This window comes from Quercus lobata, chromosome 8 (genome assembly GCF_001633185.2).
Source record: "Quercus lobata isolate SW786 chromosome 8, ValleyOak3.0 Primary Assembly, whole genome shotgun sequence".
In the NCBI taxonomy this organism is placed as follows: domain Eukaryota; kingdom Viridiplantae; phylum Streptophyta; class Magnoliopsida; order Fagales; family Fagaceae; genus Quercus; species Quercus lobata.
This window is the reverse complement of record NC_044911.1, coordinates 49,697,509-49,769,597: the sequence shown is the minus strand read 5'-3', so window position 1 is coordinate 49,769,597 and position 72,089 is coordinate 49,697,509. Positions and strand designations below refer to the sequence as shown.

At 39.0% G+C, this 72,089-nt stretch overlaps 2 protein-coding genes across 3 annotated transcripts; both read left to right on the top strand.

Moving 5' to 3' along the window:
* Window positions 1-33,127: 33,127 nt before the first annotated feature.
* LOC115958625 ((+)-neomenthol dehydrogenase-like) lies at window positions 33,128-36,666 on the top strand. 2 transcript variants are annotated; one of them, XM_031077051.1, is made up of 5 exons: window positions 33,128-33,233; window positions 33,362-33,608; window positions 34,651-34,698; window positions 35,318-35,491; window positions 36,119-36,666. In XM_031077051.1, the coding sequence occupies exons 1-5, from the start codon at window positions 33,214-33,216 to the stop codon at window positions 36,494-36,496; spliced, it is 867 nt and encodes a 288-aa protein (XP_030932911.1). In that variant the 5' UTR covers window positions 33,128-33,213; the 3' UTR covers window positions 36,497-36,666. The 2 variants fall into 2 exon arrangements, with proteins under 2 accessions (XP_030932911.1, XP_030932912.1); XM_031077052.1 differs by lacking the exon at window positions 34,651-34,698.
* An 8,989-nt stretch (window positions 36,667-45,655) lies between these two features.
* Window positions 45,656-50,825, top strand: LOC115957011 ((+)-neomenthol dehydrogenase-like). Its single transcript, XM_031075258.1, has 5 exons — window positions 45,656-45,838; window positions 46,558-46,932; window positions 48,231-48,311; window positions 48,988-49,176; window positions 50,329-50,825. The coding sequence occupies exons 1-5, from the start codon at window positions 45,656-45,658 to the stop codon at window positions 50,707-50,709; spliced, it is 1,209 nt and encodes a 402-aa protein (XP_030931118.1). The 3' UTR covers window positions 50,710-50,825.
* Window positions 50,826-72,089: the final 21,264 nt, after the last annotated feature.

Genomic DNA, 72,089 nt, shown 5'->3' with positions numbered 1-72,089 from the left:
TATAAAAAAAAAAAAAAAAAATTGGACCTAGGGGAAGCTCGGGCCCCCTTGGGCCTCCGCTTGGGTCTGTCCCTAATATATATATATATGAACATTTTACTATATTATATATATATATATATATATATATATATATATATCTAATAATTTCAACTTGCCTCATGATATATTCTTATTAGGTAGTGTAATTTAAACCTAACCCATATATTTCTTTTTGATTAAAAAAAAGTAATTACAAACAAGATAGTCTTTCCACAAAAATGACAAACCCACAAAGGTCTATCATGCAACTTGTCCTTAGGAAGGGTAGGATTCTTAGGCTTAGACTTTATAAGATCAAGCCTAGTCTTCCTAGGAGGTGTAACTTTTACTGGTTTGACAATCTCACTCACAAGGGGCTCAAAAGAAGAAACAAAGTTTGTGGAATGAGTCTTAGGCACAGAGATGCTATCTTCAAAACCTAGACCAGTTTTGTCTAAGGGAAACTTCTAAATACTCAACATGTGTTCAAGTTCAGAACTAGCAGACCTATTTGTCTTCAAGTGTTGGTAAGACCTTTTTACCCCTTATTTTTCATTTTATTCACAATTTTCATGCATATTAGGTGAAATTTTTGGACCTATAGATTTTTGGGGTTTTGAGTTGGTTTCTTTCAAATTTGTTCACTGGGTTTTTGTTCTTAGATGTTGTAAACATGTTTCCCTTGCATTAATTTGATTAATTTGGTGATTTGAGAACAATTTAAAATTCTAAGGCTTGAAACTACATGAAATTGGGGATTTTGTTCAATTGGGCTGTAACTGGTAAAATTGACTTGTGTAATTGATTGATTAATTCATTATATGATGTTTCCTAACTATTATGATGGTTAATTGCTCAATTTGGGTTACTTTTTGATTTTGGGTTTTTCAAAATTTGGGGTTTTTGTTCTAAAATTCTATGTTCAAGTCAATTGTTGATTTCTAAAGTATAATTGAATAGTTTTCACTGCATTAGAGCATGCATCATTTGTTCATTCAGTTCTTGCATCATATAGATTGTCATTTTTTGAGATTTTTGTGCTCTAACCCTCTCCAATGCAGTCTGCCCATGTGTGGTTTTTTTTTTTTTTTTTTTTTTTTTTTTTTTTTTTTTTTTTTTTTTTTTCCAACCCTTAGCATCATGGTTAGGAAGTCTAGAGCCCATAAGAAAACCTCCACCTCCTCTACCCCTGTTTTCCAACGTGATAGGTTTCTTAGCCCGAAAAATCAAGAAACCTTTGAGAAGCTAAATGCCTATAAGGAGGTGTGGGCAGAGCGGAAAGTGATTTTAGATGAGGTTGATCTTGAGATTCATAGGAGTTTTGATCGTAGGGGTTGGTTGCCTCTTTTAGATGTAGATCATCATCTTCCGGCTGTTTTGATCAGAGAGTTCTATTCAAACCTCTCTGTTCACTCCACTTCATCAAACATTCAGTTTGTGAAGAGTTGGATAAAGGGAGAAGAATATGTCATTACTTCTCAGGTAGTGGCCTCTGCACTTGGTGTACCTTTGGTACAACAGCCTGTTTATCTTTATGATGAGACCCCTCCTCTTGACGACATCATATCGCTCATCACTGGTACTTCCATTCAGTGGGGTACTGATCCTCGTATCACCTCCCATGAGCTTACTAAGCTCAATTATCTGTTTTTCTGGATTTCATGTCATTCCATTTGGTCTATTTCTCATTTTCACACTATTCCCATTGAGAGATGTGCTTTTTTGTATGCTTTTGTCACTAATGCTTCTATTTGTTTTCCCTTTCTGTTTATTAGCACTTTAGTTAAGGTTTATACTCAAAAGGGCATGGTATTTTCTTTCCGGTTTTCATTCATAGGATTTTGTTAGATTTGGGTTTAGAGATTTTCCTGCATTCGAGCTTGTTCATATCATTGCCCCCATAGGTGCCACCTTTCTTAGGCAAAGAGCAGCTGAGATGAAAGCTAGCTCTAAACGCCCTCATGTAGAGTCTTCCTCAGGTGTTGCATCCCATCCTCCTTCTTCAGGTGACCCTATAACTGAGGAGTTTGTCGATCCCACTGTCACAATTGATCCTCCACCTTCTACTTCTGATGCTTCCATTCGGAGTATGTTGGAGATTGTCATGACCATTCAGGTGGTGCATGACAAATTTTGGTGGATGTGCTTGCTAAGCTTTAGGCTTTACATTCAGATTTGGCGAGTGTTCAGCATTCTACTCCGCCTCCACCTTTTGATGATGATGATTCTTGATTACCCTTTGGCAATTTGTCACAAAAAGGGGGAGTATTTATGCATGTTGATAGGGGGAGATTTTGTGTTTTTGTTGATAAAGGGAGATTTAGATTGTATTTAGGAGATTCATGATGTATTCATTTTTTTTTGGCTCATGATGTATTTATTTTTATGGGATGTATATGTTAGGGGGAGATACTTTGTTTTATGTTTTTTATTTATTTATTTATTTATTATTATCTCTTTTATTGTTTCTTGTTTAACATATGCTACATTGATTATTGATTTATATTATGAGGTTATTCATGATATATGTCTTTTATTTTCTATTTTGTGAAATCAAAAATTCATTTTCTTTTTACTTGTATTTTCCACACATGCGTTTTTGTGTTTGTTGAGTATTTCAGGAGTATACAAGTTGATTTAATTGTGTTGCTGTCTACACTGACAACTGATAGATAGTAGTTAGGTTGAATTGTTTTTGGGCATTTTGTTGTAATGGGCTGTTTTGTAATTTTGAGCATTTTTGTTTTGTTATGTATTTTGTCACGGATTGCCAAAGGGGGAGTTTGTTAGGTTCTAAGGATTTAGGATCTAAATGTATTAGAAATTTAACGTGTAATGTTGGCAAACCATGATCAAAACTTTTAGTCTAAATTTAGGCTGCTCAAAGTGTGGTTATGTGTAAAGTTTGAATCGAGTAATTGCAGGAAATTACTATTCAATTTCTACAAGGCTCGATCGATCGAAAATTAGACTCAATCAATTGAAGCTCGTGTAGAACGTTTTTTCTGCATAATTTTCTAACTCAGCTCAAGCCCATATGACGTGTATGGTTTTATGTTTTGCCTTAAGTATAAAAGGAAAAACCCTAGCCACTTTTTAGAAGTTGTTGATATGCTGTGTGTATGAATCTCTTGTGAGATCTAAAGGTGTTTACCTTCATACATATTAAGGGTTATCAAGATTAAGATTCATGTCAAGAACTTGGTGATCACTTTAGTTGCTACATAAAGAACTTAAAGAAAAACATATGTGGGAGTACTTGTGGTTGCTGTGGATCAAGGAAAGAAGTAGTCTATGAACTCGAAGCTGTCACATGGTCGTGGTAGTAAGTTTTCTACTCGAGGTAGCAATAGGATATTAGTGGTCTAAGTCGCTATTGTAAAACTTTAATTCTTTCATAGTGGATCTGTTTTACCTTGAGGATAACTAGGTTAAATCCTCTCCAGGTTTTTTACCGGTTTGGTTTTTTTGGGTTATCATATCGTTGTTTTCTTTATTTTCTGCATTGTTTACATGATATGATTTACTTGTGTTAACCTAGTTTTGAATAATTTACCTAAGTAATCACTTGGTTAAATAATTAGGTTAAACAACTTGTGTTTTAAGGGTCTAAAAACGTACAAATTGGAATACCGGCAAGGTACCTATTGAGGAAGGTGCTACACATCTCGTGAGGTTAGCACTGTTGCCCAAAGGCGGTCCTTCTGGCCTTTTCTTTGTTCAGCAAGAAGTGTCACCATCCTTATCCTAGATAGTCCATTTATGTAGATGAATAAGAAAACACACAAGTTGTGATCTATGGTTTTAACTGCACTTTCCCTTAGTTTATGTGTAAGATTACGAATTTCTTGTTGAAGTTAAAAGCACCAATTTGGGCGTTTTTTATATCATAATATGTGATGTAATAAGCTTGCAAATATTTCCGTGGTGTGAAAAATTATTGTTTGCATGATACAGTATTAATAATGCTGAAATTTCTTTGTAACACTACTAGTCATGCAAGAATGTTTAGAAGAAAAACTAAAAAATGTTAGTGTTAGTGAGATGAGATTCCGTGAGCGTAGAAATTACATGCATAAGAGCACTAGCAATATTGAAGCTAAATAGTTATATTGCTATTTTAGCTTCACCAAAATACAAAAAGTGCTCTACAATAGTGAAGGTATAGCTAAATATTTTAGCTTTAGAGCTACAGTAGATTGAAGCTAATTTTTTATTTATTTATTTTTATTTATTCCCACTAGCATTAAAATAATATCTTTCTTTATTTAATTCTTTTTCTATTTCTTTTCTTCCTTCCGTTTATCACAAAAAGACAAAGCTCTCAACTCTTTTCTATTTCTTTTCTTTCTTCTCTTCTCAAGCTCTCAGAGCATAATCAGATTATTAGAATACAAACTCAAAAACACAATTTTAAAATTAATCAAATCATAACAAAGAGAAGAAGACAGAAGTCAGAAGCCATCTGACCCATCTGGACCGCGTTAGGGACAAAGATGTGCAACGGTACAATGACCCATCTCTCTTGTTGTTTCTCTCTATACCTCTTTTCTTTCTTTTCTTATCGCAGAGAGAGCAAGTGAATGTTCTGGAATCAAGTAAAAAAAAAAAAAAATGAAAAAGAGAGAGCTGGAGAAAGAAAGAGAGAATGAGAGCTAGATTGCTGGAATGTTCTTGAACAAGGGAGAAAAAGAAAATAAATGAGGGGGGGGGGGATAGAGATAGGACACTGGACATGCATGTGGAGGAGAAAAATAAGAAAAAAAGAAAAGAAATGTATGGATGAAAATGAAAGAAAGGAAAAATAATATAAAGAAAATGAAATGAAAGAAAGGAAAATATTATAAAGAAAATGAAATGAAAGAATGGAAAAATAATATAAAGAATAAAAAATCCTAATTGAGAAATGCTACCACAATATTTTCACAATAATTTGGTTTAAAAAAAAAAATATTGTTATACTAGACGATAATAGGCTATCATGACGATTGAGAATTTTTTTTAGTCAAAATATAAATTTGTATATATATAATTTGGGGTTAAAACAAAATATTATTGTTACACTAGATGATTATCATGATAATTGAGAAATTGTTTTAGTAAAAAATAATGTATAAATATAATTTGGGGTTAAAAAAATCACTTGTTAACACTAGACAATTATTTGCTATCATGTGGCGGCGGCGGTGGAAGAGTCGGTGGCGGCAGCAATGGCGATGGCGGCAGTAGTGGCAGCGGTAACGGTTGCGGTGGTTGTGATTGTTGTTTATTGTAGTGAATATATTATTTTATTGTAATAGATATATTATTTTATTATGTTGAAAGATAAAATAGATCAACTGCTGCTGGATGTTTTGTAAAGTGAGTAGGTAAAATAAATAAAGTAACTTTTTGTGGTGCCAAATAACTAAAAAAATAGTACCACTATTGTGGATGCTCTAAAGAGCTACACTTTTTTGAAAGGTTGTGACCACATGGGCTGATATGGCCAAAATACAAAGTCTTTAGAAGAGTCATGTATGTAACTCCAAGGAGTTGGCTCATAATTAGTAATACCTCATTATATTCATGGGGTCCTGGTTTCAAACTTTCTAGCTAGCATCTAGGAGTTTCTCTCAAGGGATTTTTCCCTATAGTAATCTAGTGTATGTGACTACTGGACTACACACACTTGAAGGAATAGTCAAGAACTCGAATATGTTTGAATACCCTTATTTTCAAGAGAGAGAAAAAAAGTGTCAAATATGTTCACAAGAGAAACTAAATGCAAGAGAAGTTACTATCATGTTTCTAAGAGAAAATGTAGGGTTTATTTATTTTTTGGAAAATAAATAATGCTTTAAAGAAAGTACGGAATCGTGTACATTGTTTGGAAAATATGTACATTGAATTTACATAATTATGCACATTCTTTGTAAATTTGTGTATGTTAAATGTACATAATTGTGTACAATTTTGAAAAATCTATACGTTAAATATATAGAAATATGAACATTCAATGAACACAAATTTGAAAATAAAAAATCAATATTCTTTATATTCTTTGAAGAATGTGTTAGTTGAATATACATAAATGAATATATTCAATGTACACATTTTCTGGAAAAATGTACATAATTCTATATATTCATTGAAAAAAATATGTACGTTAAAAAGAAGATTTGGTACCTTCTTTGAAAAAGGTGTATGTTGAATGTATAGAAATGTGTATATTCAACGTACACACTTTTAAAATTTTACATTATTCTATATATTATTTAAAAAATTATGATCGTTGAATGTACACAATTTGGTACATTCTTTGAAAAAAAATACTCATTGAATGTACAAAAACGTATACATTTAATGTGAACCATGTTGTGAAATGTATACAATTGTGTACATGCTATTAACATATAATTGGGAACATTTTTTGTGAAAAAAATGTGTACACTAAATGTATAGACTTGTGTACATTGTTTGAAAAATGTGTAATTGATTTTACTGAATTGTGTAAATTCATTGAAAAAATATGTATGTTGAATGTAAAAAATTGGGTACATTGAAAAATATGTATATTGATTGTACAAATTGTGTACATTTTTTGACAAATTATGTACGCTAAATGTGCAAAATTGGGTACATTTTTTGAAAATTTTATATGTTGAATGTATAAAAATATGTATATTCAACATATTCCATTTCGTAAAATGTATACAACTCTATATATTCTTGGAAAAATGTGAACATTGTATTTACATAATTAGGAATATTTTTGTGGAAAATTGTATTGGTTGAATGTACTAAATTGTGTACATGGTTTGAAAAATGTATGTGTTGAATCATGAATGTACAGAATTGTACATATCCTTTAAAAAATGTGTATTTTGAATGTATAGAATTGTGTGCATTGTTTGAAAATGTGTACTTCAATTTACAAAATCATGTACATTTTTTGAGAAAATGTATACATTGAATATATATAATTGCGACATTGTTTGAAAAATGTGTATATTGAATTTACAAAATTGTATATATTCTTTTAAAAAATCTTGAATGCACAAAAATGGATGCAATCTTTGAAAAATGTGTAGATTGAATTATAAAATTGTATAGGTTGAATGTACAGACTTGTGACATTGTTTGAAAAATGTATACACTAAATGTTCAAAATTGGTTACATTCTTGAAAATTTGTGTACTTTGAATATAAAGAAATTTGTAAATTCAAACTATACAATTTTGAAAAATATACACAATTCTATACATTCTTTGAATAATGTGTACATGCAATGTACATAATTTGATATATTCTTTGAAAAATTATGTACGTTGAATATACAAAATTATGTACATTTTTAAAAAATGTGTACATTGAATTTATAGAATTGTACACATTCTTTAAAAAATTGTGTATGTGAAATGTACAAAATTGGGTACATTATTTAAAAATTATGTATGTTTAATGCACAAAATTGTGTACATTTTTAAAAAAAATGTGTATATTGAATTTACAGAACTGTTTACATTCTTTAAAAATTGTGTATATTAAATGTATAAAATTGTGTACATTTTTTGAAAAATGTGTTTGTTGAATGTAAAAAATAGTGTACAATGTACACAATTTTGAAAAATGAACACAATTCTGTATATTCTTTAAAAAATGTGTACGTTGTGTGTATAGAATTATAAACCTTCTGTGAAAAATTGTGTGTTTAATGTACATATTTCTATATATTTAATGTACACAATAATAAAAAATTTACAGAATTCTGCACATTCTTTTTAAAAAATTGTGCACATTGAATGTATAAAAATAAAATATACATTGAATGTTGGATATTGCCAATTTATTCCTCCCTTTTGAGCTAGTTATCATCAAACAACTTTCATCAAGTTAGTGCATCTAGAGAGGCCTCTTGATTTGGCCAGTCTCTACCAATGGCCAATACTCAGTGTGCTGGAGGTACCGATATCTATAGGAGGGCTAAGCAACACTGACTCTAGGACGTCAAAAAGATGAACACTATGTGGAAAGGACTAAGGAGTATGGTTTCTGAGAATCCCAAACAAGGTCCAAGAACTTTTAATTTACAGCGTGTATCTATGTATGCAAAAATGCCATCCCTACCTGAGCCAACTTTGTGAAGAGAAAGGTGCCAGTTGAACCAAGGTGTGAGAGCTGCAAAGATGCTATATACGGATGACTCATTGCATGGACTGTGGTAAATGGTGTGAAGAGTACTACTAGAAAATTGAAACCTAGTGTTGTTCGCGACTATAATTTGAGCATTATGGCAAACAAGGAACCAAGCATGTTTGCACCAAATAATGAGTCCATTAGAGCAAGTGGCTCTGATAGCATGAGAGAACCTTCACATAAGTTTCATTCTCATCGGATGCACCGCCCTGTTTCGTCTCTCAGTACTATTCGTGCTTGTTAGAAACCACCAGATAAAGGGTATTTCAAAATCAATTTCGATGGAGCTCTATTCAAGGAAGAAGGAAGAGCAGGCTTGGGTGTTGTAATAGGAATTGGCAAGGGTTTGGTAAATGCTACCATGGATAAAAAATTACACTCCCACACTTTGGAGAGGAAGTTGAAGCGCTGGTGTGGCTGGACGCGCACTTTAATTTGCAATAGAGATTGGTGTGGATAAAGGTTGTGTTGGAAGGAGACTCAAAGTAGATTATCAAGGCTCTTCAGGTGAAGAACAATCATTTTCCTATTATGGTCTGGTCATATTATTTAGGATGCAAAGTCTCTTGCATGCTCACTCAAGTGGTTACTAACTTACTATAAGTATTTCCATCCCATGTTAGTTGTTGTAGCTCATATCTTTGCAAGACTAGGGAAATTCTCTTCTAGCTTAACAATCTAGATGGAAGAATTAATTTTCACCAGACATTGAGAGTGTAATTCATGCTGCTTTGGCAGCTTAATCATTGATAATATTTGAATATTTCTTCTAAATTGAATGATTTTCATTCTATAACATATAAGCAATTTTAAGGACTTAAGGAAATTTAATTCTAAATAAAAAAGGACCTTAGAAAATTTAATTACCGAGTAATTGATAATTATTTTTATAGGAATTGACAAATTTTTAAAATGATACTAATTAATATACTACTGTAGTTGCACGATTTTCCTGGTCCAAATTCGATTGATCAGGTCCTGGCCCAAAGCGCAACCCACAATAAATATTTGTAGAGGATAGGTCAAAAAACTTGGCCTCAGCGTGTCTATTCAATCTGATGCATGGGCAATATGGTTGCAGAAAATAAAGACATGAAAATGGACCTCTCCCGTATAAGTTTATTTCTTTAGTTCCTTATACAGAAATTTTCGTCCCCTTCTCTAAGGGACTCCACTACATTATATAGTTCCCCTCTCTCATCTCAACCCTACACTTGTTGACTATCTAAGCACCTACTTGAGTGGCTGTCCCATCAGACGCCTTCATCTCTCCCCATGTGAGTTGCAGAGGCCAAGGCGATACTGTTCAGGGGTCATTTCCTCATTAATGCGGCCAAGAGGGTGGTTGGGGCGCAATTAATGTGGTGGTAGCTCTCCATGGGATATTTTGGATTTTATTCATTTTATATGTTGGGAGGATGAACTGAAGTGGCTGGGGAGAGCTCCTCGTATGGGCTTCGTGAGGTCCGAGGAAGAGTTACTCCTCGGACAGGTTTCCTTGGCGTTTATTGGGATTGAGTAATGCTTCATACGTGGTTTCTCTTCGGACAGGATGCTCCTCGGACGGGCCTGAATTTGGAATGGCCCATCATATTGGGCCAGGCCCCACATTAGCCCCTCAAAACTCCGGTTTCTATCTCCCTCCGAGGAGGAAAAGACGGGGTTTTGATATTTGGGAGAGGGTGGAAATAAGGAGAGCGCGTGGCGCGCGTGCGGACCGTTACTTCTGACGCGCTGCAATTTACGAGGCGCGGACATTAACTTCTGGAGGCGTTATGTTCCCTCATCCAACGGTGTGGCGTGGATCGAACGGCTATCGTTTTTTCCGTATCTTTAGGCAGGAGCGATCTTTTCTCTCTCTTCTTGGCTATATAAGACGTCATAAGGGTTCAGTTTCTTCTTTATCTGCATTTCACAAACCTTAGAGGCTTCCAGAGAACTCCATCGAAACCCCAGAGATACACGAACACTTGCGACCGTTACGCCATCGTAGCCGTTTTTGTGAAGCGTTTCGTCCACGAGGGATTCCCAGGCGCCTCATTTGAACGTTTTGTGAAGGTACCAGTACATTTCGTTCATCTTGCTGTTTCAATTTCCTCCTCGGACTTTACTTTTTTTTTCTGAGTTTTTACTTTTGTTCCCCGGTTCAGTCCAGATGGGTAGATTTGAGAAATTAGTTAACACCCCCGCCGCTATGGAGGCTTTTAGGGCTAAATATCACATTCCCCCGGGGGTTGGGTTGCGGTACTGTCCTCTTGAAGGAATATTGACAGATAGGCGTGCGGGAGAAGTCGTTATCCCCATGATTGCCTTTATAGAGGGAGGGATGACACTTCCCATGCGTAGGATTACAAGGGAGTACTTGTTCAACCATAGGTTGACACCGTACCAGTGTGCCCCGAATATGTTCAAGATACTAGGCTGTGTAGACGTCTTAAACGAGCGGATGAATCTAGGCCTTACTTGGCACGATGTGGCTTATCTGTACGAATGTCATCGCCTCGGGGATGAGGGGTATTATCTTAAATCCCGGAATGAGGACGTTAGGTTGATCTCTTGTCTCCCAATATCCAATAAGACAGTGAAGAATGACTTCCTTATTGCTTCTGGGGAGTGGTTCGACGATATTCATTGTCCAACTCGGGCAGGAAACCCAGGTGCGGCGTCTCTAGGATTGGTCCCTTTTGGGATAGGATTTAGCATTGAGGGGTTACACTTTTTGCTTTCTTTATAATTGGAAGATTTCGTGGACTAATCCTCTTTTCCTTGATTGTTTGCAGATAAAATTCACGTCGCCCCTCGGCTAAACTTTGTGAACGTGTCAGCGCTGAACTACCTTCTTAGGTCGGAGATCTACGTTTCCGAGGACGGGCAGTTGCGTGCTGCCCATCTGGTTCTGGGCTATCAACCCCTGAGCAGCTCTTTCCAGGCTATCGGTCACGCTATAAGGGCTGGTAGTCCGAGGTTGGCTAGGATTGACGTGTCCAGGGATGGGTTCCTAGCTGAACACGATCTGCCACCAGTTGTGTTGTCCGGTGTTAGAGATCCCTACTTGGCAGAGCAGCTACCTCCGCCAAACGAGCCTGGTGCTGCCGCTCAGGTTGAAGAGGAAGCTGAATCATCTCGTCTTTCCCTTGAGGCAGAGATAGACGAGTTTCATTTTGAGGAGGAAGTTCAACAGACCCCCCTGGTGGAATTTTCTGATCCCGAAGGAGAGCGGGACCGACATTCTGCAGTTGGTGTTCCTTCCATCGTTATCTGCTCGGACGATACTTCGGACGAGGAGATAGAGCCCATGGCAGAAAAAGGAAAAACTTTAAAGGAGCTGATGGCCTCCCGAGGGAAAGGCCGGTTGTCGAAAGGACAGTCCTCGAAGGCGCCAACTCCACCACAGGGCAAGACCCTCCCTCCTGCGGCCCCTACGGATACCTCAGACCTTGGCCTTAAGGTTAATCCGGACTTAAAGAAGAAAAGGACGGCCGACACTCCTGAGGAGGGCGAGGTGGTTGCCTAGCCGACCAAGCAGCAAAAAACCACTCGCGCGCCAAGGAGCAGAAGGGGCAACTCCTTGGAGAGTCGAGACGAGGAGACTCTTGCGGAGGTACGTGCTACCCCGCGTGTATGGGGCCCCAGATTGGAGCTGGATGGGGTGGCCATCCCCTACAATACTTCGATCCGAGAGTACAATCGGGGCCGGGCAGGCTACGTGGCCGAGGCCTTAGAGCAGCCCCTACTTCTTCCTTGGGATATGGAGGCTTATAGACGGTTCTCTCAGCCCGAGATCTTCCTATCCCTTAAAAGGGATCTCGCGATGGTAAGTAATCCTTTTACTGTTTCATTAACTTATTTGACCTTAGATTACACCAATCTTGTTTCGTTTGTAGATCACCCAGCAGGTATTCGTGGCTGAGGAATTTTGCCGTGGTAACAGCAGTCGGGCTGAGGTCGAGAACCAGGCGCGAGCGGAGGTGGAGAAAACCTTGGGGTCCCTCCAGCACGATTACACTGAACTTATGGACAAGCTCAAGGAGTCGGAGAACCGGCGCAAGTCTACAGAGGCTGGTTTGAAAAGTGCTGAGGCCCAGGCGGAGGACCAGCACAAGGAACTGTTCTCGACCCAAATTAACCTTGCCACCGAGAAACAGGCAGTGCAGGATCTCAAAACCGCTCTGCAAAGGGTCGAGGATGAGCTGCGACGGGCCAAAGAGGAGGCCCAACTGATCCGAGAGGCCACAGAGGCTGAGAAGAGTGCCGCACGCCAGCTCGGGGCCGAAGAGACGGAGGCCAGGCTATCCGAGGAAATCCCCGAGGTATGCCGGGAGTATTGCGATATTTCATGGTCTCGTGCCCTCGATGCCGCAGGAGTTCCTGCTGACTCGGCGCTGAGACTGCCTGAGAGCATCTTCTATCCTAAGGAGATCCGAGCGCATCCTGATGGTGTCCAAGCTGCCTCTGAGCAGGATCTGGCGACGCCTGATGCTGTCCTTGTGCCTGATATGGTGAATGATCCTGTCGTAGACTCTACCATCGAGGTTCCGCCTCCTCAGCCCGAGCAGAAAGGAGATCCTCCTGCTGAGGCTTAGCCCTCTAGGCTTTTGATCTTTGTACTTTTTCCTTTTTTGACCGAGAGTCGTCTAATTTTCCCGCTCTTTTGTAAGGACCTCTCCTTCTAATATACTCGGAATATCAATATAACATGTTCGTTTTACTTACTATGGATGCACGTCAGTAGCGCTCTTCTTTGAACATTTGCAACTATGTAGATACAGATAAACGGTCAAGATAAAAATGGGTTTTTGGGTTGCGCATCTGAGGGTTGCGATGGTGCCAGACTGCGCGCTCGTTATTAAAATGGTTTCCTTTAAGCAGTGATCTCCCAATCTACCATAAGCAATAATTTCCCCCAAGTCTGTGGCCCGAGGAGCCATGCAGGACTTAGGTTCTGTTTAAAGCTATGAATAGTTGTCTTAAGTATTAATTTCCTCTTAGTCTGTGGTCCGTGGAGCCATGCAGGACTAGGTTCTGTTTAAAACTTATATTAGTAATAATTTCCCCCAAGTCTGTGGTCCGAGGAGCCAGGCAGGACTTGGGTTCTGTTTAAAACTATGAATGGTTGCCTTAAGTATTAATTTCCCCTTAGTCCGTGGTCCGTGGAGCCATGCAGGACTAGGTTCTGTTTAAAACTTATATTAGTAATAATTTCCCCCAAGTCTGTGGTCCGAGGAGCCACGCAGGACTTGGGTTCTGTTTAAAACTATGAATGGTTACCTTAAGTATTAATTTCCCCTTAGTCTGTGGTCCGTGGAGCCATGCAGGACTAGGTTCTGTTTAAAACTTATATTAGTAATAATTTCCCCCAAGTCTGTGGTCCGAGGAGCCATGCAGGACTTGGGTTCTGTTTAAAACTATGAATAGTTGCCTTAAGTATTAATTTCCCCTTAGTCTGTGGTCCGTGGAGCCATGCAGGACTAGGTTCTGTTTAAAACTTATATAGTAATAATTTCCCCCAAGTCTGTGGTCCGAGGAGCCATGCAGGACTTGGGTTCTGTTTAAAACTATGAATAGTTGCCTTAAGTATTAATTTCCCCTTAGTCTGTGGTCCGTGGAGCCATGCAGGACTAGGTTCTGTTTAAAACTTATATAGTAATAATTTCCCCCAAGTCTGTGGTCCGAGGAGCCATGCAGGACTTGGGTTCTGTTTAAAACTATGAATGGTTGCCTTAAGTATTAATTTCCCCTTAGTCCGTGGTCCGTGGAGCCATGCAGGACTAGGTTCTGTTTAAAACTTATATTAGTAATAATTTCCCCCAAGTCTGTGGTCCGAGGAGCCATGCAGGACTTGGGTTCTGTTTAAAACTATGAATGGTTGCCTTAAGTATTAATTTCCCCTTAGTCTGTGGTCCGTGGAGCCATGCAGGACTAGGTTCTGTTTAAAACTTATATTAGTAATAATTTCCCCCAAGTCTGTGGTCCGAGGAGCCATGCAGGACTTGGGTTCTGTTTAAAACTATGAATGGTTGCCTTAAGTATTAATTTCCCCTTAGTCTGTGGTCCGTGGAGCCATGCAGGACTAGGTTCTGTTTAAAACTTATATTAGTAATAATTTCCCCCAAGTCTGTGGTCCGAGGAGCCATGCAGGACTTGGGTTCTGTTTAAAACTATGAATGGTTGCCTTAAGTATTAATTTCCCCTTAGTCTGTGGTCCGTGGAGCCATGCAGGACTAGGTTCTGTTTAAAACTTATATTAGTAATAATTTCCCCCAAGTCTGTGGTCCGAGGAGCCAGGCAGGACTTGGGTTCTGTTTAAAACTATGAATGGTTGCCTTAAGTATTAATTTCCCCTTAGTCTGTGGTCCGTGGAGCCATGCAGGACTAGGTTCTGTTTAAAACTTATATTAGTAATAATTTCCCCCAAGTCTGTGGTCTGAGGAGCCATGCAGGACTTGGGTTCTGTTTAAAACTATGAATGGTTGCCTTAAGTATTAATTTCCCCTTAGTCTGTGGTCCGTGGAGCCATGCAGGACTAGGTTCTGTTTAAAACTTATACTAGTAATAATTTCCCCCAAGTCTGTGGTCCGAGGAGCCATGCAGGACTTGGGTTCTGTTTAAAACTATGAATGGTTGCCTTAAGTATTAATTTCCCCTTAGTCTGTGGTCCGTGGAGCCGTGCAGGACTAGGTTCTGTTTAAAACTTATATTAGTAATAATTTCCCCCAAGTCTGTGGTCCGAGGAGCCATGCAGGACTTGGGTTCTGTTTAAAACTATGAATAATTGTGAGTAGCCCAGCAAGCAGCGGATAATCATGAATGAAAAACGTATGCTAAGCCATTCTCATTAATAATAATATCTTCTGAGGTTATTTACATTCCATGGTCGAGGTACAGCTTTTTCATCTAAATCTTCTAGGTAGTAGGCGCCTATTCCGGCCACGGATGTGACACGGTATGGGCCTTCCCAATTGGGCCCCAACTTGCCCCAAGAGGGGTTCTTTGCGCTGCCAAGAATCTTCCTCATTACGAGATCACCTGGCCCCAGAGGCCGTGGTTTGACGTTAGCATCATACCCTTGTCTCAGCTTCTGGTGATAATAGGCCACATGAATCATCGCTTTTTCCCTTCTTTCTTCGGCTAGGTCCAGACTCCGTTCCAATAACTCGTCGTTATCGCTTGGGGTAAACGATCTAGACCTCAGTGTGGGAAAGTTGTTCTCAATCGGGAGCACGGCCTCAGCCCCGTAAGTCATCGAGAAGGGGGTCTCACCGGTCGATCGTCGCGGTGTCGTCCGGTAAGTCCATAGGACATGGGGGAGCTCTTCTACCCATCTCCCCTTCGCCTCGTCCAACCTCTTTTTCAGTCCGTTCACTATGACCTTGTTCACGGCTTCGACCTGCCCATTTCCCTGAGGGTAGGCGGGGGTGGAATATCGGTTGATGATTCCAAACTCGCGGCAATACTCCCTAAAGTTTTTACTGTCGAACTGCAGACCATTGTCGGAAATGAGTGTTCGCGGGGTCCCGAAGCGGGTGATGATGTTCTTCCAGATGAATTTCTGGGCGTCCACGTCCCTAATGTTGGCCAATGGTTCAGCCTCCACCCATTTAGTGAAGTAGTCCGTTCCGACTATTATGTATCGTTTGTTCCCTGCGGCCTTGGGGAAGGGTCCAATTAGATCAAGGCCCCATTGTGCAAACGGCCATGGACTCGAGAGGGGGTTGAGAACTCCTCCGGGTTGGTGGATATTCGGGGCGAATCTTTGGCACTGATCGCATTTCTTAGCGTATTCTTGGGCCTCTCTCTGCATGTTCGGCCACCAGTACCCCTAGGTAAGTGCCCTGTGTGCCAGCGATCTCCCCCCGGTATGACTTCCACAAATCCCCTCGTGTAACTCCTCAAGCAGTGATTCGGATTCTTCTGGGTGTACGCAGAGTAGGTACGGTCCAGAATAGGAACGCCGATATAGTTTGTGGTCCTCCGACAGCCAAAACCGAGGAGCATTCCTTCGTATCTTCTCGGCTTCCAACTTTTCTTCCGGCAAGACGTCGTTTTGCAGGAAGTTCTTTATGGGATCCATCCAGCTGTGACTCTTTCTGATCTGGTGGACTCTGGCAGGGCCTCTACTGATGGGACTTGCCTGGGCTAGATCTTCAACCAGGATCACTCGCGGCAGATTATGTGCCGAGGACGTGGCGAGAGTGGCCAGCGAGTCCGCATGGGTGTTGCCACTCCTGGAAATGTGTGTCAGATTGAAGGACTCAAAATTCGTCTGCAGCCGCTTGACTTGTCCCAAATACTCTTGCATCCTAGTATCTCGGGCTTCCAGCTCACCCATCACCTGTCCGACTACCAGTCTGGAGTCCGAGAACGCTTCTATCATTTTTCCGCCCAACCTTTGAACCATCGTCATCCCTTGAAGTAAGGCTTCGTATTCGGCTTCATTGTTCGTAGCCGAGAATCCGAGCCTTAATGATTTTTCAATGGCAGCACCGTCCGGGGATATTAAAACTATCCCAACTCCTGACCCTCTCTGGTTGGCTGCGCCATCTACGTAGACCTTCCAATGCGTGTTCCTCCCTGTTGAGATCGCACCAACCGACTTCCCATCCATGTCCCTCTTCTCGGTTATTATTTCTATGGAGGGCTCAGCAAACTCCGCTACCAAGTCTGCGAGGACCTGCCCTTTGATGGAGGATCTGGGCATATATTTTATATCAAAGGCTCCCAAGAGCGCACTCCACATGGCGATCCTTCCTGTATAGTCAGCGCTTCGAAGCACTGCTCGGAGGGGAAGCTGAGTCAGAACGATGACCGTGTGCGCCTGAAAGTAATGAGGAAGTTTTCGGGTTGCATGCACTATTGCCAGAATTGCCTTTTCTAAAGGTAGGTATCGCACCTCGGCCTCATGTAGTGATTTGCTCACATAGTACACCGGTCGCTGCACCCCATTATCATCCCGTATTAGTACCAGGCTTACAGCGTGGGGAGCTACGGCGATGTAGGCAAACAACACCTCATTTACCTCAGGGCTGGACATGATGGGTGGTCGGGACAGGTAGTCTTTAAGTTGCTGGAAGCCTGAACGCAATCCTCCGACCATGCAAACCCTTTCCACTTGTTTATTAGGAGGTAGAAAGGCCGACATCGATCCGCCGATCTTGATATGAACCGGTTCAATGCCGCAATCATACCAGTGAGCTTCTGTACTTCCTTCGGACTCAGAGGTGCCTGTAGGCTATTAATGGCTTTGATTTGATCGGGACTTACTTCTATTCCCCTGTGGGTGACCATATACCCTAGGAATTTCCCAGAACCGACCCCAAATGAACATTTGGAGGCATTCAGCCGCAACCGGTGCTCCCTTAATATGGTGAAGATTGTTCCGAGGTCCTTCACGTGCTCGGACGCCCTTCTACTCTTGACGACCATATCATCTATATAAACCTCAATAATCTTGCCCAGTTGTGGTTCAAACATCCGAGTCATCATTCTTTGGTAGGTTGAGCCTGCGTTCTTTAGCCCAAACGACATCACCTTGTAATGATAGTTTCCGATGGGTGTCATGAAAGTCGTTTTCTCCTGGTCCTCTAGCGCAAGGGGTATCTGATGATAGCCTTGGAAGGCGTCCAGGAAGCTCATTCGAGGGTGCCCCACGGTTGCATCCACCAATCGATCAATTCGGGGTAGGGGGAATGGGTCCTTTGGGCATGCCTTGTTCAGGTCCGTGAAGTCTACGCAGACCCTCCATTTCCCTGTCTTCTTCTTTACCACCACCGTGTTTGCCAGCCACTCTGGGTAAAAGACCTCTTTGATAGCCCCCGCTCTTTTTAGCTTTGCCACTTCGTCTTTTACGGCACTAGCATGCTCCTTTGAAGGGCGTCGGGGTGGCTGCTTCTTCGGAGTGGAAGAGGGGTTGACGTTCAGGTGGTGACAAATAAGGCTGGGATCGACGCCCGGGGCGTCGTAAGCTTCCCATGCGAACACGTCGACATTTTCTCTAAGAAATCCGACCATTTCCTCCTTTTCTTGAGAGGGCAACTCCGAGCCGACCAGAAAGAACTTCTCCGGGTCGTCGTTGACAACGATTTTATCTAAACTTTCACACCTTATCTCCTCGGCTAGTCCGTCGTCCTGCTCTGCCGAGGCGGCTGATTGCTATAAACTTTCAGGGGCCGAGGACTCGGCATGGGGCTGATGTAAGACGGCGGCCACCATACACTGCCTGGACACGGCCTGATCTCCTCGGATCTCTTCCACTTGTCCTTTGGATGGGTATTTCACCTTCTGATGAAGTGTGGAGGTTACGACTTCCAGGGCGTGGATCCATGGCCTGGCGACTATCGCGGTGTAGGGTGAGTAAACGTCGACGACGATAAAATTCACTTCCACCACCTCCGTCCCAGTCTGTATGGGTAGTCGGATTTGTCCTTTTGGCATAACCATTCTTCCCTCGAAGCTAAGAAGAGGGGAGTCATAAACTGCCAAATCTTCTGACTTCAGGTTCAGCCCCTTGTATAGATCAGGGTACATTATCTCTACTGCACTTCCCGAATCCACCAACACCCTTTTCACGTCAAAGCCCCCAATCCTCAGAGTGACCACCAAGGCATCATCGTGAGGTTGAATAGTTCCTCTCTTACCCTCATCCGAGAAACCCAGTATCAAAGAGCTCCCCTTTTTTGACCTTTTGTGTTCCCTCTGCCTGCTCCCGGAGGGGAGCCGATCAACAGCTAACACCCTGGGGATGGGTGGTCCCGTTCTTCCTGGTGCAGCGAAGATGACATGTATCGTCCCGGTGGGTGGTCTTAAGGTCACGTCCTTTCGAGGTTCTTGTGTTGCTTGGCCAGTGTGGCCACTCGATGGGTGCAGCAGGTGACGTAACTTTCCTTCTCGGACCAACTGATCCAGATGATTCCAAGATTCCTGCAGTCCTCGGTAGTGTGCCCATGGTCTTGATGATAGTGGCAGTACAGGTTCTGGTTACGTTTGGAAGGTTCCCCAGCCATCTTTCCCGGCCACCGGAAATAGGGTTCATCTCTTACTTTCTCCAGTACCTGTTGTACGGGCTTTCTGAATATGGCATTCACTGTTTGCGGGTTGCTCTGCCCAGCCTGTCGCGAAAAATCTCTCCTCGGCTGACCATGATTGTGCCGTTCCGACCTGAAATCATTTGCTTTGGGGTGGATAACCTTCTCCTTCCCCCTCCCTTGCAGCTGATCTTCCTCCACTCTTTTGTACTTGTCTATCCTATCCCTCAACTGATCAACGTTGGCAACTGGTTTGCCAGTGAGGGATTTCCTTAAGCCATGGTCGGTGGGGAGGCCGCTTTTGAACGTGCTGATAGCGACAGTATCGTGATTGTCATCCAGGTCATTATATACTTCCCAGTATCTATCGGAGTATGCTTTCAGAGTCTCTCCCTCGTGCATGGACAAGGACAATAGCGAACCGAGGGGCCTGGGGACTCTGGTGTTGGTGATAAAGCGAGAGCAGAAATCCCGAGTGAGCTGCTTGTAAGAGCTTATGGAATTTGTCTTTAGGCCGTTGAACCATCTCATCGCCATTGATCCCAAGCTGGACGGGAAGATTTTACACATAAGGGCCTTATTTTGCGAGTAGATCGCCATCTTTTGGTTAAATTGACTCACATGCTCTACCGGGTCTGATCGACCGCTATAGATGGCGAACGTTGGTTGGTTGAACCGTCGAGGCAGCTTAGCCCCTTCAATTCTATACGTGAAGGGGGACCTTGAAACCTGATCCAACGCCTTCTTCATGGCGTCGTTTCCCGAACCCTTACTAGATGTGCTCTCATACTTCCGCACAGGGCGTAGTTCCTTTTCGTAGGTAAAGGTTTCACTTGGAGGGGTCCTTGACCTCCGTCGGTAACTCACATCCTCCGCATTAGAGGACTTGTCTGAGTCTGAAGGAGATCGCCTTCGCTGTGCTCGTCGTAGCTTCCTCTTCAGATCATCTATCTCTCGCTGCATGGCCTGGTGACTATTTCGCTTCTAGGACACGTGACTACCTATCTGAGTGTGACTCTGGCTTGTCCGGATAGTACGCACACTTCCCTCACGATTTCCCCTGTGGCCTGGGTTGACGGGGTTATTTTGCCTCTGGGACTCGGCGGGTTGTGTCTGTTGGGAGTTAGCCTGGTGAGGATTCTCCTGGTGCGGACCTAGTTCTGCCATGCTTGACCGTTGTGCTAGCTGATGCTCTAGTTCTTCCCACAGACGGCGCCAATTGTAGTTGCACGATTTTCCTGGTCCAAATTCGATTGATCAGGTCCTGGCCCAAAGCGCAACCCACAATAAATATTTGTAGAGGATAGGTCAAAGAACTTGGCCTCAGCGTGTCTATTCAGTCTGATGCATGGGCAATATGGTTGCAGAAAATAAAGACATGAAAATGGATCTCTCCCGTATAAGTTTATTTCTTTAGTTCCTTATACAGAAATTTTCGTCCCCTTCTCTAAGGGACTCCACTACATTATATAGTTCCCCTCTCTCATCTCAACCCTACACTTGTTAACTATCTAAGCACCTACTTGAGTGGCTGTCCCATCAGACGCCTTCATCTCTCCCCATGTGAGTTGCAGAGGCCAAGGCGGTACTGTTCAGGGGTCATTTCCTCATTAATGCGGCCAAGAGGGTGGTTGGAGCGCAATTAATGTGGTGGTAGCTCTCCATGGGATATTTTGGATTTTATTCATTTTATATGTTGGGAGGATGAACTGAAGTGGCTGGGGAGAGCTCCTCGTATGGGCTTCGTGAGGTCCGAGGAAGAGTTACTCCTCGGACAGGTTTCCTTGGCGTTTATTGGGATTGAGTAATGCTTCATACGTGGTTTCTCTTCGGACAGGACGCTCCTCGGAGGGGCCTGAATTTGGAATGGCCCATCATATTGGGCCGGGCCCCACAACTACAATATATATAAGCTTTAATTTGAGTAGAAAATTTTTAAGAATAACTTATAAATTACTAAATAAATACTTTCTTTATGTAAAAACAAATAAATATTTTTTTAGAAGGAAAAAATATTTAAATAAAGACTTCGCCTGTAAAATGTCATTTTACATTTGAAAATAATTTCAATTAAAAAAAAAAATTAGGTGTTTTGTGTGACGTACAATTTTTCAAGCATAAACCACCAAAACTAGTGTCTCCCAACCACCACTGGCCACCAAACCATTGGCCCAGTCCACACAGGACTAGTGACCTAGCCATCAGATGGAGAAGGATAGTTATTATGTGATTTTATAACATATTTTACCAAGTTTTTGTTGGTAAAATTTTTTACAAAGAATTTTACAGTTAATGGAAATTTTTTTCAAGTTTGAGCAAATTTTATAATGAAACAAACACAGTAAAATGCTCCCATAGTAATAATTGATCATATCTCATTGCAAGCTAGGAATACAACAAAATTCACAACATTCCTAAATTAGTCTATTGCTTCATATATGGACAAATTGCAATTTGGAATTCAAATTTTTTTGGAGAAACGATTTATAATTTAATTTCTTTTAATGACATAATATGCTAATTTAGGAATATTTTAAAATTATTATGAAATTTTGTCATTTGCATGACTCATCTCGTCATACATTAATCATAATCCCAAACTTACGAAGAGTACGTTTGGTATGCTGTAATAACTCCTGTAATGGAATAGTTATTCATGTGTAATAGCAATTCAGTTATTTGGTTGCATCTTTATTACATGAATTAGTTATTACATTGGAATAACTATTTTTTAAATTGAAGAATAGGTATTCCTCTTTAAAATGGATGTAATAGCTATTCCTTAGTATATATAATAGGTTTTAAAATTAATATATTTCCAAAAATATAAAGTTTCCTTATACATTATTGTAGTTGCACGATTTTCCTGGCCCAAATTTGATTGATCAAGTCCTGGCCCAAAGCGCAACCCACAATAAATATTTGTAGAGGATGGGTCAAAGAACTTGGCCTCAGCGAGTCTATTCAGTCTGATGCATGGGCAATATGATTGCAGAAAATAAAGACACGAAAATGGATCTCTCACGTGTAAGTTTATTTCTCTAGTTCCTCATACAGAATTTTTCGTCCCCTTCTCTAAGGGACTCCACTACATTATATAGCTCCCTTCTCTCATCTCAACCCTACACTTGTTGACCATCTAAGCATCTACTTGAGTGGCTGTCCCATCAGACGCCTTCATCTCTCCCTATGTGAGTTGCAGAGGCCAAGGCGGTACTGTTCAGGGGTCATTTCCTCATTAATGCGGCCAAGAGGGTGGTTGGGGCGCAATTAATGTGGTGGTAGCTCTCCATGGGATATTTTGGATTTTATTCATTTTATATGTTGGGAGGATGAACTGAAGTGGCTGGGGAGAGCTCCTCGTCTGGGCTTTGTGAGGTCCGAGGAGGTGTTACTCCTCGGACAGGTTTCCTTGGCGTTTATTGGGATTGAGTAATGCTTCATACGTGATTTCTCTTCGGACAGGACGCTCCTCGGATGGGCCTGAATTTGGAATAGCCCATCATTTCTGGGCCGGGCCCCACATTAGCCCCTCAAAACTCCGGTTTCTATCTCCCTCCGAGGAGGAAAAGACGGGGTTTTGATATTTGGGAGAGGGTGGAAATAAGGAGAGCGTGTGGCGCGCGTGCGGACCGTTACTTCTGACGCGCTGCAATTTACGAGGCGCGGCCATTAACTTCTGGAGGCGTTATGTTCCCTCATCGAACGGTGTGGCGTAGATCGAACGGCTATCGTTTTTTCCCGTATTTTTAGGCAGGAGCGATCTTTTCTCTCTCCTCCTGGCTATATAAGACGTCATAGGGGTTCAGTTTCTTCTTTTATCTGCATTTCACAAACCTTAGAGGCTTCCAGAGAACTCCATCGAACCCCAGAGGTACACGAACACTTGTGACCGTTACGCCATCGTAGCCGTTTTTGTGAAGCGTTTCGTCCACGAGAGATTCCCAGCCGCCTCATTGAACGTTTTGTGAAGGTACCAGTACATTTCGTTCATCTTGCTGTTTCAATTTCCTCCTCGGACTCTACCTTTTTTTCTGAGTCTTTACTTTTGTTCCCCGGTTCAGTCCAGATGGGTAGATTTGAGAAATTAGTTAACACCCCCGCCGCTATGGAGACCGCTCTGCAAAGGGTCGAGGATAAGCTGCGACGGGCCAAAGAGGAGGCCTAACTGATCCGAGAGGCCACAGAGGCTGAGAAGAGTGCCGCACGCCAGCTCGGGGCCGAAGAGACGGAGGCCAGGCTATCCGAGGAAATCCCCGAGGTATGCCTGGAGTATTGCGATATCTCATGGTCTCGTGCCCTCGACGCTGCAGGAGTTCCTGCTGACTCGGCGTTGAGACTGCCCGAGAGCATCTTCTATCCTAAAGAGATCCGAGCGCATCCTGAGGGTGTCCAAGCTGCCTCTGAGCAGGATCTGGCGACGCCTGATGCTGTCCTTGTGCCCGATATGGCGAATGATCCCGTCGTAGACTCTACCATCGAGGTTCCGCCTCCTCAGCCCGAGCAGAAAGGAGATCCTCCTACTGAGGCTTAGCCTTCTAGGCTTTTGATTTTTGTACTCTTTCCTTTTTTGACCGAGAGTCGTCCAATTTTCCCGCTCTTTTGTAAGGACCTCTCCTTCTAATGTACTCGGAATATTAATATAAAATGTTCGTTTTGCTTACTATGGATGCACGTCAGTAGCGCTCTTCTTTAAACATTTGCAACTATGTAGATACAGATAAACGGTTAAGATAAAAATGGGTTTTTGGGCTGCGCATCTGAGGGTTGCGATGGTGCCAGACTGCGCGCACGTATTAAAATGGTTTCCTTTAAGTAATGATCTCCCAATCTACCATAAGCAATAATTTCCCCCAAGTCTGTGGCCCGAGGAGCCATGCAGGACTTAGGTTCTGTTTAAAACTTATATTAGTAATAATTTCCCCCAAGTCTGTGGTCCGAGGAGCCATGCAGGACTTGGGTTCTGTTTAAAACTACGAATAGTTGCCTTAAGTATTAATTTCCCCTTAGTCTGTGGTCCGTGGAGCCATGCAGGACTAGGTTCTGTTTAAAACTTATATGAGTAATAATTTCCCCCAAGTCTGTGGTCCGAGGAGCCATGCAGGACTTGGGTTCTGTTTAAAACTATGAATAGTTGCCTTAAGTATTAATTTCCCCTTAGTCTGTGGTCCGTGGAGCCATGCAGGACTAGGTTCTGTTTAAAACTTATATGAGTAATAATTTCCCCCAAGTCTGTGGTCCGAGGAGCCATGCAGGACTTGGGTTCTGTTTAAAACTATGAATAGTTGCCTTAAGTATTAATTTCCCCTTAGTCTGTGGTCCGTGGAGCCATGCAGGACTAGGTTCTGTTTAAAACTTATATTAGTAATAATTTCCCCAAGTCTGTGGTCCGAGGAGCCATGCAGGACTTGGGTTCTGTTTAAAACTATGAATAGTTGCCTTAAGTATTAATTTCCCCTTAGCTGTGGTCCGTGGAGCCATGCAGGACTAGGTTCTGATTAAAACTTATATGAGTAATAATTTTCCCCAAGTCTGTGGTCCGGAGCCATGCTGGACTTGGGTTCTGTTTAAAACTATGAATAGTTGCCTTAAGTATTAATTTCCCCTTAGTCTGTGGTCCGTGGAGCCATGCAGGACTAGGTTCTGTTTAAAACTTATATTAGTAATAATTTCCCCCAAGTCTGTGGTCCGAGGAGCCATGCAGGACTTGGGTTCTGTTTAAAACTATGAATAGTTGTCAGTAGCCCAGCAAGCAGCGGATAATCATGAAAGAAAACGTATGTAAGCCATTCTCATTAATAATAATATCTTCTGAGGTTATTTACATTCCATGGTCGAGGTACAGCTTTTTCATCTAAATCTTCTAGGTAGTAGGCGCCTATTCCGGCCACGGATGTGACACGGTATGGTCCCTCCCAATTGGGCCCCAACTTGCCCCAAGAGGGGTTCTTTGCGCTGCCAAGAATCTTCCTCATTACGAGATCACCTGGCCCCAGAGGCCGTGGTTTGACGTTAGCATCATACCCTTGTCTCAGCTTCTGGTGATAATAGGCCACATGAATCATCGCTTTTTCCCTTCTTTCTTCGGCTAGGTCCAGACTCCGTTCCAATAACTCGTCGTTATCGCTTGGGGTAAACGATCTAGACCTCAGTGTGGGAAAGTTGTTCTCAATCGGGAGCACGGCCTCAGCCCCGTAAGTCATCGAGAAGGGGGTCTCACCGGTCGATCGTCGCGGCGTTGTCCGATAAGTCCATAAGACATGGGGGAGTTCTTCTACCCATCTCCCCTTCGCCTCGTCCAACCTCTTCTTCATTCCGTTCACTATGACCTTGTTCACGGCTTCGACCTGTCCATTTCCCTGAGGGTAGGCGGGGGTGGAATATCGGTTGATGATTCCAAACTCGCGGCAATACTCCCTAAAGTTTTTACTGTCGAACTGCAGACCATTATCGGAAATGAGTGTACGCGGGGTCCCGAAGCGGGTGATGATGTTCTTCCAGATGAATTTTTGGGCGTCGACATCCCTAATGTTGGCCAATGGTTCAGCCTCCACCCATTTAGTGAAGTAGTCCGTTCCGACTATTACGTATCGCTTGTTCCCTGCGGCTTTGGGGAAGGGCCCAACTAGATCAAGGCCCCATTTTGCGAACGGCCATGGACTCGAAAGGGGGTTGAGAACTCCTCCGGGTTGGTGGATATTCGGGGCGAATCTTTGGCACTGATCGCACTTCTTAGCGTATTCTTGGGCCTCTCTCTGCATGTTCAGCCACCAGTACCCCTGGGTAAGTGCCCTGTGTGCCAGCGATCTCCCTCCGGTATGACTTCCACAAATCCCCTCTTGTAACTCCTCAAGCAGAGATTCGGATTCTTCTGGGTGTACGCAGAGTAGGTACGGTCCAGAATAGGAGCGCCGATATAGTTTGTGGTCCTCTGACAGCCAAAACCGAGGAGCATTCCTTCGTATCTTCTCGGCTTCCAATTTTTCTTCCGGCAAGACGTCGTTTTGCAGGAAGTTCTTTATGGGATCCATCCAACTGTGACTCTTTCTGATCTGGTGGACTCTGGCAGGGCCTCTACTGATGGGACTTGCCTGGGCTAGATCTTCAACCAGGATCACTCGCGGCAGATTATGTGCCGAGGACGTGGCGAGAGTGGCCAGCGAGTCCGCATGGGTGTTGCCACTCCTGGAAATATGTGTCAGATTGAAGGACTCAAAATTCGTCTGCAGCCGCTTGACTTGTCCCAGATACTCTTGCATCCTAGTATCTCGGGCTTCCAGCTCACCCATCACCTGTCCGACTACTAGTCTGGAGTCCGAGAACGCTTCTATCATTTTTCCGCCCAACCTTTGAACCATCGTCATCCCTTGAAGTAAGGCTTCGTATTCGGCTTCATTGTTCGTAGCCGAGAATCCGAGCCTTAATGATTTTTCAATGGCAGCACCGTCCGGGGATATTAAAACTATCCCAACTCCTGACCCTCTCTGGTTGGCTGCGCCATCTACGTAGACCTTCCAATGCGTGTTCCTCCCTGTTGAGATCGCACCAACCGACTTCCCATCCATGTCCCTCTTCTCGGTTATTGTTTCTATGGAGGGCTCAGCAAACTCCGCTACCAAGTCTGCGAGGACCTGCCCTTTGATGGAGGATCTGGGCATATATTTTATATCAAAGGCTCCCAAGAGCGCACTCCACATGGCGATCCTTCCTGTATAGTCAGCGCTTCGAAGCACTGCTCGGAGGGGAAGCTGAGTCAGAACGATGACCGTGTGCGCCTGAAAGTAATGAGGAAGTTTTCGGGTTGCATGCACTATTGCCAGAATTGCCTTTTCTAAAGGTAGGTATCGCACCTCGGCCTCATGTAGTGATTTGCTCACATAGTACACCGGTCGCTGCACCCCATTATCATCCCGTATCAGTACCAGGCTTACAGCGTGGGGAGCTACGGCGATGTAGGCAAACAGCACCTCATCCGCCTCAGGGCTGGACATGATGGGTGGTCGGGACAGGTAGTCTTTAAGTTGCTGGAAAGCCTGAACGCAATCCTCCGACCATGCAAACTCTTTCCACTTGTTTATCAGGAGGTAGAAAGGCCGACATCGATCCGCCGATCTCGATATGAACCGGTTCAATGCCGCAATCATACCAGTGAGCTTCTGTACTTCCTTCGGATTCCGAGGAGCCTGTAGGCTGTTAATGGCTTTGATTTGATTGGGACTTACTTCTATTCCCCTGTGGGTGACCATATACCCTAGGAATTTCCCAGACCCGACCCCGAATGAACATTTGGAGGCATTCAGCCGCAACCGGTGCTCCCTTAATATGGTGAAGATTGTTCCGAGGTCCTTCACGTGCTCGGACGCCCTTCTACTCTTGACGACCATATCATCTATATAAACCTCAATGATCTTGCCCAGTTATGGTTCAAACATCCGAGTCATCATTCTTTGGTAGGTTGAGCCTGCGTTCTTTAGCCCAAACGGCATCCCCTTGTAATGATAGTTTCCGATGGGCGTCATGAAAGCCGTTTTCTCTTGGTCCTTTAGCGCAAGGGGTATCTGATGATAGCTTTGGAAGGCGTCCAGGAAGCTCATTCGAGGGTGCCCCACGGTTGCATCCACCAATCGATCAATTCGGGGTAGGGGGAATGGGTCCTTTGGGCATGCCTTGTTCAGGTCCGTGAAGTCTACACAGACCCTCCATTTCCCTGTCTTCTTCTTTACCACCACCGTGTTTGCCAGCCACTCTGGGTAAAAGACCTCTTTGATAGCCCCCGCTCTTTTTAGCTTTGCCACTTCGTCTTTTACGACACTAGCATGTTCCTTTGAAGGGCGTCGGGGTGGCTGCTTCTTCGGAGTGGAAGAGGGGTTGACGTTCAGGTGGTGACAAATAAGGCTGGGATCGACGCCCGGGGCGTCGTAGGCTTCCTATGCGAACACGTCGACATTTTCTCTAAGAAATCCGACCAGTTCCTCCTTTTCTTGAGAGGGCAATTCCGAGCCGACCAGAAAGAACTTCTCCGGGTCGTCGTTGACAGCGATTTTATCTAAACTTTCACACCCTATCTCCTCGGCCAGTTCGTTGTCTTGCTCTGCCGAGGCGGCTGATTACTATAAACTTTCAGGGGCCGAGGACTCGGCATGGGGCCGATGTAAGACGGCGGCCACCATACACTGCCTGGATACAGCCTGATCTCCTCGGATCTCTTCCACTTGTCCTTTGGATGGGTATTTCACCTTCTGATGAAGTGTGGAGGTTACGGCTTCCAGGGCGTGGATCCATGGCCTGACGACTATCACGGTGTGGGGTGAATAAACGTCGACGATGATAAAATTCACTTCCACCACCTCCGTCCCAGTCTGTATGGGTAGTCGGATTTGTCCTTTTGGCGTAACCATTCTTCCCTCGAAGCTAAGAAGGGGGGAGTCATAAACTGCCAAATCTTCTGGCTTCAGGTTCAGCCCCTTGTATAGATCAGGGTACATTATCTCTACTGCACTTCCCGAATCCACCAACACCCTTTTCACGTCAAAGCCCCCAATCCTCAGAGTGACCACCAAGGCATCATCGTGAGGTTGAATAGTTCCTCTCTTATCCTCATCCGAGAACCCCAGTATCAAAGAGCTTCCCCTTTTTGACCTTTTGTGTTCCCTCTGCCTGCTCCCGGAGGGGAGCCGATCAACGGCTAACACCCTGGGGATGGGTGGTCCCGTTCTTCCTGGTGCAGCGAAGATGACATGTATCGTCCCGGTGGGTGGTCTTAAGGTCACGTCCTTTCGAGGCTCTTGTGTTGCTTGGCCGGTGTGGCCACTCGACGGGTGCAGCAGGTGACGTAACTTTCCTTCTCGGACCAACTGATCTAGATGATTCCACAGATTCCTGCAGTCCTCAGTAGTGTGCCCATGGTCTTGATGATAGTGGCAGTACAGGTTCTGGTTACGTTTGGAAGGTTCTCCAGCCATCTTTCCCGGCCACCTGAAATAGGGTTCATCTCTTACTTTCTCCAGTACCTGTTGTACGGGCTCTCTGAATATGGCATTCACTATTTGCGGATTACTCTGCCCAGCCTGTTGCGAAAAATCTCTCCTCGGCTGACCATGATTGTGCCGTTCCGACCTGAAATCATTTGCTTTGGGGTGGATAACCTTCTCCTTCCCCCTCCCTTGCAGCTGATCTTCCTCCACTCTTTTGTACTTGTCTATCCTATCCCTCAACTGATCAACGTTGGCAACCGGTTTACCAGTGAGGGATTTCCTTAAGCCATGGTCGGTGGGGAGGCCGCTTTTGAATGTGCTAATAGCGACAGCATCGTGGTTATCATCCAGGTCATTATATACTTCCCAGTATCTATCGGAGTATGCTTTCAGAGTCTCTCCCTCGTGCATGGACAAGGATAATAGCGAACCGAGGGGCCTGGGGACTCTGGTGTTGGTGATAAAGCGAGAGCAGAAATCCCGAGTGAGCTGCTTGTAAGAGCTTATGGAATTTGTCTTCAGGCCGTTGAACCACCTCATCGCCATTGATCCCAAGCTGGACGGGAAGATTTTACACATAAGGGCCTCATTTTGCGAGTAGATCGCCATCTTTTGGTTAAATTGACTCACATGCTCTACCGGGTCTGATCGACCGCTGTAGATGGCGAATGCTGGTTGGTTGAACCGTCGGGGCAGCTCAGCCCCTTCGATTCTATACGTGAAGGGGGACCTTAAAACCTGATCCAACGCCTTCTTCATGGCGTCGTTTCCCGAACCCTTACTAGATGTGCTCTCATACTTCCGCACAGGGCGTGGTTCCTTTTCGTAGGTAAAGGTTTCACTTGGGGGGGTCCTTGACCTCCATCGGTAACTCACATCCTCCGCATTAGAGGACTTGTCTGAGTCTGAAGGAGATCGCCTTCGCTGTGCTCGTCGTAGCTTCCTCTTTAGATCATCTATCTCTCGTTGCATGGCCTGGTGACTATTTCGCTTTTGGGACACGTGACTACTTGTCTGAGTGTGACTCTGGCTTGTCCGGATAATATGCACACTTCCTTCACGATTTCCCCTGTGGCTTGGGTTGACGGAGTTATTTTGCCTCTGGGACTCGGCGGGTTGTGTCTGTTGGGAGTCAGCCTGGTGAGGATTCTCCTGGTGCGGACCTAGTTCTGCCATGCTTGACCGTTGTGCTAGCTGATGCTCTAGTTCTTCCCACAGACGGCGCCAATTGTAGTTGCACGATTTTCCTGGCCCAAATTTGATTGATCAGGCCCTGGCCCAAAGCGCAACCCACAATAAATATTTGTAGAGGATGGGTCAAAGAATTTGGCCTCAGCGAGTCTATTCAGTCTGATGCATGGGCAATATGATTGCAGAAAATAAAGACACGAAAATGGATCTCTCACGTGTAAGTTTATTTCTCTAGTTCCTCATACAGAATTTTTCGTCCCCTTCTCTAAGGGACTCCACTACATTATATAGCTCCCTTCTCTCATCTCAACCCTACACTTGTTGACCATCTAAGCACCTACTTGAGTGGCTGTCCCATCAGACGCCTTCATCTCTCCCTATGTGAGTTGCAGAGGCCAAGGCGGTACTGTTCAGGGGTCATTTCCTCATTAATGCGGCCAAGAGGGTGGTTGGGGCGCAATTAATGTGGTGGTAGCTCTCCATGGGATATTTTGGATTTTATTCATTTTATATGTTGGGAGGATGAACTGAAGTGGCTGGGGAGAGCTCCTCGTCTGGGCTTTGTGAGGTCCGAGGAGGTGTTACTCCTCGGACAGGTTTCCTTGGCGTTTATTGGGATTGAGTAATGCTTCATACGTGGTTTCTCTTCGGACAGGACGCTCCTCGGACGGGCCTGAATTTGGAATAGCCCATCATTTCTGGGCCGGGCCCCACAATTATCTTTTACAAACTTTCCATATGTAACAACCAAACTTATGAATAGTAATAGTTATTCCATTACAATGTCTTCTATTCACAGTAACAAAAATTACTATTCCTAATGTAATTTACATTCAGTGTACCAAACGTATCCTTATGCACTCTTGCAAGAGAGGATGCTTCTAGGTAAACCTCATGGTTGTTTCTCCACCCCTATCTCCTTTATCACTTAGCGGTCATCTAGGGATTTGAAATTTTAACATCGGTTTCATTGCTCAATGCTTTGCACTAATACATATGGCCTATTAAAAAAAAAATCATCGTATGGTCCATTTGTACGAAATATTGTCAAACACTGAATTAATGCACAATATGTCTCCAAAAAAAAAAAATAAAATAATGCACAAATTATCTCCAACCTTAATGTCTTTCTCATTGCTAAACGGATAACATCACTTCATATGGGCCAACCATACAGGATAATATATTATCGCGCAATTAATGCCTGAAATACCGTCTCCATCCATTCCATACAGATACATCACAGACAATTTTCTTTTTCTTTTTTTGACTAAAAATTGGAGGAAGAAAAAATGTAAAGAAGATCCGAAGATGTTCAAAAAAGACTGGTGGTAATTAATTTACTCACTCTATAGTAGATAGATTAAAATATATCCATACACTTTTTTACCTACACATATTTTCAAAAAATACAAACAATGTTATTGTAATAACGTTAGTAAATGACCCATGTTCTTTCGAATTCCCAAACTAACACACATTACTTACTCATATTGTCTCATACCAACCTACACGTATTTTCAAAAAATACAAATAACGTTACTGTAATAACGTTAGCAAACGACCCATATTTAGACATGGCAATACGGGTCAGAATTTTTTGACCCGACCTGGCCCGAAAAATACTTGACCCAAATCCGATTTTTTTACTCGAAGCAAAAACGAGTTAACCCATAACCTAACCCAATTCTTTTACGAATCAATCCGACCCGACCCGAATAACCCGTGACCCAATCCGTTAAAAAAAAATTCGCTAAAAAAATATTTAAATTACGTCCTGATACTAAATGCATAAAGTACAAAGTACCAAAACCTATAATCAATATATTATATATTATAAAAAATGACTGTTTGATTCATCAAAAGTCAAAAGCTAGCTAGCCTAGCTTCAGTGCACTGCTTTCCATTTTTTTTTTTAAAAAAAAAAAGGCCTAGCTTCAGCCTTCACACGTTACACCGTTAGACCACGCAGGTTACACAAGGCAAGGGCCCTTTAGTGATAGCCAATTGCCATGAGACAAGGCCATTAGACCACATACGTTACACAAGGCAAGGGCCAAGGCTGTCAAGAGTGAGACAACCATTAAAAAAAAAAAAAAACTCATTCAGCTGAGCTATAATTTGTAAGTATGAATATTTGCAGTGCTGAATCTGTTATCAACGTTGAGTAGATTGAGATTGAGGTGTAATTCTTATAAAACATTTACTTATTCTTTTTTATTTAATATTTTATGTTTATTTTTAAATATTTTTTTGTTTAGTTTCTCTTTTAAATAATCTAACTTTACTATTATTTTAAATGCAACAAAAACATGTGCATTTAAGAAGACCGATAACTTACTACTTTGCTAGTTTACTTGTTTTGTTTGTTTTAAGATCTATCTCTTTTTGAAGATGTAAACTTGTAATTATATACATTTTGACAGTGAACTATTAACATTTAAGACTTTTTCCATCATAAATTTATGACTATAAATAATTTTTGTCATGCTCAAAACTATCAGAATTGAAAGGATATTAACAAATGGCATTAAATGCAATTCATTTGCTTAATTGATTTTATTTATTCTCTTTAAACAGATTGTCATTAATTTGTTTTTGTAATTGAAAAAAAAAAAATTTGTTTGAAAAATACATGTAAACCCAACCCGTCCCGCAACTCAATTAACCCATTTAAAAATAACATGTTTTGACCAGCGACATGTTTAACCTGTAAACCTGATTGACCCGACCCAATACCAACCGTTTTGCCACGTCTACCCATATTCTTTCGAAGTCCGAAACTGACACACATTACTTACTCATACTGTCTCATACCAAATTACCAAATGGCTGAAGAAGCAAAGAGGTAGTCCTAAACTCCTTCCATGGTGTCTCTATGGTCTATACTGAATTTCCATCACATCTTCTAACCGCAAACATAACACCCATCTCTCTCTTTTTTGCATGTGATCATGTTGTTGTTGTTGTTTTCAGGTTTGCAGTTGTTACAGGAGCAAATAAGGGGATTGGATTTGAAACAGTTAGACAGTTGGCTTCAAATGGGTTCGTAGTGGTGCTAACAGGAAGAGATGAGAAGAAGGGTCTTGAAGCTCTTGGGAAACTGAAAGACTCTGCTCTCTCTGATAATGTGCTTTTTCATCAGCTTGATGTGGCTGACCCTGCCTCCATTACTTCTTTGGCAGATTTCATCAAAACCCAGTTCGGGAAACTTGATATCTTGGTATGATTCTAAGCTAATTTCTTTATAGATTTGTATCTCTTTAATTTGGATATCATTCATCTTGAAATTAATTCTCTTTGAAACCCTAAATTGTTTAAAGTTTGATCTTAATGTCTGAGTTATATTTTTAAGCCATCATCGTGATCAATTTGCTTTTGGTGCTTTTTATCTTTTTTCCTTTTTATAATAATAATAATAATTTATTATTGCTATTTTTATTTTTAATATTATTAATACTGATTATAAAATAACAAATGACAGCAGCTTAGTTTTTCTTTTAAGAAAAGTAGAATAATAATTTTATTATAAAATTATAATTGAAGAGAGGAAAGAGACAGAGGAGTGCGCGAAAGGACACTGTGAAGGAGATTGATCCTAGCTCCTTCTTTCATACCAGGAAAGAGAAGAGGGGATGCTTGCTATCATTCCAGTGCCAACTGTCCAATCAGTGAGTCAAGCCTGTCTATGGATCTTGGTTACCATGGCAGTTAGACTATTAGAAAAAAAAAGAAAAGAAGGAAGAATAAAATATTTAGTGGCGGCGAATAGGCTTACAAAGTCGGGGAATAAAACAAGAAGATAGGAGAATCAGTTCGATCTTGTGGTATATTCGTTTGTAGTGAGTAGGGCTTCTTTCTCGTTGATCAGTTCGCCTCCGCTCTATTGAAGGGTCTCCATTCCTACGGCGGTTTTGTCAATGAACGCGTCTCGGGCCAGATTGACTAACTTAACACTTAAGGGGGCCTTGCATAACTTCCCATGTTATTGTGAAACAAAATTACTTGAATCCATATGATAAAAAAATCAACTATAGTCTTAGTCTATAATCTCATATCTACCAGATATGATAGAGCTTGTGGGATTCATCATATTTTAATTGAGTGGATAATGTACAGAATGGATAAGATTTGAGGACAAGTTTGCCGTTTATGAAATTCATTGATGTGATAACCTGACAGATTAAATAACGTTCCCTGTGCTCAAATCCAATTCCTGTTCGATGTAAACAAAATTAGTCATGTAGTGTTGAAACTATGTGCAGGTGAACAATGCAGGGATTGGTGGAGTCAAATTCGATTCTGATGGTGGGGTAAGTATTTTATGGATGGATTTGTCTTTGAAGCAGAATACAGGTGGGCTTGAAATTCATATATATATATGCACCTTTGGCAAAAAGTTTAATTTACAACAGTTGCAAGTGTCTTGTGCAGTTTGTTTTCATTTTTGACGTCATAGTTGGACTTCTTCATGTAATTTACTTTGAGATCATTGTTAATTTAGAAATAAGAACTAACATAGGGAATTAACATAGGCAGTGCAGCATAATCAGATTGAGCAAAGAACTAACATTGGGAATGCTTCTATATCTTTCATGCGATGCCAAAGACCATTGGGGAGGTTCAAAAAGAAAAATCTTTCATACCCGTATTGTTCCTTGGAAAAATTAGTATCTATAAGTGCTCTGTTTTATAGCTTAACATGATGCCTATTTAGGCCAAAAATTAGGATTATATTTCTTTGCCACTTAGGCTTTTTGAATTTAGAGTTACTTTTCTTTTATGATCAAGGGGTAGGATATTTACGTTAAAGCTATGGTATTTTTGTTCTGTTTTGTATATTAAAGTTCAGTAGATTGTATCATTCTACCTTGGGCTTGGAAGTATTTGGTGATAGTTACCAAGTGGATTGAGTTTTTTTTACTGCTGCAGGAAGGAGATGGAATTGTTCAGCATAAACTGATTCAAACTTGTGATTTAGCAGAAGAATGCTTGAAAACTAACTACTATGGAGCTAAAAGAACAGCTGAAGCACTCATTCCTCTCCTCCAATTGTCAAATTCACCAAGGATTGTTAATGTTTCATCCTCCGCAGGTCAACTAAAGGTATGGAAGTAACAAAATCCTTCTATATAAATACATTGTCAGTGCGCCCCTTGGTAAGAAACTTGGTTGAGTTTGACAGTAGTTTGGTAGGCTTGAAGCTCAGGCAAGTTAGCCATAGAGCAGATGACTCAATTTGAAGGTTAGACTGGCTTAAAATGAGTGGGATACGAACCAAATTTATATCAACTCCTCTCACTAGTTGATCAAGCTGAGCCAACCAAGCCAAATTATTGCTAATGAGTTCATTTTAGAACAATGACAGAAGTGACACATTTTTCCACTCTATCACTCTTTGGCTTGGACAACTTTACTTAAGAAACAAGAGCGAGAGAGACAGAGAGGTGTATACCATAATATCAGCAGACAATGCCCTTCTCATTAAACATTGGATGACCCTGCTTGTTTTCCTTAGTTGATTATGGAACACTTTTCCAACAATTTATTGTGATTCAGGTCTTCTTCTAAAATGGTTAGGAATCTTATTATACATTTTTTTCCCATCTTGTTCACTCCAGCAGAGATTAAGATCTTGTATCCATATTGAATTTGTAATAGTATTCCAAGAAAGAATTTACCTTATTTTTTTATTGTCAACAACATTTAAAAATATTTCTTGTCATGTTTCAGAACATCCCAAATGAATGGGCTAAAAGAGTGCTATGTGATGATGAAAACCTTACAGAAGAGAAAGTGGATGAAGTAATAGAGGAATTTCTAAAGGATTATAAAGAAGGTTCACTGGAAGCCAAAGGCTGGCCTACTTTTCTTTCTGCCTATACAGTCTCAAAAGCAGCCATGAATGCCTACACAAGAATTATAGCCAAAAAGTACCCTGGCTTCTGCATCAATTGTGTCTGCCCTGGCTTTGTCAAAACAGATATAAATCGCAACACTGGCATCTTACCTGTTGAAGAAGGTGCTGCAAGTCCTGTGAGGTTAGCACTGCTGCCTGATGGCAGTCCTTCTGGCCTCTTTTTTGTTCAGCAAGAAGTGTCTCCTTTCTGATTGAAGACAACCCATTTATTTGGATGGATTATAAAACCACATGGATTGTAAGTTTTGAATTTGAGTGTGTTCTCTCTAATTTACGTAAGACCTTGATGGTGAACTTAATAACACCAATTTGGGATTTTGATGCCAGAATATAAGCTAGTAACTTTTTATGTCATGTGAAATATATGGTTTGCACAATGCAATCTTACTAATGGTCAACTTTCCTGAAGTACTAATAATTTTGCAAATAAGTGAGGGAAAAAAAATGAAGAAACAAACTCAGCATTTGAGTATACTTAGAAAAGGGAGATATCAAGATAATTTCTTGCATACCATTGTTCTTCTTCTTTTGAGAGAAGCATCCTGTTGTTTTCAATGGTGTTTACACTCAACAAAAATAAATATCAAATAAAAAGGAAGAAAAAGAAAAAGAAAGAAAAGAGGTTTCCTGCTTCATGATGAAAGGGAGCTGATATTATCTTTTAGAGAGAGAGAGAGAGAGAGAGAGAGAGAGAGAGAGACTATGAGAGTTAAACGAATTAGTAATGTCTTTTGTGTCCATTTGGCTTTCATGTAGAAAATAGAGTTATAACTATTAGAGTTTTTGCGATATAGAGCTTCAATGGTAAAGTTCTTAACTATTTTTAGTGTTGGGCCTGTTGGCAAATTATGGTGAATACTGAATAATGTTTACATTCTTGGCATTGGCATGCATGAGCTTATCCTTATAAGCTCCAAAATGTTCAACTAACCTTAAAGTTGTTTTTTAGTGTCAAAGAGTCCTTAAAGCACTTTTTTAGTAGGTTAAAGCACTTTATAATTGCAAAACACACCAACACTGCCATTTGGTAACGTTGTTCTAGTAATATTGTTTGTATTTTTTTGGAAAATAGAGTTATAACTATTAGAGTTTTTGCGATATAGAGCTTCAATGGTAAAGTTCTTAACTATTTTTAGTGTTGGGCCTGTTGGCCAATTTTGGTGAATACTGAATAATGTTTACATTCTTGGCATTGGCATGCATGAGCTTTTATAAGCTCCAAAATGTTCAACTAACCTTAAAGTTGTTTTTTTAGTGTTAAGAGTCCTTAAAGCACTTTTTTAGCGGGTCAAAGCACTTTATAATTGCAAAACAAACCAACATTGCCGTTTGGTAACATTATTCTAGTAATGTTGTTTGTATTTTTTGGAAATATGTGTGGGTGAAAAAATGTATAAAAATACGTATAATGTTGTTTAAAAACTAAAAACTGTTGCTTAAAATGCCATACCAAACAACCCCTTGTATTGCTAGCCATACCTGCCTATGAAAGGCAGCTTATAGTAGTAAAGTCTTTGTATGATTGTGTATCACTAACCATAGTTGCAAACAAAATCTAAGAATTTGTATCTTGACGGACACTTTAAAATGTTTCCAACAAATTTGACTAAGAGTGCGTTTGGGAAGCGCGTTTTGCACTTCCCAGACGCGCGTTTACGTTTCACAATTTTTTTTTTTTTTTTGGTCAAGCCGTAACTTTTTACTTTTCTTGTGTGAACAGTGCTTTTATGCACTGTTCATGAGTCCCACAAAATACACTTTTCAGCAATTTTTTTATTAAAAATGGGTCTCACGATACTATTCACACATTTAAAAATTATTTTGTTACAGTGTTTTTCAGTTTTCAGTTTCAGTTTTCAGTTTTCAGTTTTCAGCTGTATCCAAACGGACTATAAGGTTCAAATGCTAGCTGCAAGGTGGCTATGAGGACATGTCTATTAACATTTTGGTTGTCTTTCACCCCTATTCTCTCTTACATTTATTTTGATTTTTTTTTTTTTTTGCTATGCTTTTCTTTGGCTTTTGTTGTGTTTCTCTTGAATTGTCTCTCGTATGACCATATCTAATGGTCAATCCGCTAGAAGGAATAAGAAATGACTAGTAGCTTGGAATACAAGGCATTGTACCTTTGGCTTCTCAACTTGGAATGCATCAGATATTTTTGGGATCATGATCTTCTAGATATAAGATCTTTTCAATGTATTTATTTCAGAATTAGACAAATAGTTGTTTTTTTCCCAATTGTGCTGGTCTGAAAAATCAATGTGATACAGTGATGAGTGTGGCTGTACAAATTTGACAATTCAAAAGAAGAAAGTGTTCAAGGAGTTCCCTTAATAATAATTTCTGCAATAGAATTTGACTTTTTTAGTTTGACTAAGGGAACTTATCTTTTACTAACAATTTGACCAAGGGAACTTATCTTTTAGTTTGACTTTTTTTTATAAGACAAAGGGAGTCTAACTAAAAGATCACAGTAAATAGAATTGAATTACTTACCCCCTAAATGAAAACAACAAAATTGTTGGAGGTGGCTCATATTTGTTAATCGGCCACAGAGTTGGGACCCCTATGGGTGTTGTAAAAGAGTGGAATGGCATGAGTGGTGCAGAGCACAACAAGCGAAACAGAACAAAGCGAAGTTATAATGGATGAGATCTTAAAAAAAAATACTAATATATATTTAGTTTATATCAATTTAAATGATTTGTGAATGGCCTCTTATCACCTAAGTTGAGATGAATTGCACTGGTTGTCCTTATATATGAATTTTCAGCAAAAAAGAAAAGAATTTGGTGCTCATCATCTTTTACTGTAACAAAGATATAAAAACGCTGACCTTGCACTGATACCATATGTTGTGCAACAGTAGAAACAAAAATAAATCAACAAATGCAAAATAGTAAACATAAGAATTTATGTGATTTGATAAATTGCCTGCATCCGCAAGCAATGACAATGAGAAAAAGTCTTACTATGGGCCCGTTTAGATGGGGGGGGGGGGGGAATGAGAGAAAGTAGAGGGGAGAAGAGTAAAGATGACAGAAAATATACTAATTTTAAGTTAAGGCTGCGTTTGTTTTGGCTGAAAATGGATTCAGGAAAACAATTTACACCCTACCGTGTGTTTGGTTGTGCATGGAAAATTTGGTTAAACGGAAAATCATTTCCGTTGACCATAAAATACCCACCCCACACCCGTAAATCATTTTACACTCTCATTTTACCTTCAAACCATTTCCACTCTCCTTAGAAAATTTCTCTCCTCACTCACTCTCATCACTCACGCCAAGCCCAAGCCGAAGGACGAAGAGAGCTATCACCGGTGAAGCCCAGATGCAATCCTCAACCCACAGCCCTGCCGGTCTGATCGTGCCGCTCAAACCCATCGTCGATCTGATCATGCCGCCTCAGCTCCTTCGATGAACCCAACTAAACCCACCCTGATTTCACCACATCCCAATCCCTGACCCACGGCCTCACTGTTGTGCCTACAAGCCCCTCTGCCAGTGAAGGTAGTTTCTCATTTACTTCACCTTCGTCCTCTCTCTCACTCATACCCATCCTTCTTCCACCCACGCTGTTGTTGCCTTAAATAAATAAATATATATATATATATATATATATATATAATTGTAAAATAACATTTTTGCTTGGGTTTTAGAGGATTGGTGGTTGGGGTGATTCATGGGTTTCAATGGTGGTGGGGTGGGGGTGAGTTTAAGCGTTGATGGTGGTCGATTGGGGGTGGTGGATCGTTGGCTATGGTGGTTTTTCGGTTTCAATGGTGGTGGATTATGGGTTTTGGTAGATGGTTTTGATATTGATTTTGAGATTAATGGGTTTTGATTTTGATAATAGGTTTTCAGATTAATTGTTTATGTGGTAGATGATGGTGGCTTGGTTTATGATGGTGATTGTGGTTGTTGGTTTTTTGAAAATAGGTTTTTACATGCACCAAACACTAAAAATATTTTTCCAGCAAGTTTTTCAAAGCACAAACAAACAATTGAAAATATTTTCCTTTTCGTAAAATATTTTTAGTTGAAAATATTTTACACTCAGAAAACATTTTACATAGAACCAAACGCAGTCTAAATCTACTCTACTTTACTCTCCTCTCCCTCCCTTCCCCTCAATCCAAATGCATCATAAGTATTATATCTTTCACCACCGATAATTGAAGATGGGGACATAACCAACTAAAAGCAGTTGACTAATAGTTTAATTTGTGGTCGAAAACCACGTAGAAGAAGCATTCTTTTTTTATATTATTTTTTGAGGTAGAACGTAAAAGAAGCATTTAAGTGCACATCATACCTCACCTATGATGTCAACATTTGTGTCCTCCAGGCTTACTTAAAACAAAATCCAAAGACTACTTCTTCCACCAATCACTCAGGCATTATCAACCAAAAAACAAAAACAATAATTACAAATTAAAAAATTATCAAAAGCAAAAGACAAAGTTACTTTTGGCAACCCAGTCATTCTTAGAGCATCCACAGCAATGGAGTTATTTTTTTAGCTATTTGGCACCATAAAAAGTCACTTTATCTATTTTACCTACTCATTTTACAAAACATCCAGCAGCAGTGAATCTATTTTAGCTTTCAACACAATAAGATAATATAAACATCACAATAAAATAATATATTTACTATAATAAAATAATATCTCTACTATAATAAAATAATACACCCCATGGCCAAAAAAACACCATAAACTGATCATCTGAAGATTTTGAAGAACAATAAGCAAACCCAAAACGCCAGCCACCTCCACTGCCACCCACAACCACCCCCATTGTCCACAGGCCACCATTAACACAACCTAAATCCGTCAAATTTGCAACAAAATCATCTCAAAAACCAACCAAAATAACACATAAAAACAACCAAAATTCAACAAACCCACAAATCTAGCAACAAAAAAACCCAGGGACAACCAACAAAAAAAAAACCCACACCACCACCACCGCCACAGCAACCGCCCACAGTAATGGCTTGGGACAACCCACCACAACCACGAACACAGACCACAAACACAACCCAATCAACAACCCACCACCACCAAGCTTGGGTTGCCAATGGCTTGGGACTTGTGTCAGCAACGGATTAGGACTTGGTTCGTTGGCGGCTTGGAGGGCAGTGGCTAAGGAGTGGTGAGGAGTTGGAGGAAGAAAGAAATAAAAAAATGAAGGTGGAGAAGAGAAGGGCTGGGTTCAGTGAAGAAGAAATGTGAAGTAGAAAGAAAAAATAGAGAAAAAAAAGGCTGGAGGAAGGAACAAAAAAAAAAAAAAAATTTTGAAAGGAAGAAGTGCTAGGTTTGGTTCGGTGAAGAAGAAAGAGTGAATGTGAAAAAGAAAGAGAAATGAAAGAAGGAGAGAGAAAGGCTTAATTTAATAAAAGAAGAGAGAGAAACCAATTAAATATATATATATATATATATTTTTTTTTTTTATACCTTTGAGCTACAATGCACATCTATCTTTAGATGTGCACTGTAACTGAGAAGCTAAATTTTTTTGCTTTACCTTTACTACTATAGCTCTACTTTTGTGATTAGTGGTGCTAAATAGCTATATTTTTAGCAATATAACTATTTAGCACAATTGCTATGACTGCTCTTATGGGGCAATAATGCAATATATTCAACCCACTCATGAACATCTCTCACATAAAACAAATTGAATTTCCTTTTATTTAAGACTAGTCCTGCACGCACTATGTCTTAAGTAAAAAAATTAAAATAAAATTTTTATTTGAAGAAGTATGAAACTATATACATACAAAATGTATGTCATATAAAATTAATTTTATTTGTATAAAAATTTTAATAGTTAATCACACACAAAATTATAGTAGTTATTTAACATATGAATACTTATTTTATTATAATAGTTTCTTAGTACTTATTTGCTAAAAGCAATATCTACTCACTAAAAACTTCTAAGTATGATAATGAATATCATCATTTCCCAATAATAAGCAATTGATTTTTGCTAAGACATTATCACAATATTAAAATTTTTGTAATAAATGATTTTATATGCTACAATTGAAACTGTTCATCAAATACCTTCAACCATACACAATAAAAATTTTGCCATTCATACCTTTTTCTTTATCATTCTACATGAGTCTAGGTGCAATGTTTAGCTTACTTCGTTTTTAATGAAAACCCGTTTTAGGCATTAAAAAAAAAAAAAAAAAAAAAAAAAAAGAAGAAGAAGAAGAAGATAACAAAAGGCATGTGTTATTGAATTTTCCATTAGATAAATTAAAAGTTTCGAAGATTTAAACCTAGAAAATCAATGTTCTCTAGGTAATAAATAAAACATCTTATATCACAATTCAAACTTTCTAAGCATTATTATCATCTAATACTCAAAATATGTGAAGAAAATTTTTGGGATGTTAAAATTTAGTGGGAATATTTTAGACATTACACAATTGATATATTTTAAGAATCGTAAGTTTTCATTAGGGTTTAACTGAGAGAATAACAATATGACATATTTGCTATTTTCCAAAATATTAATGGAAAAATTGCTTGATTTTAAAGTTTAAGAAGGAATTATGAACTACCCCAAACAAAAAGGATGAAAAATGTTTTAATCCTAAGTATTTTTTTTTTCTTTCATATAAAACTGTGTTTTCACATAAAATGGTGCATAAATATAAAAATACAATAAAAAATACAAAAAGTCTACTCAAGAGAATTGTGTGTAAAGCAGTGAATTTTGGCTCAACAAAATTAACTAAACCCAAAAAAAAAATAAAAAAATAAAATAAAATAAATCTAGAAACACAACAGAATGGTACAATATTTTCATAATGTCTTTATAATTTTGTTTTAACTTGTAAAGAATTGACACTTTAGCAGTTGTGAATATATTATGATGACAACAAGATGTCTTAACATTTTCACAAGAGAAACACTATATTTACAATATTTTCACAACAAATCATAAGCTGTAGGTTGTTATGAGTTGTTATTATTAAGTAAAAAAGCGATTTCATTGGTAAGTTTAAATTAGAATTAATAACAATTTACAACAAATGATTTGTAATAAAGTGTTGTGAAAAATGTTGTAGATGTAGACATAGCATGATGAGATGAAAAAAAAAATTATCAAACTTAAATTTACCACAAATGTTGTGTTGTGAGAAATGTTTGAAAGTGAAATTTTTTATGCATGTGGTAGTTATTATGGCATGATAAGATGAAAAAAAAAAAAAAAAAAAAAAAAAAACTAAGGTGGTAGCTAAATGGCGAAGGATATTAAATAAAGTAATGAAAGAAACAAGATTCCCCAGATGGAGAGATGTATGGCGTGTCCCCACTCTTCTAGTACTGTTTGCTTTTTCATATGGAAATCTCCCTCCCTCTCTAGAGGCTGTATGCAAGGGAGATTCCCCAGGTTGTTCTGGTCCGTAGCTTTAATAGAACTGCAGTCTATCAATATGCATACATACATATATATATATATATATATATATATTTTTTTTTTTTCTATATAAGTTAATCAATATTCTTAGATTGTTATTGGAAACCTCAAAAAATTTTCTCTGAAGGCAAGGGTGAGATGAAAAAAAAAAAAAAAAAAAAGAGGATGACATTGATATTTCAGGTCCCAAAGTTTTGCACTCAGGGTGAGTGGACTTGGATGTAACTTTGAGAAAGAGTGACTTTACTGTAACTTCAGGATTAGACATTATCTTGTTATAACTCTCGTTGATCATTGTAGTTAATTCCTAACAAACTTAAAAGTAAGAAGGAATCTTAAGCCAAATCATTATTATTCAGCCAAAGCCCTCTTGCATAATTAAAGTAAATAACCTATTAGGTTGCGGGTTCAAGTCTAGAAATCAATCTCTCCAATAAAAATTAGGACTAAGGTTATCTACCAATCACCTCTCTAGACTCCAGAAAAAAGGGATTTTGTGCATTAAGTATGACTTATTGAAAGTTCAAAAACGTGTATAAACACCTTTGAACGTTTAGACCCCCAAATTACAACTTAACCAATTCAAGTAATATGTCAAACAACTAGTGTGCGGAAACTTAACATATGCTATAATATGAAATTGGTAAAAAACTATCTAAGCCAAAACAAAACATAATCCACAGCAGATAATAAAAAGACAAAGATAGAGAGGAAGGAAGATGCAAACACAAAGACAACACGCGATGTGTTATCGAAGAGGAAACCGAAGCCCTCGGCGTAAAACCTCTCCGCCGCCCTCCAAGCGGTAAACAATCCACTAGAAAATACAGTTGGGATACATGGACAGCAATAGACCCTCCAAGCCTAATCTACCCAGTGCACCTAAGCCCTCCAAGCTTCTTGCTCCAACGAGGTTGCGCCGAACCTTTTTCTTTTCTAGCTTCCCGGATTCCACTACTAGACCGTAGCATCAACCAATGAAGATTGGTTCCTTCCTAACTGCTTCCCAGAAATCCAAACAGCTGTCTCACAGTGATGATGATGGTGAGAATCAGGTCTGGTATAATGCCTCTCAAGGATTTGACAATGGAGAGGAAGAGAGTTGAGGAATTTGAAGAGACTCTAATGTATAGATTGTGGGTGAATCAATCTTGTTTTTCTTTAGGGTTTCTCTCTCAAAATTCTCTCTGGAAGCTCTCTCACAATCGTGGGTAAAAGGGGTATTTATACTGGAGTGGGAAAGGAATGTGAAACGTCAGGTTTTACAAAACAGGGGTGGCTCGCGGCTTGACCAAGTCGCGAGATCCAATCGCGAGATAACCGTATGGCCAATTGTCCTGTTTTGTCCTGTAGTGCTCCAGCTTGCATGACTGTTCACCTTCCAGCATGCTTGGCACGTGTGCTGCGTCTGGCGGCTTGCAGCCGCGAGTAACCCGCGAGGCCCAGCCGCGAGTCTCTGTTTTCTTGCACACTCTTGAGCAATCTTCACTCTATCTCACTCACTACCCTTACATCAAACCCACCTAAATACAGGGTTACTAAATGCTGAATTACAAGCAAATTTGGCACGGAATAAAAGCCAATTAGATGGTTGAATAAATTCAACCTTACACTTTTTTATGATATTGGTCATGTTCTAGAAAGAAAACCCATATAGAACCAAAGTTAGTGTATTGTGTCTGGTAGTTGATTAGCTTTTTCGAATTCCTTGTTGCACTCCCTATGAAATCTTGCAATGTTTGGCCACAAAATTATGGATGTTTTTTCCATAAGTATAGTGTGTTTGGGTCTTCAGACTGGGGTTGGGAATCTAACTAAGTACTGTTGTTAAGCAACCTATCTCTGCCTACCATTTTCTTTGTACAATTGGCTTGGAAGAGAATGAATTTTCTTATTGATGCAGGAAGGTGCCAATGTGGATTGGAGTAAAATAGTGACCGACACTTACGAGTTAGCTGAAGAGTGCCTGAAAACAAACTACTATGGCGCCAAGGGAATGATTGAAGCACTTCTTCCAATCCTCCAGTTGTCCAATTCACCAAGGATTGTTAATGTTTCCTCTTCCATGGGACGCTTAAAGGTATAAAACTAAAGATAAAATTTCTGGAACCCTTATTAGAACTTAGAATTAATTATTATACAAGTTTTGATTTGGTTTTGAAATTTATTACAAGCAAATGTCCTGGAAGGAGTCAACACTAAATCCCAAACAAAAGTAGATGGTTCAACTTATAACTGGCTTAAGAAATAGATCCATGTATCATTATTTGTTTCAGTGCCACTTGAAACTTCACCAATTTGATTCCCATCTAAGTGTTATGTAATTTTTTTTTTTAATGGACTGGATACTTGTGTACTTATGCCATTTGTGGTTTGAGGTAGTTTCATTTCACGATCTAAAAAGTTGAACTTTGCCCTCCTGAGGTTATCTTCGTTGTGCTTCCATAACACATTTCCATCCCAACAGTTAAAAAGTCGAAATAAATCCCATTCTCCCTCTCTCTCTCTCTCTCTCAACACACGAACACTTTCTGCCATCAAACTCAAATGGCTACCACTCTGGAACCCAATGGCTGCCACTCTGTTTCTTTGTTGCTAATTAATCACTATTACTGTTTTTTAAGGAAGTTACTTCCTTTCTTTCTTACAAATTGATGGGACTATAAGAAGCACTCCTCTTATTTACTTTCTAAAAGAGGTGTAGAGTCTCTTTTCTTCTTCTTCTTTTTTTCAAATTAAACTGCAATTCATTTTCCCATTAATGAAATTAAAATGAGTTTTCTTCTTCTACTGTTTCAGCATATACCAAATGAATGGGCTAAAGAAGTGTTAGGTAGTGCTGAAAGCCTTACAGAAGAAAGAGTTGATGAGGTATTGAATGAACATCTGAAAGATTTTAAAGAGGGTTCCTTGGAAACCAAAGGCTGGCCTAGATATTCGTCTGCCTATATAATTTCAAAAGCAGCTATGAATGCCTACACAAGGATTGTGGCCAAAAAGTTCCCATCTTTCCAAGTCAATTGCGTCTGCCCTGGCTATGTCAAGACAGATATAAACTACAACAATGGCTACTTGACAACTGATGAAGGTGCTGAAAGTGTTGTAAAGTTAGCGCTCCTGCCCAACGATGGTCCTTCTGGCCTCTTCTTTTTTCGGAATGAAGTGACAACTTTTGATTAAGAATTTTCATTTCTACCACTTCTCAAAGATATAAATACTAATAAATCTGTACTTTTCCTGGAATTGTTTACTTTCTATGCTTTGAATTTCTATTTGATAGGCTATTTGAAAGCCAATGTCTAACGTTGATGTAATAAAATGTATGCAAAGAATATGTTTTTTCACTTGGGGTATGTAATGTCAATTATATGCATTTTGTAATGAAACTTTTAAGAATCCTTTGTTTGTTGGTGTGGATGAGTGTGATTCAAACACTTTTGCTCTTTTGTTGCTTGTTCCAAATTGGTTAGGAGTGAGTTCACTTATGTGTTTATAAGTGATTGCCCATGTTTTTTAATTTCTTGAAATGGTGGGCTTAGGGCTTATACATATGACTCATATGAGGGAATGGCTTGTCACAATACATGTGTGTAAGATCCAACAAGTTTTGTTTTGGTCCTTAATTTTTCTCTCTTTTTCATTCCGTTAGTGTTCATTGACTATTTGGATTATCCCATTTAATGTGCATAGTGACCGTTGAACTTTGACTCATTGGTAACGCACTAGTCTATTTTTTAATTGGCTAATATAACACACTTTTAGGTCTCTTTTTGCTCGTTGAACATTTAATATACATAGTGACCATTGGGCTTTGGCCCTCTTGGAAACCGAGATTCTTCTTCTTCTTATTATTATTATTATTATTATTTTTTTTATGTATGTTATTAACATGCGTGCTATATTTTGAGTTAATTAATATTATTTACTATTCAATCTATAAAGTTTTGTCTTTTATGCATTGTTTTGATATAAAAAAATGAAATTTTAAGTATTTTATAGATGATATTGTCACTGACGTTTTGATCCTTCTGAAAATTTACAAGCATGAAGACAATAAGAAGAAAATATAATTTGATGGTTATATATACATGTATTGCGTTGGCTTAAAGTTACTCTTGAATCAACTTTTTGAGTATGTACGACACAGAAGAGGAAAGAGGGGCAGAAGATATTGGAAATTTTAATATGATAAAAGTGTAGACTGTAGAGACTAAACAGCAAACACAACCTTGCTTTAAATTGCATAAAAATCTGCACATCAACTCTATCGATGAATTTTCAACACGAACTAAAGCTTTGTCGTAAATTGCTCTTGTTATAATCCCATCTTATGTACAAATTTTAAAATTTTATGTGATTGGTCAATTATCAATATAATAGAGACTCTCAATAATACTTGCTTCTGGTTATCTTGTTCATGATCCTGTTTTTGGTTTAATTTACAAAATAAAATAAATGATGACAAATCTTAAAATTCTATGCAGGTCAACAACGCTGGGATCTATGGAACTATATTAGATGGAGATGCTTTAGCCGCTTCAGGTCTTGGTAAGGTAAGTTATGAAAGTATGATATTTTTTCATTGCCAAAAAATAAGAAAAGGGTGAGTGGACTTGGATGTAACTTTGAGAAAGAGTGACTTGACCGTAACTTCAGGATTAGACATTATGTTGTTATAACTCTTGTTGATCATTGTAGTTAATTCCTAACAAAGTAAGAAGGAATATTAAGCCAAATCATTATTATTCAGCCAAAGCCCTCTTGCAGGTTGAAATTAGTTTGCGGGGTTCAAGTCTAAAAATCACTCTCTAATTAAAATTAGGACTAGGGAGGGTTATCTACCAATCACCTCTCCCAGACTCCGCACAAAAGGGATTTTGTGTGCTGAGTATGACCTTTTTTATGATATTGGTCATGTTCTAGAAAGAAAACCCATATAGAACCACACTAGCATCAATTAACTTTGACTAAAGCGGCTTTAGTCAAAGCTAGCGTATTGTGTCTAGTTGTTGATTAGCTATTTAGGATTCCTTGTTGCGCTCCCTATGAAATCTTGCAATGTTTGGCCACAAAATTATGGAAAATTTTACCATAAGAATAGTGTGTTTGGGTCTTCAGACTGGGGTTGGGAAGCTAACTAAGTACTGATGTTAAGCAAACTGTCTCTGCCTATCATTTTCTTTGTACAATTGGCTTGGAAGAGAATGAAGTTGCTTTTTATTGATGCAGGATGAGGAAGGTGCCAATGTAGATGTAGATTGGAGTAAAATATTGACCGACACTTACGAGTTAGCTGAAGAGTGCCTGAAAATAAACTACAATGGTGCCAAAGGAATGATTGAAGCACTTCTTCCAATCCTCCAGTTGTCCAATTCACCAAGGATTGTTAATGTTTCCTCTTCCCTTGGGCACTTAAAGGTATGAAACTACAGATAAAATTTCCCGAACCCATATTAGAACTTTGAATTAAGTTTTATACAAGTTTTTTATTTGGTTTTGAAATTCATTACAAGCAAATGTCATGGGAAGAGCCAAAACTAAATCCCAATCAAAAGTAGATGGTTCAACTTATAACTGGCTTAAAATGGCTAATTAATCATTATCATGGTTTTTAATGGAAATTACTATCTTTCTTTCTTGAAAAATTGATGGGATTATACGAAGCAATCCTATCTCATTTACTTGGTTCATCTGGATTGAGGGGAAATGAGGGGGAGTAGAGTAGAGTAGAATGGAATTGGTCCAAATTTATGCTATGTTTGGAAGTTTGGAGGTAGAGGAGAGTAGAGGGGAGGTGAGTAAAAGGGAATAGTTATTCTCCATCTTGTTTGAATGTTTTTAAAATTAATTAAGGGGGAGGGGAATAATTAGCATTTTCATAGTTTGTAATTTTGTTAATATGGTAAGGGTAAATTAAGTAATTCATTTGGTCAAGCATTTCTATGCTCTACTCTCTGAGAAATTATTTACACCGGGAGGATTGCTGATGTGATTCTCCCTGACCAGTGATGTGATGTCATCTATGCAAATGTATGTGTGAACTTCCTAACAAGCACAAGGAATTAAAAATAAAAATTACCAGATGATGTCACATTTGAATAAATAACATCATTTTATTGGTTGGAAGGACCACGTCATTAATCCTTCTAATGGACCTAATAATTTCTCCTACTCTCCCTCCAAATCTCTCTAATTTGGGGGAATTAAAAATGAAAGGTTAAAAATAATTAGAACCCTTCCAAATCTCTCTCCCTCCTCCCTTAAAAAATAAAAAAAAATAAAAAAATAAAATCCAAATAAGGTAATTTAACTTATTCTCCCTCTCTCTACTCTACTCCCCTCTACTCTCCCTCCATCCAAACAAGCTATTAATTAGCTTATTTTCAGCCAACTCTACTCTACTTCTCTTTACTCCCCCTCCCTCCTCCCTCAATCCAAACGGGCCCTAAGAGATGCAAAGTCTTTTTCTTCTTCTGCTTTTTAATTTTTAAAAAAAAATTAAACTATGATTCATTTTCCCAATAATCAAATTAAAGTGACTTTTCTACTTTTCTTCTTCTTTTGTTTCAGGAAATACCAAGTGAATGGGCTAAAGAAGTGTTAGCTAATGCTGAAAGCCTAACAGAAGAAAGAGTAGATGAGGTATTGAATGAATATCTAAAAGATTTTAAAGAGGGTTCCTTGGAAACCAAAGGCTGGCCAAGATATTCGTCTGCCTATGTGCTTTCAAAAGCAACTCTCAATGCCTGCACAAGGATTGTGGCTAAAAAGTTCCCGTCTTTCCGAGTCAATTGCGTCTGCCCTGGCTATGTCAAGTCAGATTTCAACCACAACACTGGCTACTTGACAACTGATGAAGGTGCTGAAAGTGTTGTAAAGTTAGCGCTCCTGCCCAACGATGGTCCTTCTGGCCTCTTCTTTTCTAGGAATGAAGTGACAACTTTTGATTGAGATTATTCATTTCTACCGCTTCTCAAAGATATAAATACTAATAAGTTTGTACTTTTCCTGGAATTGTTTACTTTTTGTATTTTGAATCTCAATTTGATAGGCTATTTGAAAACCAATGTCTATATCGTTAGAATTGATTAGAATTGAGTTCGCTTAGGTGTTTGTATCGTTTTTAATTTCTTGAAATATTGGACTTAGGGCTTATACATATAACTCATGAGCGGCTTGTCATGATGCCTGTGTAAGATCCAACAAGTTTTGTTTTGGGCCTTAATTTTTCTCTCTTTTTCAGCTTGTTAGTGTTCATTGACTGTTTGGATTAGTGAGTTGGGCATTTAATGTGCATGGTGACTGTTGGACTTTGGCCCATTAGGAACCCACTAGTCTATTTAATATAACATATTTTTAGACCTCTTTTAGGCAGTTGAATGCCCGCTTGTCCATTTTTTCCTTGTCTAATATAATACACTTTCAGGGATCAAATCCAATAGAGTTCCTAAGGTACTTACTGCATAAAGTTCTCTTCATCATGACCATTCATTTTGAATTAAATGGTTGGTATTATGCCATATCATTAATTCATTAATAAAATCCTTAAAATAACAGTGCGACATTAACAATTAAAAACCACATCTTTTTTATTATATTCTAATTTAGTATTTTACATATATTATCTTCATATAATTTCGGAAGATATTATAAAAACCAACTAATTTGTTAGGACATATGTGATTCACTTGTTAGGAATATATGTCACTATTTTATGTAATTGGCTAATCCTTTAATAAAACGCACTTTACTTGTATTTGGGTAGGTCTAGGATGTGTTTATTACTTCAAGAAACCTTATTTCAAGTTCAAGTGTTGAAGGCATGCAAGCCTGTCCAAGATTCAAGTGTGAAAAGTGATGTTCATTAAAGCTCGACAGCTAGCTATCTATCGAGACCTGTAGAGCTGTAGAAGCCTGTGACTCGACAACAGCTTGACAGATAGAGTATCTATTGAGGTTTATGAAATTCAGTTTTTCAAGACTGTTTTTCATTCAATTCGTGATTGTATGTTTGGGCTTTCTTTTCTCACAACCCTAGACATATAAAAGGATTATTCTAAGGGCCATCAAAGGTGACACAAGTTGCACAAGTGTTGAGCAAAATTTGTTCAAGCAAATTGTAATCGGAGACAGAATTTGTCCTAGTTCATATTTCTTGTGAAGAAGTAGCTGTCTTTGTACACCCTAGGGTTTTGTGACCATGGATCTTCTCGATCTTCATATTGTGATGAACAGAAGAACTTTGCAGGTAACAACCTTCTCTAGTTGGTGATTGAAATCACATCTAGTTGGTGATTGAAATCACGTACTGGGATTCGTACAATTGGTTAGTCACGTATTGGAAGCCGTGCATTATAAGGAGAGATTGTCACTATAAAATAAGTCCAATTGGGTATTGGGGTAAGGGTTCAACTGTAGGTTGGTATAAGGTACTGAGATTCCTTTACTTGTAACCGCTTGTTGTGATAATAGTGGATTCTCGGGAGTGGTGACCTTAAACTCACTCGGTGGGGTTTTTGTCGTATAGGTTTTTCATATTCGTAAACAAATCACTGTGTCAAATTTATTTTCTGCTACATATTTAGTTATTTGGTAATTTGTTTGTGCTACCGCACGCTTTGCATGTAATTAACTTAATTAATTCACTTAGCTAAATTAATTGGTTAATTTATCACAAGGGGTCAATACGTTTTTGGCCTATCACAATTAAACATTTAATATATTTAGTATATACCTATTTTCAATTTTTAGCTTTATTTCAAGCAAAATAACAAGTTAACAAAGGACATGTGATGGGGAAAAAAAAGTGCTTATTAGCCAACTTTATGTCGGCTTCGTTGCCATCAATTTTGATTAATGTTGGAAGTTGAACTTTTAAACCTCACCTTTGCTACTATGCACCAATTAGTTAGACAATATCAACTATAAAAATGTTGTCAAAATTTGTGCCCTATACTTACTAAAAGAAAAAAAATACTATATTCATAATATTTTTACAATACTTTCATAACAAATTATAAGTAGTTAGTTGTTATTGGTTCTAATTTAAACCTATTTCTTGAATTATTTTCATGCCCCATCAATAACAACTAGTAACAACTTATAGTTTAGGATTTGTTATGAAAATGTTGTATATATAGAATTTCTCTTACCAAAAACAAAAGCCAAAGTAAAATTTTGCACCAATCACTCAGATAATATCAACTATAAAAATAAAAAATAAAATATTTTGGTCAAATTTTGTGTCCTAGGCTTACCGAAAACAAAAACAAAAGTTACTTTTTGCTAACAAAGTCATTATTTTTTATTTTTTGATGGGAACCCAGTCATTAGTATAAGGCACAATTCAACCCACATGTGAACATGTCTCACAGCTGAATTTCTTCTTATTTAAGTAGTTTAGCACTGCTTTCTCTTATTACAAAACTGTCCAAAGTTTTATCATCAATGGCAGAAGCAACAAAAATGTACTTTGCTTCTTCTTTCATGGTTGTACATTTTTAGACCCCTTAAAATGCAATTGGATTAACCTAGTTAATTAGCCAAGTAATTACTTAGTCCAAATTTCAGATGTAGGTTAACACAATCATATAATCATATCAATGTAAAGTACGGAATATAAAGAACACAAAGATATGATGACCCAGGAAACCACACCAGTAAAAACCTGGGGAGGATTTAACTTAGCTATCCTCAAGGTAAATTTGAATCCACTATGAAAGAATTGAAGTTTTACAATAGCGACTTAGACCACTAACATCCTATTGCTACCCACTAATAGAAAACTTACTGACACGACCACGTGACAGCTCCAAGACCACGGACTCCTTCTTTCTTGAATTCTCCAGCAAGTACAAGCACTCCTGCTTGTGTGTCTTTAAGCTTTTATTGCAACAACTGAATGATCATCAAGCTCTCAATGAAATCTCCTTCTTGATAATCCTAAGCATGTGTGAAGGCAACCACCTCTCAGATCTCACAAGAGATTCACACACACAGCAAATAGAGCAACCTCAAAAATGTGGTTAGGGTTTCCCTTCCAACAAACAAAAACTTTCCCCTAACTACAAAAAAAAACTCTACAAGTGTCTAAAAGTACTCCCCCTTTTTTGTGATGGAATGCCAAAGGACAATCAGAATCCATCATCAAAAGGAGGTGGCAAAGGAGAACGTCGAAGATGCGCCAAATCTGTTCGCAAAGCAGGAAGCTCATTAAGCGCGTCCACCAAAATCTGACCATGAGCCGCCTGAACGGTCATGATAGTCTCCAATGTACGACAAATGTCAAAGTCATCTAAAGTAGGTGGTGGAGGAATAGCAGCAGCACCACCACCAATAGGATCAATAGACGCCTCACCAGAAGTAGTACCTATAGAAGAAGAAGGGGGTGCAGTACCAAAAGGGTCAACTCGAGGGCGTTTAAAGCTCTCTCTCATCTGAACAGCCCTCTACCTAAGAAAAGTGGCACCTATGGGAGCAATAATGTGTATAGGCTCAGAAGTAGGGAAGTCATCTAAACCTAAAAACAACAAAATCCTATGAACAGGATGAAAAAAAGCATGAGCGGTAGAGGAACTCCTATGAACTTCTTTCAAAGAACGAAGAAACAAATGAGGAAAGCTAATAGGAGCATTCATAACAAGAGCATACAAAAATGCACATCAATCCAAAGGAATGGTGGGCAGATGAGAGATAGGCCACAAGGAATGACGCGCTATCCTAAAGAAAAGATAGGTAGTCTCATTGAGCTCAGCAGAAGTGATCCAAGGATCAGAACCCCACCGGATAGAAGTACCAGTGACGTAAGACATGATGTCGTCTAGGGGAGGAGACTCATCATAAGGATAAACAAGGTTCGGGACCACAGGTACCCCAAGAGCATCAGCTACTACACGAGGAGTAATGGTGAACTCTACACCTTGTATCCAACTCTTGACTAAAGTGTTGGAATCATAGACGTGGATAAAGAGATTTGAGTAGAACTCTCTAATCAAGGTAGCAGGAGGAGGATAATCAATATCCAAAAGTGGCAACCAGCCATGATGCTCAAATTTTGCTCTAATGGCAGGATCTAGCTCATCTAACAAAACCTTACGCTCAGCCCAAATTTTTCTCTGAAGGTTTAGTGTCTCATACAACTCTTGGCTTTTCTCACTCCGAAACAAAGTGCCCATAGAGGAAGGAGCAGAAGAAGAGGAAGATGTCCTATGGGCTCTAGTTTTCCTAGGCATGGTGCTAGGGTAAGGACAAAGACACAAGAGAAAGAAAAAAAAAAAAAAAAAACCAAGGACAGACTACAAGTTAGCACAAAAAAAAATATAGAAATAACAATCTATATGATGCATGAACAGAAAATTGTCATGATGCATGCTCTAATGCAATGATAACAAGTTCAACTTAAGTTTAGAATCACAAAATTGGCTTGAGCATTGAGTTTATAACAAAAACCCCAAAATTTTGAAAAATCACTTATTTAATTTGTACTAAATTGACCAATTGATCATCACACAAGTTAGGAAACAGTTTATAATTATCAAATTAATCAATCCAACAAGCCAATTTCATCAATTAAATTCAATTTGAACAAAATCCCCAAATTGGGTAGTTTCAAGCCCTAGAATTTTCAATTTCTCACAATACACAAAATTGATCAAATTAAACACCAAAGATCATGTTTATAACATCCCCCAACAAAAACCCATTGATCAATTGTGAAAGAAAAGGCTTAATTCATCACAAATCCAAAAATTTCATATGTTCGAAAATTCCCTAATAATCCATGAAAAGTGAAAATAAATGCAAAATGAAGGGTATAAAGGTCTTACTGGCCTTGGGAGAGAAAAACCTTGCAAAAAGAATGGAGGAAAACGACAAAAAAATTGATTGGAGCCTTGACCGCATCATATAGAGAGAAAAAAAAATTTGAAAAACTTTTGAAAAAGTGAGTTTGAACACGTGAAAATCAGTTTTTATAAAAATTCTCTACACGATTTTTGATCAATCGAAAAACAGATTCGATCGGTCGAAAATGCTTCGATTGATCCACCACCAATCAAGCACCGATCGAAACAGACAAAGACTCATAAACATTTTTAATCGCAATTTCGATCGGTTGAAGAACAATTTCAATCGGTCGAAATTCTGGAAAAACAGTTTTTTTGAAAAACAAAGCAAAATAATGTAAAAACTCCTCAAAGCATTGAATTTTATGAATCATATGCATGAGTATGAGATGAAATGCTTTTCAAAAACACATGTTTTGAACCCAGTTTTCCCAAAATTAAGATTTTCAATCCAGTCTCTTAAAATCTCAACCATCAAATGTGTTTTGCATAAAACTCAAGAAATTTTCAAACTTAGTTGGTCAAACCAAAAACACACACAATAACATATACAAAGTTTAGTAAAAAGTAACTTATGTAGTGTGTTCAACTAGCAAAAACTTGAGATACATGTGAGGTGATATGTGAATAGAAATCAAACATAAAGTCTACAAAATTCATCACATAGTGTTTGAAAAAGACTATCACCTAAAGAGTTACATCATATAACTCCCACGTCTCCTAAATTATAAGTTTACAATCATGTAAGTTTCTTGATTTGCCTCATATTGTACACACAAATTTTAATTTAGCATAAACTTATTAAAATAGCCAGGATAATGTACACACCAATTTTATTTGATTGATTTAACTTTAGGTCCAATAATGTACACACCAATTTTAAGCAATTTACCCGAGGCTACACCTTATTTTCTTTTTGTGCATGTGCTACACTTTCTCGAGCACAAAATCTGACGATATGCACTAAGGTGTTCAAGATTGGCTAGTGAACAGTGGTGAGATGGTTATTTATGCCTTTCTCCAAAGGTTCAAGTCCGATAGTCAAAAACATGTGACTTCAAGATCAAGACAAAGTGATCAAAAACTATAAACATATTTCCCACACAACATGCACTACAAAATTTCAACTAGTAAAGTGCAATAAATAAGCTCATCCAAGCTAAACAAGGTACAAACACATGTTATGTGAAAATAAATTGACCAACCTTGTTTTCAATGCCAAGAAAACAAATGCAAAACACAATTTGCTTCCTTTTTTTTTTTTTTTTTTTTTTTTTTTTTTATAAAAAAAAACAAAAACAACCTAGAATGAAATGCATGAATGATATGCAATGCAAATCCTAGAAACAAAGAAAATAAAAAACCAAAGAACAATGGTCACAAAAAGTAGAGCAAAGAAGCACAAGGACCATGTCCAAAAGACTCAATTTGATTGAGCCTTTTGCATCCAAAACTTTTTAGATGCACCTCAAGTATTGGAGTTCTTATTCACATGAAAATGATTACCAACTCCAGGATTGGAATAAAGGTTTAAAGTCTTTACCAATTCACCAATAAGTACAATAGGATTTTGTACTTGAGTCACAGGTGCTTTTGATTTGTTTGCTCGCTTAGCAGCTTACAGCTTGTAACAGTTTGGACGAATGTGCCCAGAATTTCCACAAAAATGACAAACTCATGCAGGCTTATCATGTGTCTTGCCCTTAAGAGGGTTAGGAGCCTTAGGTTTAGACTCATGAAGATCAACCCTAATCTTCCTAGGAGGTATAACTTCTATAGATCTAGCCTCACTCACAGAGGGTTTAACAACCTCACTTACATGGGGTTCGGAAGAAGAAGAAGGAACAAAGTTTATGGAATGGGTTGCAGGCACAGAGATGCTTTCTACAAAACCTAAGCCAATTTCGTCAAAGGGAGACTTTTGAACACTCAATATGTGATCAAGTTTGGAGCTTGCAGACCTATCAGTTTGTTCTCTAGCAACAAATAGATCATGTTCCAAATTTTTAATTTTTTCAAGTAAAAGCATGTTCTTAGACTTCACATTATTCAAAAGTTCAATAGCATCAAACAAATTCACAAGCAAATTTTTCTTATCAAGCTCAAGAGATGCAATTTTCTTCAAGCCTAATTCAACACTCATAGCATCCTTTGTAGCAACTTTGCAAAGTTTATTGTAGGCTTCTTGAAGATCTACATCCTCAAAGAGTTCCCCATCAGAAGGGTTCTCTTCAACAGACAAGCTTTCATTGACTACAGCAATAACAGTGAAAGCAATGAAGTTTCCATCCTCGTCACAACCAGACTCATCATCAGAAACTTCATCATCACTAAGGGTTACAGCCATAGCCTTACCCTTAGACCTCAAGTGTGTAGGACATTCAGATTTCATATAACCATACCCTTGACATCCAAAACATTGAGGACCCATAGAATTATTAGAAGATTGACCTACTTCCTCTCTAGGTTTTTCAGTGTCGTTAACCTTAGTGGGATCATTCTTCCTAAAGTTTTTAGGTTCAGCAGTGTTCGTACCTCTTACCCTTCTATTATTGTTTCTAAGGAAATTCCTAAAGTTCTTGGCAAGGTAAGCAATCTCTGTAGTAGAGAGCTCATCATCAAATCCACTAACATCAACATCATCAACTGACTTAAGAGCCATTGATTTGGATTTGCTAGTTTTGGGTAGGTCTAACTCATAAGACTGAAATGATCCTACAAGTTCATCAACAGGGATGGAGTCCACATCCTTGCTCTCAGTGATGGCAGTCACTTTGGGTCTAAAATCTTTAGTTAAAGATCTTAGAATCTTCCTAACAATTTTAGGTTGATCATAGATTTCACTCAGATTATATGCAGAATTAACAATATCATTAAGTTTGGCATAAAATTCATCAAAAGATTCATCATCAGACATTCTAATACTTTCAAATCTAGTTGTTAATTGCTATAACTTATTGATTTTAGTAGCTTTTATGCCTTCATACACAGTTTGGAGGATATTCCAAATAGTATGAGCAACCTCAACATTAGAGATTCTCTTAAATTCCTCCATAGAAACAGCATTAAAGAAACCATTCATAGTTTTGCTATTGAACGCAGCTACTTTTTTTTGAGAAGTTTGCCATTCATTAACAGGAGTAGTGGGCTTCTCCCATCCGTATTCAACGGAGTTCCAGACTCTCTCATCAATAGATTTCAGGAATGCTTTCATCCTTACTTTCCAATAAGCATAATTATTTCCATCAAAGTGAGGAGGAATAACTAGAGAGTGTCCGTGTTCCATGACAACAGGGGTCAAGGATCAGCTCAGAGATCAAAAGATTTACATCAAGAGAGCCACCTGCTCTAATACCACTTGTACGTTTTTAGACCCCTTAAAACACAATTGGATTAACCTAGTTAATTAGCCAAGTGATTACTTAGTCCAAATTTCAGATCTAGGTTAACACAATCATATAATCATATCAATTTAAAATGCAGAATATAAAAAACACAAAGATAGGATGACCTAGGAAACCACATCGGTAAAAACCTGGGGGGATTTAACCGAGCTATCCCCAAGGTAAACTAGAATCCATTATGAAAGAATTGAAGTTTTACAATAGTGACTTACACCACTAACATCCTATTGTTACCCACCAGTAGAAAACTTACTAACACGACCCAAGACCACAGACTCCTTCTTTCTTGAATTCTCCAGCAAGTTTAAGCACTTCTACTTGTATATCTTTAAGCTTTTATTGCAACAACTGAATGATCATCAAGCTCTCAATGAAATCTCCTTCTTGATAATCCTAAGCAAGTGTGAAGGCAACCACCTCTCAGATCTCACAAGAGATTCACACACACAGCAAATAGAGCAACTTCAAAAACGTGGTTAGGGTTTTCCTTTTATACCTAGGGCAAAACATAAAACCCTACACATCATATGGGTTTAGGGCTGAGTTGGAAATTCTGCAGAAAAAAAATTTTGCTCGACTTTCGATTGTTCGAGTCTAATTCTCGATCGATTGAGCTAGACCGAATTGCACAATGAATTCTGCAATAGCTCGATTCCAACTTTACATAAAACACATACTTTGAGCAAGTCTAAAACAAGACTAAAAACCTGTTTTGATCATGGTTTGCCAACAATACAAATTAGAGTTCTAATACATTAGTTCCTAAGTACTTAGAACCTAACAATGGTGCTTTCGCAACAGTGCTGTGACATGGAAATTTTTTTATACTTTTTCTTTTTATTTGTTTTAATTTTGGACTATCTTTTTTTTCTTTTTCTTTTTTTTTCCAAGTATGCAATTGTTACAAAGGCCAATAAGGGGATTATCGACTACTAAACCAACCTGTTGGGTTCAAATATAAGGCCTTACGAACTACTAAACCAGCCTGTTGGGTTCAATTATATTCAAATTAGGGGATGCATAACTTGCTTGTAGCCGTAGGTCACAATTACTCGATTGCAATACATTTTGTTAAATTATTGGGGCCATAATTAATGTAATTTCTAACAAAGTAAGAAAAAATCATTGCACTAAAATGGGGGATGCTTAAATATCTATCTTTCTTTGGCCAAAGGCAATTGGAGGTTGAAAGTGGATATTCTAGCGAAATTGCCAAGAAAAGATGTACAAATAACTAAAGAAAGAAAATTCTTAGGGACTTTCAATGCCATACCTCTCTCTATATCTCATTTTCTTTCTAGAATTCCTTGGAATCATCCTAACATCCAATAGTAAGTGATAGTCCAAAAACGTATTAACCCCTTGTGATAAATTAATTGATTAATTAGCCAAATTTATTGATTAATCAAATTAACATGCAATGTACGTGGTAGCACAAACAAATCATTAATTAAACTAAGTTTGCAGCGGAAATTAAATTGTCAAGGTGATTTTTTTACAAATGAGGAAAACCAACACGGCAAAAACTCCACCGGGTGATTTTAAGGTCACCACTCCCGAGAATCCACTATTATCACAACAAGCGGTTTTAAGTAAAGGAATCCCAGTACCTTATACCAACCTATAGTTAAACCCTTATCCCAATACCCAATTGGACATGTTCTGTAGTGACAATCTCTCATTTTAATGCACTGCTCCCAGTACGTGACTAACCAATTGCGTGGATCCCAATACGCGACTTTAATCACCAACTAGAGAAGGTTGTTAGCTACAAAGTTCTTCAGTTCGTCACACGATGAAGATCAAGAAGCTCCTTGGTTACAAAACCCTACGGTGCACAAACACAACAGCTTCTTCACATGAAAGATGAACTAAGACAAATTCTGTCTCCGGTCACAATTTGCGGGAACAAACTTTACTCAATACTTGTGCAACTTGTGTCACCTTTGACAACCCTTAAAATAATCCTTTTATATGTTTAGGGTTGTGAGAAAAGAAAGCCCAAACATACAATCACGGACTGGATGAAAAACAGACCAGAAATTCTGAGTTTCATAAATCTCAACAGATACCGTATTTGTTGAGCTGCTGTCGAGCCACAGGCTGGAACAGCTCTTCAAGGCTCGATAGATGCTAGTTATCAAGCTTTAATGAATAGCACTTTTCACACTTGAATCTTGGATGGACTTGCATGGTTTTAGCACTTAAACTTGAAACCTTATTCTTTATGTATTAAACACATTCTAGATCTACTCAAATACAAGTAAAGTGTGTTTTGTCAAATGATTAGCTAATTACATAAAATAGTAACATATTTCCTAAAAAGTGAATCACATATGTCCTAAAAATCTCCCCCTTTGGTAATCCATGATAAAACCACAAATAACAAATGAGATATGAGAGAAGTCATAAATCACTCAACTCATATTCACTTGTTGAATACAATAAAATCTATCCTAACACAAACTCTTGAAAAACTTTACAAGAAGAGTCTATGGCAAGAATGACTTTGACAACCTGTATTTCTGAAACACTTTAAACAAAACTCATCAAGGCATCTTTGTGTGAAATAGAAATAATAGATTACATACATAATATAAAAAACATGTGTATAAAGAAAGAAAAGAGATAACACATGGAGAGATAAGTGAAAAGAAAAAAAACATATATCACTATATAAGGAATATAAGAACAATGTATGTCAATAATGGTCACAAGACCCATGTACAAGAATAATGTATCTAAAATAAAAAGAAAAGAAAAAAATACATCAACTCCTCACTACATCCCTCAATGTGCACTCTCCCCCAAACAAAAATCTCCTATACTAACTCTCCCCCAACTATGACTACTCTTATAACCAAAAGTACTCCCCCCATTTTGTCACAAGTGACAAAGGGTAAGAGTGTCGAGTAGACATCTCATTAGTGCTGGAAAAGCTAGCATCTCTATCCTCATCATCATCGTTGTCGTCGGAGTCGTCATCGTCCTCGGATGTCTCAGATGCCTCGGGAGGAGGAAAGGGAGACTCCACAAAACCACCAAGGCGAGCTTGCCGTCTAGCAATACGGTTGACACGGGTGTTCACCTGATACAACTCAATAGAGAGTGTATCAAGGTGAGCATCTATGCACTGAAGTTGCGCCATGATTGCATCTAGAGTCATACCTCTCGCTAAAGTAGAGGGAGCGGAGGTGGATGGAGCTAAAGGAGTGAGAGGAGCTGCCGTACCGAACTGCCTTGTACAAAACTGCGCCTCACTCCATTTAACGGTAGCGGCATCAATGGCACACATAACGTGAAAGTGGTTGGAAACGGGAAAGGAAACAAAAAAATGGCGTAAGATCCTCGTAATAGCCGAAGGAAAGATGAGTTTGTCACGGGATGCCGAATCCCTATAGACATCTATGATAGAAAGAATGAAATGAGAAGGAAAATCTATAGTAAGATGCTTAACAAAGAAAGCAAAAATTGAGCACGTGACTCGGTATTAGAGTTATAATGAGAAAGGGGATGAAGAACAAAAGTCATAACCATGTTCAAAAACTGAGGGCCTTTAGCAAAGGCCAAACAGTAAGTGAACTGATGCTCACCCCAATTAGAAGGGCGCTCACAGAAAGCAGAAATAAGCTCGTCTTTGGACACAGTCCTCAAATGCTCACGACTGGGGTAGTGAGGATGCTCTACCCTCGAGACATGGAGCACATCGGATACAATATCCGATGTGACAACAAGGCGCATACCTTGAACGCGAGTAACAAAAAGAGTTACTAAATAATCAAATCCATGCATATTGGAGTAAAACTCTTGGATCAGCACGAATGGATAGGTGACCGGGACATCACATAGTGACTCCCAACCCCGATTGTTAATGACAGTGGGTAGGTCAGTGTCAGAGAAGTTTGACAAAATGACTTGGCATTTTGAATGAACGCCTCGTCTAGAAAATTTTTCCGAGAAATCCTTTTAGGCTTGCTCATCACGGAACCGAATAGAAGAGGGGGTGGGATCAGAAGAAGAAGAAGATGCCCCGAAACAAAAAGGGTTTCGAGACGGAGTAGACTTACGTTTTGGTGCCATAACGCACTAACGTAAACTAGAGAGTGAGGGGGGGGGGGAGAAAGAAACACTTAGAAAAGTCTCAAAATAGTTCAAATATATAAAAATATATATTGATAAGAGAGTACGTATGCATGGGAATGCATGAACATGCGACATGCAAAGGAAAATTGCATCATGGGCTCAGCCTAATCCAATCCTACTAGCACACAATCAGATAACATATATAACACACATCTAAATGCATGAAAATATAGTTATAATGCTCATGAGATGCAATGTATGATGTTTTTAAGATCAAATCTTCAAAACCCATCCCAAAAATTTTGCAAAAAACCTCTTTGATTTTGAAAAACCCCAAAATTTTCAAAAATCCCAAAAACTTAGGTTAAAAATCATGAAATGCATGAATATAAGGGATTTAGGACCCTTTTCAAGTGAGGAATAACTTGATCTTGGCTGAAAACACCTTGAGGAAGAGGTTTTGAGTGAGTGAGAGAGGTTTGGGAGGTGAAAGGACACAGATAGATTGAGAGAGATCGAGGAAAATAAAGACCGAATCGCGTTGACCCTATATATAGGTGTTTAGTAATTCTCGATAGATAGCAGGTGTCGAGCATTAAAAGGTTTCGACAGATCCAGCTATCGAGCAGGTGTTTAGAGGTGTCCACAGCAAAACAAGCTCGATGGATCGAGGTAGCTGTCGAGGAGCTATTGAAGGGATAGAAACTTTCTCGATCGATCCACCTAGCTATCGAGAGGTGTCGAGATGCTGTTGAGGTTGCTTTAAAACAGTTTTTTCAAGAAGAGAAAAAACACAAATATGAATGCAATCAAACATGCAACTCAACCAAAGATCCAAACAACATTTTGACCTCTCAAAAGCATCTCTCAACAAAAAAAAATATTTAACCATTTTGATCCCAAAACACACACGTACGCACTAAACAAGTCTAACCAATTTTATATTACAAAAACAAGTCAAGACAGTTTAGTGAGCAAACATTAACACATGTAAACCTTGTGATGGCCAAATCACATTGTACCTGCACATGTATCAAAAGTAGTAAAGAATATTGCTTATTGTGTGTGAAAAAAATCACAAGATTGCATAAGTGTCTACATGTTATGGCGATTTGAAATATGAGAAAATCACTTTAACTCACACACAATCATAACTGTTTGATGGGGACTATCACCTTTGAGGTACATCCTATAACTCCCACATCTCCTAGAAGACACGCTTGCAATCATATATAAAGCATTTTGATCTTTTTGCTTTTTATTTTTCTTTGCATATTTTTCTTTTAAGCAAATCATGCATGGGCATATAAGAGATATAAAAGAAATACCCAATGATGTTAAGCTTTTGATATTGCACTTTTGCTATGCCGAAGCATACAGATATCATTTCATGCTTGGAGGGCAATAATGGTGAGATGGTTATTTATGCCTTTCTCTTAGGATTTTCTAGTCTTTCCCATCAAAAAGAGTGATACGAGTGTTAAGTACAAGAGATTACTTAACCTTACTCATCACAAACACGAGCCACAAAGCTCACTTGCTTAGTTGTGCATAGAGATACTCATCTAAGTTACAAAAGATAAAAAGTTTAGAAAACTTTGTTTCAATGGCCATTCAAAGTACACAAGTACCAATGTACACAAACACACACTGTTTTTGTATTTTTCAATTTTTCAATTTTTTTTTTATTTTTATGAAAAATGAAATAAACCAAAATTGAAAAGAAAACAAAACAAAAAAAAATTAAATAAAGCAATGCATAAAACTAGATTGACACAAAACAATAAAGCAAAATACACAAGTAATATAAACAAAAACAAGAAGAGGAGAGAGAAAAAGTGACAGAATCACTTAGAGCCCTTTTCCTTCCACACCTTGGAAGAACCTTTCCGTTTGGCGAACCCTTGATTTGGTGGTGAGGGGGAAGAATTGAAACCATTCAAGTTCAAAAGGAACATAAGGGTTTTGAGAAGATCTCCAAGGGGAGCAAAAGATGATAGAAACTGATTCTGGTTTCCCGATGCAATCATGCCGTTGCTCTGTTGATAGGCTAACCACTTATAGCAATTAGGTCGAGTATAACTAGCTGCTCCACAATGATGTCAAAGATGTTGCTTCTTCTATTTAGGCTTTTAAGAGTTAGCCTTCTTAGCCTTAGTGTTTTTAACTTCTTTCTTTTCCTACTTAGGGGGTGCTTCTAAGATAAATTTACCATTGTCTATGTTCTCACTAGCTAAGTCATTTTTAACAACGTTGTTATTAGTTTCAATATTATTAGCAGGAGGAACAAAAACAGTAGTACTAGTAGAAGAAATACTAGGAGAAGAAAAATCATACCCTAAACTTGTTCGATCAGAAGCAGATTTCTGAAGACTGAGCATCTCATCAAGCTTTGCACTTGAAGTCCTCTCCAATTGAGCTTTGACTTGAAACGGCTCTGCTTCAAGTTTCTTGGTCTTCTCGGCCAAAAAATTATTCTCAAATCTCAGTGCTCCAATAGTCTAATTGGCTTCATCAAACTTTGTGGAAAGCTCTTCTCGTTCCAGCTCTGTATTACTAAACTTTTTGGTGGTCAACCTATACATCTTCTCATGCTTCTTTGAGATCTTGTATAACTTTGCATAGGCTATGTGGATGTCATCTTGTTCATCCATCTTCTCAAACTTGGACTCTACCAATTCCTCTTCTTCATCCGCATCTTCAACAATCCCTTCAGTAGGATTAACAGTGGCAGTGAAGGCATTTAGTATTTCGTCATCCTTATTGTTGAAATCATCCTCAGGCTCGATGTTGCTCAAAGTAGCAGCAAGAGCCTTGCTCTTCCCAATGGTCTTGAGATATGTAGGGCACTTTTGTTTCATGTGACCGAAGCCTTGACACCCGAAGCACTTCGATCCTGAGGGAACAGTATACTGACCGCCATCCCTAGCATCCTTCTTCCCTTTGTCTTGGCTTTTGAATTGAGAGGAACTAGATTGCTTACAATCCTTGTCGAAGCCCTTCCCATTGGCATTCTTCATGAACTTCTTGAATTGCCTTATAATATAGGACTTCATCTTAGAATCTTCATCATTTGAAGACTCATCAGTATCACTGCTCTTCACCTTCAATGCCATGCTCTTACCCTTACCAGACTTGCCAATTCTTGTTAAACCTAACTCATAGGTCTGCAGATTACCAACCAGCTTTGTCAAGGAATCTTGTCGATGTCCTTTGAATCCTCAATCGCGGTGATCTTGGAATGGAATCTCTCATGTAGAGATCTAAGCACCTTTCTCACAATCTTGGGTTCAAGAATGGATTCCCCAAGATTGAAAGTTGAGTTCACTATGTCCTTTAGCTTGGCACAGAACTCATCGAACGAATTATCCTCCTCCATCTTAATCTCTTCGAAGCTTGTAGTGAGCCTCTGAAACTTTGAATCTTTGACAGCCTTAGTTCCTTCATAGGTTGTCTGGAGGATGGTCCATGCTTCCTTTGTAGTTTCAGTGGAGGATATCTTCTTGAATTTCTCATTAGTGACTACACTGTACAAAACATTCAATGCCCTGCTGTTGAAGTTTGCCGCCTTGATCTTGGCATCATCTCAATTAGCCGGTGCTTCCTTTGGCTTGGTCCAGCCTATCTCCATAGCTTGCCACACTTTCTCATCTAGAGACTGCAAGAAAGCTCTCATGCGTACTTTCCAGTATGCATAGTTAATGCCATCAAATAAAGGAGGTATAATGAGAGACTGTCCTCTATCCATGCAATGTATGTGGTAGCACAAACAAATCACCCATTAAACTAAGTATGCAGTGGAAATTAAATTGTCAAGGTGATTTGTTTACGAGTGGGGAAAACCTACACAGCAAAAACCCCAGCGGGTGATTTTAAGGTCATCACTCTTGAGAATTCACTATTATCACAACAAGCGGTTACAAATAAAGGAATCCTAGTACCTTATACCAACCTACAGTTGAACCCTTACCCCAATACCCAATTGGACTTGTTCTGTAATGACAATCTCTCCTTTTAATGCACGGCTCCCAGTACGTGACTAACCAATTGCACGAATCCCAATACACGACTTCAATCACCAATTAGAGAAGGTTGTTGGCTGCAAAGTTTTTCAGTTCATTACTTGATGAAAATTGAGAAGCTCCCTGGTTACAAAACCCTATAGTGCACAAACACAGCAGATTTTTCACAAGAAAGATGAACTAGGGCAAATTCTGTCTCCAGTCACAATTTGCTTGAACAAACTTTGTTCAACACTTGTGCAACTTGTGTCACCTTTGACGGCCCTTAAAATAATCTTTTTATATGTTTAGGGTTGTGAAAAAAGAAACCCAAACATACAATCATGGATTGGATGAAAAACAAACTAGAAATTCTGAGTTTCATAAATCTCGACAGATACTCTATCTATCGAGCTGCTATCAAGCCACGGGTCGGAACAGCTCTCCAAGGCTCGATAGATGCTAGCTGTCAAGCTAGCTATTGAGTTTTAATGAACAACACTTTTTACACTTGAATCTTGGACAGACTTGCATGGCTTTAACACTTGAACTTGAAACCTTATTCCTTGAAGTATTAAACACATCATAGATCTACCCAAATATTACATAAAATAGTGACATATGTTCCTAATAAGTGAATCACAGATGTCCTAACAGTAAGTTGCTTCAAGCACTATTTTAGTTTAATCTAATTATTTAATTCCAAAGGCTCTTAACCAAATTAGATGCAGTTGTTTAGCTTTACAGCTTTACCAAATTCCTTGTGCCTCTGATAAGATCTTGCTATATTTAGCCATTAATTGGTGAACTATTTAAAAATATGACATGCCTGTTGCATTTTGCAGGTAAAATTTTGTTAAAAGGATTTTATTCTTGTTAGTGGGGGTTGTGGAGTTGGGCAATACAAGGAAAATAGTCAATCTATAGGGTCCTATCTAGTATAGGCTTTGAATTTGAAGTATGGCATGTTAACTTCTAGATGGACTAAGTTTTTTCTTATCAATGCAGGAAGAAGTAGAAGTTGATTGGAGTGCAATGCTAACTCCAACGTATGAGTTAGCTAAAGAATGTCTACAAACAAACTACTATGGCACCAAATGAATGGTTGAAGCGCTTATTACAACTAAAAAAGATTAAAAGCAAAGATAAAGGGAAAGAGAGATGCAAACACAAGATAACACCGGCACGTGTTATCGAAGAAGAAATCGAAGAACTCGACGAAAAACCTCTTCGCCACCCTCCAAGCGGTAAATGATCCATTAGAAAATTAGTTGAGATACATAAATAGCAATAGACTCAAGCCTAACCTACCTAATACACCTAAGCCCTCCAAGCTTCTTGCTTCAACAAGGTTACGCTGAGCTGTGTCTTCTCTAGCTTTCCAAATCCTGCAATTAGCCCATTGCATCAATCAATATGAATTGGTTCTCTTTTGAACTGCTTCCTAAACACCAAGAACCTTCTCACTACTCTGAATTTGGTGAGGTAAGGATTTGGTTTATGATCCTCTCATGGGTGTGACAATGGAGAGGGTGAGAGTAAAGAAATTTGGAGAATCAAGTGTATAAGATTATTGATGAATCAATCTTGTTTTTCTCTAGGGTTTCTCTCTCAAAATTATTTCTTCCCCTTCTCTACATTTCGTGGGTATTAAGGTATTTATAGTAGGGTATGAGATGGAATGTGAAAAGTCATTTTTTAGCAAAACAGAGTGCACTGGCGAGTCACTTCACAACTAGGATGAGTCGCGAGTTCCAATCACTAGTTACTAAACTAGGTTAGACTATACTTTTTGTCCTGTAGTGATCCAGTTGTCTTGACTCTTCATCTTCCTGCATGCTTCACAAGTGTGCTTCATTTTGGCAAGTCACCACTCGCGAGTCAGTCGCGAGTCACCTTTTTGTTGCACACTCTTGATCAAATCGTCACACTCTTGATCACACAACCCTTACATTATTCCCACCTAAATACAGAGTTTCTAAATGCTAAATTACAAGAAAGTTTGGCACGGAATGAAGCCAACACATAGTTGAATAAATTCAACTTTACAGTTTCATCATTCATGGGGAAGCTAAAGGTATTAGAAAGCATCATTTGCGTATTTATGGCACCCTGATGAAAAGATCAATCAAGTCTTGTACAAGTTATAAATTTGGTTTGAATACAACTATGCTGAATTGAAAGCAAGTGATTTTGCTCGAGATTGGCTTAAATTGAGTCTTATTGTTTCACCTTGGTCTACTCCAACGATAAGAGTGATACTTCGAATACCAATGATCAACACTTTCGGTTAGGAGTGGTCCTATTATTAATTGCATAAAAAAAGTTATTACTGATTTATGTTGTTGCTAATGTTGATTAAATATTGTTGTTAATTTAGTGGATACTGGATACTTTGAGATGAAAGCTACACATAACTAGATATAATCTATTTCTATACGAATATGAGTATATTCCCTTGGAAAATTGAGGGGAACGTTTTCCTTCCATTTTTTCTTATTAAATGTTAAATTTATTAGCAACGGTGGTTTTATGTTATATCATGTCGTATATGCTAGAGTGGATGCAAAATGGAAAGTATAGAATAGGAATACTGAGAACAAGAGGGTTACGTGGTTCAGTCTTGTCGGCCTACGTCCACAGAGGAATCCCTTAAGGGCTACATCTTTATTATGTAAGAGTATAGTACAATAACCTATGTTACAATGAATCCTTACATGAGTTTATATTGGCAACTAAACCCTAGACTACTAGTACAAGCAAGAGTGAGCTTAGGCCTATTACATTAGGCTAATATGTCTAATATATTTCTAACACCCTCCCTTAAACCCAAGGCAGAAGTTCGATGAAGGCTTGAAGTTGGATAAGTATGAGAAGATCCCTTGGAGATGTCTTGAAGAATGCCTTTGAAGAAATCACAATGAAGAATGTGCCAATTGATCGATTTTGAAGTTTTAAATGAAGAAATGGAGTCCAAAATCAGAATCTACGTGAAAAACTAAGCAAGATAAGCCATTTCAGAAATTTTAACTTTTGGTCAAAGGTTAACGCAAAGGTCAAATCTGAAAGGGGAGGCACGGATTGCTTGGGCTATGATTTGAGACACAATGGCAAGATAGTGACAATGATCCGTGGAAGCTGTGTGATGCCATGGGGTTTAGATCTGAAAACAAGCAGGGGTACTGTGGATCTGTGCTATGCATGTATGAATCTTCTTAAATGTGTAGAGATGTTTTTTTGATGCCAAGAAGAAAGTTTGGCTCTGATACCAAGTTAAATATATTAGCAACGATGGTTCTGTGTTATATTATGTTGTATATGCTAGAGTGGATGTGAAACGGAAAGCATAAAATATGAATACTGAGAACATGAGGGTTACGTGGTTCAGCCTTTGGTATCAAAGCTCCAGATGGTCGGGTGTGTTGTGGCTCATATCATGTTGTATATGCTCTAAAACTGGTGTTCTTTCAAAATGGTATTCATGGAATCATATGAAACACTCCCTATAGATATGGAGTTTTTGTTTTGACATTAAATTGTGAATAATTCTCCCATTAAAAATTAAATTATCTTCCAATGTTTTTCCAGGAGATACCAAATGAATGGGCTAAAGGAGTGTTAATTGATGTTGAAAGCCATACAGAAGTGGAGGTCCTTCTGGCCTCTTCTTCTCTAATAATGAAGTGACACCATTTTAATTGAAGACAATCTGTTTCTATAGACTATCAAAATACATGGCCCTCTAATGGCTATACACTTCCCATTGGGCTTATGTTCTCTGTCTATGATTTGTGATGCAATAATAAGGCTATACCTCTATTAAGTCGCTTATCAATATGGGTTCTTTCATGAAGAATCAATATGTTTTTTGTGCTTCTTGGAAGCCAAGGTTAGTTCTTGGTGATGATATGTTTCAAGAGAAATGTTATTGGTTTGCAAGGGATTGTCACAAACATTTGAGGGACCGTCCTCAATTACACTAGCTGAGAGAGAGAGAGAGAGAGAGAGAGAGAGAGAGAGAGAGAGAGAGAGAGAGAGAGAGAGAATCATTGCAATTGTCAAACTTAATTATCCAATCTCTCACATTATCATACACCAAAATCCGATATCTCTCTCTCTCTCTCTACCAAAAATCAAAATTGGAAATTAAGTTTTTGTTTTCCTTCATCATGCCATGCATCGCCTTGCCAAAGTTAAATTAAAAATTATATTAAAAACATAAATAAATTATCATAAAGAGCCAGTCCAGACACAAACCCAATTAATAACCAAATAGTTCCCTTAGTTAGTAAGAAACCATAGCAAAGAAATTGTCCAATAAAATCATAGGTTTCTTGTGGTGCTAAATAGAATCGATCATTTTAAATTGAGAGACTTAAGCTCATACACCATGTCATGGTAAATTGATCAAGTACATATTTAGATAGATTTTTTGTTTTTTTAAGAGGAAAATACTTATTTAGATTGATCACGGTTAATGCCCATTTTTGACAAAAAGGGCCCAACAGTAGAAAAACCCAACATCAAAAGAAAATGAAGAAGGAAAAGATTGAGGAACAAGATAAAAGAAAATAGGTCATGAGAGCCCAAAGAAAGAAGTAAAAGCCCAACATGCCAGCATGCCCACGGGTGTAGTAAGAGGTAGAAGTAAGGCAAATGGGCCATGAGAACCCAAGGAAAGAGGTAAAAGCCCAATGGGACAACATGGCAGGAAGTGACAGCCAGCAGACCCATGGGCACAACGAGAGGTAAAAGTAAAGACCATGAGGGCCCAAGGAAAGAGGTAAAAGCCCAATGGGTCAACATGGCAGGAAATGATAGCCAACAAGCCCATAGGCACATAAGAGGTAAAAATAAAGTAAATGGGCTATGAGAGTCCAAAGGAAGAAGTAAAGCCCAATAGGCTAGCAAGTCCATGAACAAAGCAAGTGGTGGAAAAAAAGGGAATAATGTGCAAGCTAGTAGGTTATGGAGGCCCAAGGAAATAAGAAAGAAGAAGA

What these genes read in the sequence shown, in the direction of transcription:
- LOC115958625 (XM_031077051.1), top strand. Translation starts at nt 33,214, where the DNA reads ATGGCTGAAGAAGCAAAGAG. An exon ending in TCGGGAAACTTGATATCTTG is followed by an intron (nt 33,609 to 34,650) that starts GTATGATTCTAA and finishes AACTATGTGCAG; the next exon opens with GTGAACAATGCAGGGATTGG. An exon ending in AATTCGATTCTGATGGTGGG is followed by an intron (nt 34,699 to 35,317) that starts GTAAGTATTTTA and finishes TTACTGCTGCAG; the next exon opens with GAAGGAGATGGAATTGTTCA.
- LOC115957011 (XM_031075258.1), top strand. Translation starts at nt 45,656, where the DNA reads ATGCAGGAAGGTGCCAATGTGGATTGGAGTAAAATAGTGACCGACACT. An exon ending in GGAATGAAGTGACAACTTTT is followed by an intron (nt 46,933 to 48,230) that starts GATTAAGAATTT and finishes GACAAATCTTAA; the next exon opens with AATTCTATGCAGGTCAACAA. An exon ending in CCGCTTCAGGTCTTGGTAAG is followed by an intron (nt 48,312 to 48,987) that starts GTAAGTTATGAA and finishes TTATTGATGCAG; the next exon opens with GATGAGGAAGGTGCCAATGT.